The 72089-nt window shown below is 40.3% G+C and overlaps 1 long non-coding RNA gene across 1 annotated transcript; it reads left to right on the forward strand.

Moving 5' to 3' along the window:
• Positions 1-3408: 3408 nt before the first annotated feature.
• LOC128852062 (uncharacterized) lies at positions 3409-26144 on the forward strand. Its single transcript, XR_008449673.1, has 3 exons — positions 3409-3541; positions 22535-22658; positions 24635-26144. It is a non-coding gene; the product is annotated as an uncharacterized LOC128852062 (long non-coding RNA).
• The last annotated feature ends 45945 nt before the right edge of the window (positions 26145-72089 follow it).

Below are 72089 nucleotides of genomic sequence, written 5' to 3' on the forward strand. Positions count from 1 at the left end.
AGACACAAAATATATGTTTAAACACTGCTGCTCAGTTTATACTCTGTCAATTAAAGTTTCATCTGACTGTTCCAGTTCTATTCATTATGCCATCAGACTCTGTAAATGCACAGAAAAAATCCCCCGAGTTTTGCTTTTAAGTCAGCAAATGCAATTTTGGTGACTTTATGCAAACTTTGAAGCTCTCTTGGAGCCAGTCGCTAGGAACTGCAGCTTATACATTGCAGAGGCTTAGTCTTGACTTTGCAAAGTGCTTTTGTGTAATCAGTCAATTAGAGCTGTGACCGGTGATCCATATCAGCAATTGATAGTGGAGTGCAGGACTGGTACGCTTGGAATCCAGGTTTCAGTCTTTCTGGTTAGGTAGCAATTCTTGAACGGCATCAATTTCAGAACTTTTATGTTGATTTCTTCAATTTCTTGACTACAAACACTTCAGTGTTTCTCTTAGTATTTCCACATTTGAGAAATGTGGAAATCCTTCCCTAACTGTTTTCTGCAACATCATCTGGAAGAGGAAATAAATGCAGTGATACAATTTAAGTCAGTTAACAACAACCAAATCTTGCCAGTACAGCTCAAAGTCTATTTGTTTAAACTCTGAAATGATTGTTAGATTGTTTTATCTCTTGGTACAAGCATTACTTTTAAAAGAATATTAAGGCACAGTAAATTTTGAGTTAGTGGGCACTTATTTAAAAGCCACATATTTAACAAGACACTTTAATAGCTGCAGTTCTAAGAGAAAAAAATGATGGGAAAAAAACTTCAGAGGTTAACATTATTTTATAATTTTCCCTTTCAATGACCTCCTTAGATCATGTTTGCTGAGATCTTTGTTGGTATGAAATACTTGCACAATTGCTGACCATAAATATTGGATGCAAATACACTCTCCAGCACCTACAATCATGGAATCATGGAACAGTTTGTGTTGGAAGGGACCTTAAAGATCACCCAGTTAACCAGATCATCCACTAGATAAGGCTGCCCAAGGCCCCATCCAGCCTGGCCTTGAACACTTCCAGGGATGGGGCAGCCACAACTTCCCCGGGCAACCTCTTCCAGTGTCTCACCACTCTCATGGTGAAGAAATCCTTTCTAATGTCTAGTCTAAATCTGCCCTTCTCCAGTCCCTCCCCAGCTTTCTTGTAGCCCCTTCAGGTACTGAAAAGGCACTATAAGGTCTCCTAGGAGCCTTCTCTTCTCCAGGCTGAATGACCCCAACTCTCTCAGCCTGTCCTCGTATGGGAGGTGCTCCAGCCCTCTGATCATCTTTGTAGCCCATTAACAGGTTTATTTGCACTTGATAGTGACTACCATTGCCTTTAAATACTCAAATGTGCTGAAAGACAATTGAAGTCAATTTAGATTAAATATTATTCATATCTGAGTGTAATTTTGAGTACTCATGAGTTTAATAATGGAGAAGCAATCACAGATTGAGCAGTTGTGAACATGCCGCAGGGAGCTATGTGGAGAGTTGAAGCGAGTTCCACCTTGGATGAATCCCTTAGGGTAAGATGTGGAACTGGATGGCACTGTTTGTTCTGGGACTCAAGAATTGCTCCCTGAAATGTCTTAGTTCATCTACATTTGCCCACAGGCAGCAGGACTCAGGCACAGAGATGTTCGTGGGGATGCCTCACTGCTACACATGGAGCCCTGAGGGTGGAGGTTCCAATACAGGTTAGATGTCTAACGGGGCTGTTCTCTGTGTAGGCACAAGGGAGACAAATCCTCCGTGGAAGTGGCTGTTCAGAAGGAAAACAGCACCAGGAGGAGAAAGGAGGAAGACGCGCCCGAAACTTAGCTGTTTACAGAAGCCAAGTGCCTTGGTGAGTGCAGCAGGAAAACAGGAGTGCAAAGCCTGAAACTGCTTTGTGTTTGGAGACGGGAAATTCCTGAGGTTCTTCCACAGTGTTTACTTCTACCATTTCAGCTGACTACACCAACTGTCCTCCAAGCAGGAAATCTCCCCTTGAGAACCAGCTCCTGCCACCTTACCCGGATACACAGCTCCCTAATCTACTTCCAGGCAATAAACTACAGAGATGACTTTGCAAAACCCTCTTTGCAGTGAAGTTCTCTCTGGGAAGGACATACCCCAATCTGCAGTGCTCACCTCCTCTTCCTCATGAGCATCATATGGTGTTGAACGTTTTATGCATCACCTTATAAGAGACAGCATTTTCATACCTCTGCTCTGCCCCTCTGATAACCTGTGTTGCATCAACATGTCTTTGGCACCAGACCTGGTTTTTACATAGGTGCCCTGAGTACCTTTGGGCACTTTGGCATTTTAAGGGAAAAAGTATTTAAGCACCTGAACCTAAGATGTATTTGGAAGCTCAGGTTAAGCAAATGGGGTCTCTGCATGGGGAGAATGGCACTCAAGCCACAGAAGAGCCAATGGGAAATATTTTACCTGTGCATTTAGCTTCAGACCATGGGTAGGAGGCAGGTAACTTCAGGAGTCAAACAGGATGGGTACTGTTTCTCCAGTGTTTCTTCAAAGAGAGGAAAGAGAGAGAAAGACTCATCTTTTTTCAAAGTGTGGCTGCAGAAGAGATTGGTTCTGGTTTTCCTTTGCTATCTTTTTTCCAAAAATGTGAGAGACATCAACCTGGCAGTGGGGACCAGAAGTCCTCTTCAGAAGAAGTGCTTTTAGCCGCAGGATGTTTTTGATGTTGTTTGCTCACCTGTCCCTCGGTACCTGGCTTGACTTTGGTAGGAAAGTGTAGGCATGCAAGGCCACTTCTCCTGGGCTCACCTCCATCATCTCCTTCTCTCCAGAGGCATGATGGATTTGAGCCTGTAATTAGTTTCTGACCAAGAGTCTTGACCAATTGGGGCTTAAACAGAAAAATGGCACCCTCCTGTGGCAATGATTTTTAAAATAGAAAAGAGCTGTGACTGTATTAAGTGCAGAGTCTAATCCTGTCGGCACGTGCACACCCACTGAAGGAGGTTTTGCAAGGGATGAAGGTGTCTCTCTGCTTAGGCAAAAAAAAATTGCATCTTAAGTGTGGAAGCTGGGGTAATGCAGGCAGCACACCAAAGTGGAGCCGTGGGCAAAGACCCTCCAAGGTCAGATAGAGAGGCCCGCAGCGAGTTTAGAGTCAGTTATTCAGCTGCGCAGAGCCACTCTGGATCCCAAAGACCATGTCCGGCCAGCTTCGAGAGCCTTTTTTTGGACTTGGCTTTTTGTCAAAACCATAGGGTACAGTGCCTGCAAATACTTCAAAGGAAGGACACCAAATGTGATTTGGCCCTGGCAGTTATGACCATTTATTGCTAGCATCTTTCTCAGATACTGCTGCCAAGGGTTAAAATGTTTACATGCCCCCTGATTTTAAATGGACTGGGTTGCATGTCAAATGCCAACGAGAGAGACAGCTGGAGTATCTAACCAAGAGCTTTGATCTTGGTATCTGTAAAAAAGAGGTCATTTGGTCTCCCCAGGAAGCACAGACATTTAGAAGTTCCCTGTACAACTCATGCAAGTATTTTATTAACAACAATTGCTGTTCATATTTAGGTAGGTTGTATTACTACTTACTAAATGCATCCTCTGTATACATCTATATACATCTATATGTACGAATATCTGTATGTTTGTGTGTGTGTGTATGTCTATCTATCTCTATATATTCTTTATACACAGTGTTGTGTGGTTGTTTCATTGTCCGTGTGCTATCTAATATCCGGTATTTGTATATAGACTTACTAATCTACCTAACTTGCAAAAAAGATGAAAATGCTTTAAGCATTATATTTTATCTTTAAGACAGTGTTTGTAGCAATAATCTGAATAATTCATTCATATGCGAATTTTTGAGTAACACACTAATTGTAATAGGGTTAAGCAGCACTTTCAAGAAGATGCAGGCATGAAAACACAGACTACATTGTGCTGTAATCACGTCTGACATTGATTCAGAAGAGAGGAATTCTAAAATATAATATTGCACAGGGGAAATATTTCTGTTCTTTTAGCAGAGAATTTTGTGGTCGGTTCACAATGCAATTAAAATAGCCACCAGATGTTTATGACTTCAGGCAGCAGTTAACTTTAGTGTCCCTGATTGCTGTCCTTTGCTTCTTTGTCAGAATAAATAAGGATTTTTCTGCGCTGGAGGAAAAAAAACTTAATTTTTAAACATACCAGGGGAGTGATATGTATTTCCATTTGGCAGTGCTCATGTTGTTTTGTGACAGGCTCACAAAAAATAATAATCTTAATGTTAAAATAAAATCTCTCTCCAGGATGAAATAAACGTATTTACTTAAATGTGAGATGAAGTGTACAGAATCTTGTCATTAAAAAGGAGTGATTTGTGAGAAGCAGTATTGTAAAAGACTGTGGGTTTTCTAGAGTACCTAATAAACATAGAAAGATACTCTTTTTTTCCTTTGAATAATAGGATTATTAGTATGCAATTTATTTTTAAAGACACATTTAAAGAGAGCCTGCTGTGCTCCTATTCTGGTAATTTTCCTTAGAGTCTATTATTCTTATTTGTTTCAGGGCTTTTAATTTTGAGGCCGCATTATATTCAAATTATCTTTGATTACCAGGCTCAATAAGTGGTAATAGTTTGTATTTCATCACCCAAAAGGAAGCTAATGAATCTAGTCGCACACTAACATTGTAAGAAAGAAATTACTGGAGCTCTGCAAAACAGATTTAAAAAATGAGGTGCAAAAAGTTATAGTGAGTTTCCCAGCACCTTACATAAAACAGGAGGAGAACTCATGGGGGAAGGGGAAACACTCAGGTGTCCTGAATTTAAATGCTGTATTTCAGCTACTCAGTCATGTCCGAGATGGTGTGTTGGCAAAATTATTGAAAATTTAAGTGTAAGATCATGAATATCTCTAACAATGTGGAATTACTTGAGATAGTTTTGTATGCATGGGTGCGTAGCAGTTTTAAACAGTGAAGTGACAATACAATCTTCAGAGAAAAAAATCTTAAAAAAAATCACAGAGTAGAGAGAAGATAAGAGATAGGAAGAGATTTGCTAATATTTGAGTGTGTTGATAAATTCTGTGAGGCTCTATGTTAATGCACAGAAACTGTCAGTTTCTCACCTAAACTTGGTAGGGTCATGAATCCATGTTAACGGGGAGTCCTCCGAGCATGTCAGAAACAAATACGTGAAAGGATTTGAATTTGCTTGGGTCTGCCAAGCCCTGATTACTCAAAGATTTGATACTCAGCCCCTCGGGGCATCCAGACGCTTTCCCCAGAGTATGGAGCCACCCAGATTATTCATGTTGGAAAAAAACTGCAAAATCATAGGCAGTTTGTTCTGGCCATTATGCACAAATATGTCAGTAACTCTGGGGTCAGAAGGGAGGTGAAGTGGTTGGATCGCCCCAAACTTCCCACATGCTTTCGCAGGCAGTTGTCAGATTCTGAAGGCTGCTGCAAAACATTTCAGCTGGGACAAACAGGCATTTTTCCCGCTGAAAGGCTGTTGCTTTCTACACTCCCATCTATCAGTGCTTCTGCTTGCATCGGTTAGTTAATACCAGGAGCTGCGGATCTGGATGTGCTCATCAGCTACAGCCCAACGGGCGTTCAAACACAAGGGCTCTGCAGCAACACCCGCAAACTGACATGTGATGGCACATCAAAGGCTCAGACTCCATCCAAAGCCACACTCATCATGAACTCCTCAGTGCTTCTGTTATGGCAATCTTTCAGATTGGTGCAGGGGATCATGGAAGAACTGTGGTTTTTTTCAATTTAAATACACTGCGTTTTTAGGATGTGCAGGCAGCTGGGGGACTTGTGCTGGCTTTCCTGATTCTGTTGTTACAGCAAATTTATAGTTCATCCCTACTGCCGCACTGTAAGGCTGGGGGGGTGGGGGTGGGTGGGATGAGCTGGGAGGATTGCAAAAGGACAAATAATTAATCACCCAACAACCAGGAAACTGTATTTTTGTAGAGTATTAGTGAGTCACATTTATTCAAACCAGGGCCAAACTCGAGACCAGCAGGTCAAGAGCAAGTCACCCTTGCGTTTTGTGGCAGGCTGTCCGAGGTAATGGAAAGGCTTATTTTGCTGTGTCTTTAATCCTGGTATCTCACTCTAAACCCTGAGTGAGCAATGCTACTGCCGAGCATGCAGGTCTTCAACAGTGTTATTTACAAAAAATTGATGTTTTTTAAAACCAGCTTTTTTCTGGCTTAATAATACTTGGCAATAGGATGCAGGGATACTGTAGAAATATATCACAACACCAATCTCTGCCCTAAGCTGGTTTTCGGCCTAATATGTACATATATCTTTGTCTCAGCTGCCAGTCATCCCTCTCATCCAACAATCAAACTTTGTGATGTTTAATTTTTAATCTGTGATATGTGTTAGCCAGTGTCTGAAATCAGTGTCAATCAATTTAGCAACATTTTCCAGTCTGTGCTGAGGAATTGATCCATTATTGTCACTGTATATTTTTTCCTTGCATAATCACCCAATGCATGTATCCTTCTTCCATAGCTAGGAAGAAGTACAATAGTTCTCTTGTTGCATTTTTGATTAGTTTCCAGCATGAATTACTTTTTGTGATCAAGAAAGAATTATGTGACTTGATTAAAAGCTAGTATTTCCTTCTGTCAATTCTCATTTTGTTATCTTACCTGTGCTACAAGAAGTTCCTTATTGTTTTATTATGAGAGGTTAAACAGAAACACCTGATTTCACAGCCTGGCGTTGTTCACTATTTAGTGAGTTTTTATCATGTCCTTCCTTCTTTCCGACTCCCTTTTTTTTTTCCTACGCTTTTCAGTCTCACTTCAGGTTTAGGATCTGGATCTTACAGACACTTACCCAATCAGATATTCCCATTGGGTCAATGAGACTGTTCAGATATGCAAAGTAACTCAAGTACTTGAGTGTCTGGAGGACCAGGACATGTAGCAGCAGTGATTTGAGTGTATATTCACCAAGCAGGCTCCAGAAAAGCTTTTCTGAGCCACAATGATTTCAACGTATTAAAATTCACAAAATGCGAGGCAGATGTGTGCCGATTAGGAAATCACGCTGGCCACAAGATAAGAAAGCTCCGATAACTTCTGAACTTCCCTTTGATGTTCTTCATGCAAAGTTGCCCTGGTAATAGGGTCACCTGATGTAAAATAACAAATAAACAGAGAGGCAGAATGCAATTAGGCACAATTCAGAAATGGTTTGAATAAAGCACAGTTTCAGCCCACTGGGGCTGTGGTGAGGCTGTTTGTGTAACGGCCTCCCTGTTGCCCAGAAACAGCACATAAGGCTACTGAGTGTCTGCAGAAACTCAAATCTGTTTTGTTTGACTTGGACGTGTAGTAAAACTGACTTTATGTGTTAGTTCAGTTTTGAGTCAGTGGTTACCCTTGTACTTTTACAAGCCGTGCCTGGAAATGGGATGTTAATTGTTGTCAATGAGTCTGTCCACCTGAGTAAGCTCTGCAGGGCAGAACCCATAGAATATAATTGCTCCATGTTGCCTCCGGAGTCCCCCCCTGCTGACCCTGTTGTCTCCTGCATTTAAGAGCAATGGCACCAAATTGGCTCCTTCAGACCTCAGAGCTTTCTTCTCAGTCCAGGACAGTAGCCAATTTTTATTCCTCTCTCAGTCCCAATCCCGTGGGATTGCTGAAGAGCTGCTGAGGCTCAGCTCTTGCTGGTGGCTTTGCCACAGGAAGAGGACTCTGGTGAGTATGGTGGTGTGGGATGCTGAATATGGAAAGGAGAGTTTTCATTCTGAGCTGGACATCCATACAGCTGTATAGATTAATCCATGCTCTAGCTGCAAATGATCGCATATCAAGCTGCGTTATCATGATGGCATTTTTTTCTGCATTGATATTTTTTATTCTATTTACTCCAGTTAAATTTCTATTGAGTTTCCTTCTGCCACCATAACTTAGGATCAGTCCTTATTGCATTTCTTCACAATTCATCCGTCATACTCACCTGTGTAGGGAAGGTATTGGAGTAGCTCCCTATGAGGCCCACAAGTAAAGACATAAAAGAACTATATTCTTATTTGAGGCAGAGACAATATGTAGTCTTAGCAGGTTGAAAGACATGGAAGCTTCGTGTTTTGCTTTCCTGAGTGACACCTTCTCGGAAATGTGCTCTGGTGTTATTCATATGGAGAAAAAAATTTGGATCTGAGTTTTTTTTTTTTTTTTGGTGTCATAGCTGACTACCCTGGGTTTTTTGCCTCTGTCTCATCAGACTTCTTGTGCAAAGTACAAAGTCATAATTAATATACATGATGTTATTCCTCAAATGACTCCACCTGGCTACGCATAGTCAGCGCATGACTATACTATGTCATGAGTTCCTTAAACTCATCCTTTATTTGGAAGGGCCGTGTAACTGATGGGTCTTTCAACAAACAGTAAACATCACTGGGGCTTGGCTGCTTCAGGCCAAGAGAGGCTAATGAGCTCAGGAAGGCTAATGATCTTGGAGACAAGAGTCCTCTTGGGAAATTCCTTGTGAGCAGCTGCTCAGCCAGGGGAGCTATTGACTCTGGAGATCAAAGCTGGCAGGGCATCACATGAGGAGGTGGGCAGTGGTTCAGCCAACCAGCTTTATGGTCGTCAGAGGACCTCTGCTCATGCTGCCTGTGCAGTAGGAAACAATTCAGCTGGACAACATTGCATTCTCTGACCGGATATATTCTTATGGTGTTATTTTAGATTATTTTTTTTTCCACGTGGCTATAGCGTCTGTATGTCTATGTGTTTCCAAACTAGTTTTTGCAAGAAATCTAAGTTTGTCTGTCAGACAGACAGACCTGCCCATGCTCAGGCTCATGGGGCCTCATGTTCTCAGGTCCAACATCTTCATTTCACTTTTATTTCAGCTCAGTCATGCTCCAGAGCTGGAGACTGAGGTGTCCTTCTACTGACCTTCTGTGTCACCTTCACTGTGATGCTCCCACCTTCTCATCCTCTTTGTTGCTTTTTCTACAAAGGCTGAGTTAGTCCTGTCAGATGCCGGGATGTCTTTCCAGACTAAGGGAGGTTCACTGCAGGTCATGGCATCTGCGCTGGGACAGGGCTGTGCTGCTCCTTTTGGCTGCAATCAAACAGTCCTGAAATTTAAATATAACAAAATAGAGGAGAAAAAGAAAAAAAAATCAAAACCCACACCCTCCTGATTTGCAGTGAAGAACAATCACATTGCACATTATTAATGTTCCTGGTTCAGATCACCTCTGTTTTATTGCTCTTTACACAGGTAACCGCACTGCTCAGAATTTGTTACCTCAGTGCCCGGAAATAATGACCTCAGGCATACAGAGGCTCATTGTTAACTGACCTCTTTTAAGTTCATTTGACGTGGTCTTGGCAAAAAAGACGACAGTTGAAAGGCATCTCTATCTTATGTCAGCGTTGCTGTAAAAGGGCACCTTCTAAGCAGTGTCCAACCCGTGCTTTAAAGCTTTTAAAATCTTCTTTCTCTTTATTTTGTTACTGTTGTGTTCAAAACAAATTCAGCTGAAGTGGGATCTGAGTATAAAATTGACAAAAGTCCTATTTTGTAAAGAAAACCTGAGTTAAAAAATTAATATAACCTTTATTAAAAAGTACATTTTTCATAGAGAAACGATGTGTACTTAATCTGCAAATCAGTGTTGTGGTAGTGGTTACTCATATTATTAGTCGCACTGAAATTAATATTTGCCCGCTGAATAATTTCCATTTTAAATTGAAATTCAAGTGTCTAAACAATATTTTCTTTAAGAAAAAATCTGATCAAAATTATTTTTGTTATTAACTTCAGAAGAATCAATCTTTTGAATATTGCATCGCAAAGTCTGTTCTTCAGCACAAAAATATACAAGAACTATTCTGATACACGCTTATAGATAGATTTTATTCCAACAGTTACAGGAAATTTATTTCTCTTGGCTTCCACAGGACCAAAATCTTGAAGCAATCCTAAAAGTTACTATTTTTCTTCCTGTGAATAGAAGTCTTTGCTCTACAGAAGCCTTGTATATCAAGCTGGGGTTCTTTTCAACTTATATTTTATTACCTTGCAATTAAGCAATAGCTCCTCAAGTATGCTTTTTAATGGCACACTGATGATTGAATTATATATTTTGTATTTATTTAGATATATAAACAATAGAGGCAATATCTGGAAGAAGCAATGAAAAAAGTTTCACATGTTGAACTGTTGAATGCAGCAACTGATTCGTGCTTTAATTGCATGCTGACATTATTCCTTTAGAAGATAAAAATACTTCAGGCTTCTTATAAAATGCGAGCCTGCTCTAAGTTAATAAATGCTAGATGAAAATTACAAAATTACAGGTAGAATCAATCTGATACTGGATGCTTCTATGTTCATATTACTTTGAATAAACAAGAAAAAAAATTAAAATACAGCAGTTTTATACAGTCTTATGTCAATTGCCAAAAAGGTGGCATTGCAAATAGTTTTTTTCCTACATGTAATATATAAGAATATCATTATAATATATAGTTATATAATTGTACTGTGTAAAATATTATACTTAAGAATTAGAAATTTAGACTTGTAACAAAAGTAAATTGATTTTAATATGTGTTAATTTTTATATAATTATTAGTTGCCAAGAATATAATATAATATAATATAATATAATATAATATAATATAATATAATATAATATAATATAATATAATTTCATACTATAATGTAACTATGTAGTTATTGTTGCATTAGATATTATTGCTGAAAATACTTTTAAACTTATATTGTTCATATTATTAATGTCCTCTTCAATACTGAGGAATAGGTTACATTTTTTTAATAGCCTATGCTTGCTCTATGCTTTTATGTCTACATTATATAGCAAGCATTTTCCCATAAAATTCTATAAATCTAGGAAAATGGTTTTTTTTTATTTTGTGCCATAACTTCACCTTCACTGAGTATATGCAGTGCTTTATATGGGCTGACACAATCCGGTTTTATGCCGTGTAGAAATTTTATGAAATTCATGTACAAGAAAAATACATTCTACAGAGCTCTAGCCTTATTTTCAGAAATTTTTTTAAAATTTATTTTAAATTATTTCCGTATAATGAAAATATGCACACACACTTTTCCATTCTTCCACACTAACACAAAGAAAGTTTTAACAGAATACAAAACAAATCAGGAAAGAATAATTTAATAATCAACAGCATCGTGCTATGTCTGATTTCTTTTTCATTGTCTATGTAATTTAAAAAAAAAATCAGAAAGTATTCTGAAAACTGTGACAAAAGATGTTAACTACCTCTGGACAAATGGAAACAATTATGTACAGGGCTTTTAGTATGATTTTTTTTCCCTTAATGTTATTTTCTTTTTAAATTTTCATGCAGAACTTCATCAATAAATTCAGTAATAAGCCAAGTTTTCTCTTTTGAAAAATAAAATCTGTTCTTTGTCCTTAATATACTATTTAAAATCCACTGCCTTCTATCCCTATTTTCTATGGGGGTTCATAAATACAGTATGTCCATCTATTAACATGAATTACAAAATCTATTGATGACCCAAAGGCCAGTGATCACCTTAAAAATCCTAAAAAGTGAAACTTTCAGTAAAAGCAAATAACAAAGCTTTGGATTAAATAATGAGTATGCATCTATCGAGGAAAAGAAATACTCATTTTGCCCTTCCTCTTTGAGGTCAGTTGGAGCCATGGCATCATTCACGTTTTTGTATTATTCTCATTTCTAGCGCTTTTGACCATTTTGCCTGGATTTTGTCCTATGTCATTTTAAGATTGACCAGTATAAGGTGAATATAAATGTAAATAAATTCAAGGGCAAAAGTATGGGGTAGTGACATGTCCGCAAAACAAAAAATAAGACTCTACAACAGCTGTGTGGTATCAGTTTTGCTCGATGCTGCGAAGACCTGGGGCATTACGCAAGTGGACAAGAAAAGATTTGATGCATTTGATAGCAGGTGTTTAGGAGGGATCAGTAATGTCAAATGGCATCACTATGTTGGGAACATCAAGTTTCAGGAGAGAACAAGAAAGGAGAAGATTATGGACTTCCTAACAAGGAAGTGACTTTGATGGTCTGACCACCTAGTGAGTATGGAATGAGGCTGGATGACAGGAGAAGGTCTTGTGAGCTGAATTTGCTTCTCCTGACTTCCCAGCCCATCTCATTGAAAGGTTGAGGAAGTCAGCAGAAATCTCTAAGTTTTGAACTGTCTGCTAAGGATGGAAAAGCCTTAGAGTAAGGATTGTTGCTTTACTCTTGTGATGTGGAGGATGCGGTCAGTACTCGCTGACCCTGTGGGGAGAGATGAGGAGGGAAGGAGGTGAATGAAAAAATGAAAATTAAAGACATCTCTTTGCAAGACGCTGCTCTTCAGCAAGAATATTCACACGAGTCAAGGATTTCAAAACCAGGCCTCTAGGGTTTTGTAATACAAACTTAGTGCAGAAAAAAAATGGGGTTTAAGCGACTCTGCAGAGCCAAAATCTATGCCAGTAGGCTCCACCAGCTTCAATGAGCCTTGCACAGATGTGAGACTGCGAAAGTACCATGTTATTCACATTTTCTCTCAGAAATAACCTTTGTGCATGTAGTTGAAGGACATCTTTTAGAAAAGCGTAGCCTCAAAAAAAAAGGTAACTTAAACCAGATGGGAGCAAGAAATAATAAAGCCAGGCCATATGGATAGAGTGGACCTGTTCGAAGCAAGAGCAGCCAACTGTATTATGATGTAGTAATGTGTGAAAGAGGCTGCACTAATGTACAGACTGTCTGTAAGTGGGATTTTTTATGATTGAATCAAGAAAAGGAAATGTACCCTATCCAAATGGTAATAAGAACCATATTCAAAAAGATCCATGTTGTGTTCTTATATCAAATAATGTCAAAAATAACTCAGCATCCAAAACAGGATCTTACCTTTTTGTTATTTATTTTTCAAACTTTTATTTAGGTTTTAAAATGTTCTCCTTAAATCTCCAGCTGGTACAGTGTATTTTATCTTTTTCCATTTAAAATCTCCTTAGACTGCAGCAAAAGCAGATAGTAACTGCAAACAGCTATTCAAGCAATCAAATCTCTGTTAGCAGTAGACATATATCACTGTCTTTGAGCTAGAATGTTTTGCTTTACTTTTCCACAAAGAGTTTTGGATAGCCTTCCAAAAATAGATATGACTAGAATGTCATACTTCGAGTGGTAAAAATGTTATTTGTCTGTAATATTTTATATCACACTTAGAAGCCAATGTGCAATCACTGATCAATGATCCCATGAACAGAATGTAATAAAAAACAGATTACAAAAAACAATACTTACTCCAAGGTATTTTCAGTTGAAATTTTGTCTCTAATAGTGACTAAAAGAAAGTGAAAATATTTATTTAGGCAGATAACTGGCCTACCAAACATCCAGAACTTGATCTCATGACAGAGCAAACACTTACAGGACCTCGAAGGGAAAGACAGGACCTCAGCATGCCAGGGCTGAGACCTGGGTAAGAGCAATGACATTTAGCAAATTACTGTAGCAAACTGATAGGGGCATGATCCTTTTTTATGCTGAAGATCATGCATAATGCCTGCTGTGCCTCAGTACCTTTTCGTAAATATAGAATGAAAGCTCGTGGCAAGATGTTGACAGATGCCACAGAGCACATAATAACTCCCCTCGCCGCAGGCAACTACAGTCACACAGCCAGTTTGTAACTTGCAGGCTCGTGTCGTAATGCTACAGCTGATCATCCATCCTGCATGGCTCGGGAGGTGAGGTAGCATTTGTGGAGGACAGAAAGTTGGATGAAGAACTTATTTTTTGAATGGTGAGATTGATACTGTATTATAGCTGGGCTCCGAGAAAACAAAATACACTCTTGTTTAGATAGCGTGTGATTCTAAGGTACATATAACTGTATATGTGCATGTATACAAAAATGCATCAATATATGTAGAAAGAATTAAAGAGATAGTGTGCTTTAGCAAGAAAAAAAAGATGTTTTAGAGAGATTTGTGAAGTAATCTCTAAAATCTAGATGGAATTACTAACAAAATATATCTTCCATGTGTCTATTGAGAGACTACATCTGAAAAAGGAACTGAGACTTCCTCTCTTCTTACATAGTAAGATTGGATTCTGACCTGTTAAGGTCATTTGGGGCCTTTTCCACCAAAGTCCCTGGAGACAGGACCCCAGCCAATAGCAGCTAGATAATGGCACATGATTGATGCGTGGACAGAAAATGGTATGTAGATAATCTTCCAGAGAAAGTCCATGGATACCCTGCTGAAAGATGGGACAGGAAGGGCATCACCTTCCTATTGCACATCAGCCCCAGAAGATTTGAGAGCTTCAAGATCTGACAGTTAGCTAAATGACTGTCCAAAGCATGGACATGTGTTTCTGTTTCAGTGACCCTATGCCTTTATCACAGAGATGTTTGTCCTCAGCACGTTTGCTACGCTCTTGTGATAGGAGCTTGGTCTGTAAGGTTCACCGGCAGAGGCCCACATGCCAGGGGAACACATAGCATGGCAGAGAGGTATCACTTCACCACCATTTCCACCTGGCTTTTTCAGCGGGAAGAGTAGATTAATGGATGCATCAAAGTTAACGAAACTTTTCCCTGTCCCATTCAATAGAAATAAGAGTTCTCTGATGATTCATGTCCTGGAGAAAGTTCATGATTATGGTTCATGATTTTCTAAATATCCCTTCTTTAAAAGAAATGAAGACCTGCAGTTTGTCTAGAGGGTTTATCTGCATCATTCTCTCTTTTGGTCAGGCTAAAGCCTTCTCTTTCAATTCTAGTAGCAACAAAGCCAAATCATTGCGTAAATGCGAAGTGGCATCATGGTCTGGGTATATTTCAAACATACGTACTTGGTGCACATCAGTAAAAAAGATAAGTTGTGGGTTTTGCAGTTTTAACATATTGTTTGTGTCTTTTGAAAATTATTACAAGTAGATTATAAAGGTAGTGTTGTGCCATTGTCTCATGCCACGCCCTCTGTTTTCTCTGACCACTCTTTTTCTCTAGATAATCTTTGGATGTCGAGGGCAAGAGAACCTCTGGGATAAAAAAAACCCCAAATGTGCTTTTGCACAGCATGGTATCAGTCCCTTCCAGGAAATGTGTTTGATGACATAACATTTCTCACAGGAGGAATACACCGTTTCATTTGTGGTTTTTTGTGGTATTGCACATCATAGGACGAATGTAGCCCAGTGGACTAAAGATAGTGTTAAGTGTTAGAATTTCAAGTGAAGGTATAATTCTGTAGGTGAGGAAGTCCAAGTGTCTTTAGACACAGCCACCTGTTTCCTAAACAATATAAACCTCTCTAATGTGGAATTACTCTCTCCAGAGTCTTTTGTTACAAAGTCAGGATTTGCCTAAGTTTCAAATCAGTGAATGCCCTCTTTCACAGCAAAAGATTTTTGTGGTAAAAGGTTTTACTGTGGCAAAAACTTAGAACAGGAGTGTTGTCTCCTTTGTGTCTCTGTGTTCATGAACTTTTCAGAAATTAAGAAAGTAAAAAGCTAGACTTCTAGACTTAGATTATAACTTTTGACTTAGTGCTTACATTTCTTTAGTCAGAATAATACTGTTTTGTGAAAACAAAAATGTTCCAATAATTTTGATTAACTTGGTTAAGACAATTACAGAAAACTTCTAAAAGTATTTTCTTTATCGTGATAGAAATAGGAAATAAAAACTGTTTGGCAAAAACATTTCAAATAAGTTAAAAATGGAGATGGCTCAGGTGATGGACAGCAGGTTGTGTTTTTATCCCAAGATGCAATCTTGAATAATTTTCTTTTAATTCTAACTGAGAGGTGGAAACAGAATCTGAAATGCCAGAATATTCCATAGTATAGAAATTCCTATTTGACTGAGTTCTTAGACAGAAATAAAGGTGAAAAGTTATAGCAAAACACTAGGAAAGGTTAATTCCAGGCACTTCATACCTCCAGCAATTTCGAGGTGCAGAGGGAAACCATAGAGGTGCTTGGGTCTCTTTCAAGGGTACATGTCCAAGAAGATGCCACTTTTCTCTCTTGCACTGATTGTTCCGGCTGCTGCTGAGAAAGGCTGTGGTGAATCTTTGCTATTACATCATTTTCAGGCAGCATCTGTGGGCATAAATCCCACAGGATTTATAAAAGAGGAGAATGACTGAAATTATGAGTCTTCACGCATGCAGTGCGCTCAGGTAAAAAAAGACCTGATCCGTTATAGCTGGTGGCATTCCAGTGAAACAGAATTTGGTGTATGTCATCCAAACAATACCTGGCTTACCATCAAAGGTAGCTGGGGAGGGGACAGGAAGGGTGAGGTTGGCAACATTAGACACCAGTCTAACTTCTGAAGGTCTGAATGTGGGAGTTTCCTAAGTTTCAAATTAAAATATGGCCCATTACAACAGCTCCTACAAATTTCTCAAGCGGATGTTCATAGTTCCCCTGTGCTGCACAAATTTCATACAAGGTCCTTTCTCAATAGAAAATGCATGGTAACTCCTTCACATTGGTGGTTATGTCACATGGTGTTGTGACAATGGTCAGTTGCCGGACTTGGTAAATGGCCCAACACACTTCTGCTCACTAACAAAGAAAGCAACGTGGATGGACACCCTCCACCACCAGGTTCCTGTTATGCTGGAGCCAAATACTCCTTTCTCATCTGTCCTGGCCATTAGAGGCTGTACTGGGGGAGCTTATGATCTTTAAATGTCTTCTTCAACATACACACACTGGCGTTTGTCACAGGGGTGTGGCAGAAACCATTGCTATTTCTCTCCTGGCTTTCCCAACCACGTGGAGTTTTTACTATTTAGAAGTTAATCACTCTAATCTATGTTCCAGCAAAATCTTTTCAAGTTTGAAAGTTTTTCAGTCTTCTTTGGGACATTCACTGTAGCAGATGTGTGCTCCTCTACTTCCAACCCACTGCCAGTTAGGTGTTCTTCTTGAATATATTTTGGACCTTCTTACACTGAATAATTCTACTCATCTCTGAGTCATTTTGCTTACAGGCCTGATCCTCTTCACCTTCAAAGCAAAACTCAAGGGAAAAGAATATTTCCAGATGAGTCTGTAGAAAAATATATGTAATTATTTTTTTATGTCCACAGAAACACTGTGGGTGATTTTCATTCTCTTTGTTGTGATTGAAGGTACTGCGATGGGACTGTTTATAGTGGGAACAAATTGCATGGCACACACTTTGCTCCTCAAACACACATTTCTGCTCAAAAAAAAATCTTCCAGGGTCAAAACTTAAATACTCCTAAACTAGTAGGGAGCTTAGCTGGTCTCGTTATCACTTCTGAGTGCAAAACAAACTGTGTGAATATGTCTTTTTTCACAGACAGCAAATGGGACCTCTTTAGCTGGATCTGAATTGCTCTTCAGGCACAGACAGAAACTAAAACTCATGTCCAAATCTGTATTGCAACAACGCAGTGAGTACCTAAACAGACCAAACTCTACGGTCCGGTGGAAGAAGAGATCACGAGCCTGCAGAATTTGTAGAGTACAAGTTTCCAAATAAAGGTTGCCTGTCCTGAGGGTTCACATCTAAATAATTCAGCAGTTTTAAGGCATTGGGGCGGGGGCGGGGTTGGGTGTGCTTTTAGTGAAATCCAAGGTGGCAGCATCCTTGGAACGCAGCTCTTGTTTGTACAATGGAGCTTTTACACCAACATTTGCACAGCTCAGCTTCTTCTCTTAAGCTTTTAAGACCTCAACCCACTTTGCAGTGATTTAAAAGGCATCAGTGATTTTACTCACCAAGCGCCTTCTGTTGCCTGAAGCAAATGCTGCACAAAGTGTGCAAGTGCCTGCCTGCAACATGGGTGAGGAGCACATGGCAGAGGGGGGAGAGGTTTTTATCAGATGAACTTTGGGCTGGGCACATTACAAGCAGTATAAATTCTGCAGGCAGCTAAAGGAGTGCCACAAAAACTGCACTGCCCCGTCACACCCTCTGCTTATGCCCCTTCCCTTAAAGGAAGGGCTATTTTAGGAATGTTTAGGAGAGATGAAAAATATCTAATTAGGACTATTTTTTTACCCTCCTGTTAAAAAAGTAAGGAGTCTTAATAGCTTTTGTCCATCACTGGCCTTCAATCTGACCAAAAATAGCCTTCTCTGCTAATAAGAACATTACATCTGTAAATTCTGATAACTTGAGAGGTAGGAATGAGCATGGAGTATCTAAAAAAGTCCCTTTTCTACAGCACTCAGAGATGACAGCTAAATCTGGATATGAAGCTATGACATTTTTTGCTATAAACAAATGCTGTTGATGACTGAGTACTTTGATCTGCTGGACCATGAGCCAGAGCAGATTTGTAGGGAAATATTCCAGTGCCAAAGCATTGGGGAGGGGGGAAGACACAGGGCTTAATGGAGAGCCTATAGATTGCCAGATGAAGAAATTAGTGGTTTGACTGCAGATGAGCTAGGAAAGAATGTGTGCTGAAGTCACTTGTCACAGCCCACCCAGGATATGTGGGTTTTTTGTATTTTTGTGTGTATATATATACATGAAAACTCGTGCAATGCCCTCCTGCCTGCATTGCCAGGACTGCCATGCAAACAGATTCTGGAAAATTTATAAATAAATACATCTGGTTGTGGTTCATGTGCTAGATCTCAAGCTTACGAGGGAAAACCATCCCTGAAAACACTTTTACAAGTAGCACAATGGTACAATGGCACCCTCTGTTGCCCTGCATGCCTCCTTTGGTGTCTGCTCCCACATGGATGTTTTAAGTCCTGAAAGCATCTGCGCACCACCTTCTCAAAAGCTGACCTCCTCCTGCCCAACTTCCTTGTTTGTTTGGAGTCATCCTCTGATATTTCTCTTTGTAAAAAAAATCCAGTTTGTCCTTTGAGCCTGTATTGGGTGGAGATAGTAAACTCAGGTTTTAATGAGCAAGGGGAAGCTCTGAGAGCCTGGATTGCCACATTCTTTTCAGGAATAGTGGCCTTCTGTCTCTATTTTTTCCTCCCTAACATAGCTAATGACGGCTTCTTGTAACAGTTATATTAAACACAGAGGTCAGTCCTGTGAAATAGTGATCATTTTCGGAAGATGCTGTGTGATGCAGGGCACTCGGCATTTCCTGGAAAGTGATTAGTCCTAATGAGATTGAGTTGTCTGACTTTTATGCCACTAATTAAATCAAAACTTTTCTTTCTTTCAGTTAAACAAAACCCCAATTCATGGATTAAAATACGTAGTGAACCTGATTTTTACTCTGAGCCTGTGTGTGTTCATAATTAAACAACCAGCTCCTTTTATCAATTGAAACAAATCTCCTTCTGGGGCATAGTGAGTTTTCACTCATATTCATGTTCATTTACATCCATATGACTACATTTTAATTGCTCATTAACAGAGACTGACTTAACAGGACAACATACAACTATCTTGTTCTTGCTGGTGTTCCCTAATGCTGACATTTTTTTAACTCTAAGAATCCAGACATTTCTCAGACTCAATCAACTTTCTTTGTCCTTGGCTCTTCCATACTCTGTTGTGCTGTTAAGAAAAATAAAACTGTACATCTTGCTGTAATGTTGTTAATAAGGACTGATTTTGCTGTGGTGGTGCAAGAAGAATTAGGTATGTACTTTCTACTGTTACTGATACAACTGTGGCTTCTTTTCTCATGTACAGTCTGAAAAAAACACAAAATGCTTTTCTTAGAACTGATTACTTACAGATAATGACTCAGAAGTCATCAAATATTGTCAGCATCAATGGATTTTCATAAAAAAAGTCTTCAAATCTTGATATAAAATGGGAGGTGAAGAGAAATTCAGGGAGGATGAAAAAAGCTGACGTAAAATTGGTATAAAGAAGTATTCTAATACATCTATTTGATAAATACAAATGCTCTCTGAGTATACTTAAATAAAACCAAAACTAAGTTGGAGATATTTAACAGAATATCTGTTCTGCCTTAAGCAGCTTCACTCATTGTGCTAATGACTTACAGCCAAGTCTGGATTCAGTAGTAGTTTTTCAGAATCTATGTAAATTTATTTGCTTTGATACCAAGATGTTATCAGGGAGGCAAACTGAATTTTATCCTAGGCCTCATAAAAACAAGCATGTTTGAGAGTTGTGGGAAAGAAGGGGCTTCAAGCTGTATCTATTGTTCATGCAGAAATATCTCATTTCAAAAGTTAAATTACTCATAATGATTCCATGCTAATTTGTTGTTTGAATCCCCTGCAGCCCCACTTTCCCCAGGTAGAGCCGGATGGTGAGAGACAGTAAGGACCTTGTCTAAGCTTTTTGGTTTAGTGTAGATTTCTGCTGAAATAAGTTCCTGACTGCTGATAATCTAGATACATACTTTAATTTTTTAAATTAAACATATGAGCTTCAGAATTCAACACAGAAGACCAGTTCTTTTCTGATTCTTACTTTGATTTTCTTAGAAAAAAACAACAAGATGTAAAAATGCCAAAGAAAAGTTCCTCTGAAATGAAAACAAAACCAAAATAGCAGTATTATATAAACAACACATTTCAACAGGATTGATATTCTTCCTCCTTCGTATTTTCTTAAACCAAAGTGCTGACAAAATCAGCATGTTTTCTGAAGTGTTTCATTTTGACCAAATTTGCATGTTCTGGTAGAATATGGTTCCACTAAAGTGATTGTGACTGGCTGAGGCTGAATGCTTTGTTTCTTTTGGGTTGAGGCCCCTATGACCATACCAAGACTGACTTAGTCTTTCCTGAATGAAGAAATTATTACAATAAATAAAGACCAAACAACACTCCAAATTGTTGTCACTTTCATGTGTGGAATAAATCATGCACAGAAAAGCCAAGGACATATCAGTAGCCTGCGTTTGTTTGCGTTAGCAAGGACAAACTGACGTTAGATTGGGCAAGAGGGAAGAATAACTTTCTACACTGTGTTGGAGTGGGGGGAAAAGGTTGGTCCTGTCTGTGGAAGCTGGATTTGCGGGGAAGTTTTTGTGCTGGAAGAGGAAGAAGAGAAGAGATATGGGCTCACGAACAAAAGGTAAAACCTAAGGTAGGCTGGAGCATGCACTTGTGCTTATTCCTAATGAAGCCATCTGTCTTCAGATTTTGGAGAATCAGCCCTCAACCAAAGACATTCTGTTACCCTTTTCTTCTCGCTCCCCCCACCATTTCTCTGTACACATATATTGTTGACTTTATATGGCAAAAATGCTAATTTTCACTTCCTGTGAGTCTCTTCTACGGACTCTACTGCCTAATTCATCACTGTTTAATTAACAACTGAACAGAGAGGCTGGATCCATCCTACCTTTAAAGTGCAGCCAAAGGTTGCCAAACCAAACTGTGCATGTGCTCATTTCCGAATGGGGAGGATAGAAGAGAAAAAGGCAACTGTTGGCATCTCTTGAGATGTGGTTGATTTCCACACAAAACCCTGGTACAATATGCCAGGAAATCAGAGCAGGCCACAGAGTGCTGCCTGTCCTTAAAATAAGACAGATTCATTGCGGGGACTCCTGTTTTCCCACTAGTACACAAATATTTTGTTTAGCTACACAAATTCCCTGGAAGTGACGGGTGCGTTGGCAGGTCAGAGGACCTGCTGTTGGGTTATATCATTGTTATGAGAGTCACGCTGCTAAGGAGCTTTGAGTTGCACGCCATACTGAGAACAGCCTAAATAAGCTGTGACTCAAAACATCTCTCATCAGGGATCACTGTGAACACAGGCAATTTCTGCTGACCTGACGAGCTGAACACAAACATGTCAAGATCTCAGTAACACCAGAACATTTGTTTTAAATACGCTGAGTGTGAAATCGGGGCCAGTGGGCAATATCTATTTGGTATTAGTTTTGCCAGATGTTTCGTTCTTTAATTTTATTGCAGAGCATATATGAGTATATGTTGGAATTAAAACGATGATTGGGAAGAACACAGTATCTAACTCCTGGTTTATTGTAGCAGCATAAACTAGAGTGATTTACAAGATGAGAGCCATTACTCCAGCTTTGCACAGGTGTGAAGGATGAATCCAGTGCATTCTCTTAAGGCAATGTCTCTCACAAACAAATAAATTAATCTATGAGCCCTTTAAAATGAAGTTTTGAGAGTGGTAGGGCAAGAAAGAGCTCAAGCTATAAAGCTCTGCTCTCTCTCAGGCTTTGGAAGCTTTGTCTTCCAGAGGAAAGCAGCAAAGCACACCTCACTACTGACTGCCCCAGGAGCTGAGCCTGACCATGATCCTTCTGAAGCTGTCACTAGCCCAGAGGGAACAACAACCCGTTGCAGACACCCAAAATGTGTGGAGCACAAATAGATAAAACTGCAGCCAAAATGAGGCACTGAGCTGCCCGAGGCAGGTCTGTTTGGGACATTGGCAAGGCTCCTATTCCCTACTTCCTCTCCAGCTATATCTATAATGCACCGCAGGATTTTTTTTTTTTAATGGAAATCAATTTTTCAACTGGTAAGTTATGGTTTTTTTATATTTTTTTTTCAACAGGAGTAATTGTAAAGCGGGCAACTGATGGACACATCAAACGTGGAAGCTGAGTACTGCTGGGACGAGAGAAGTTTTTCTGGTTTGAAATGAACTGCAATTGCAGAGATCAGTGTCCACAGCAAAGGTATTTTGTAAAGAAATAGAACTGAAGCACAGTTCCACTCGTACGAAAGTGTCAAATGACATATTTTTAGGGAATTGCTGTTGGAACATAGTCTGTAAGGAAACTAGATCAGGAATGCTAAGACACAGCTCAAAACAGTAATGTGACTTTCTCTGTCAATATATGCAGAGCAGGAACAACGCCAGGTTAAAGCAGAGCAAATATTTGCAGTACAATATTTTATTCACCAGAAAATTCCTCAAGTTCTTTTATAGATCATTGTGGCTGATAAAGCAATTCTTTAACCGCAAAGTTTTATTGGAGTGCTTTCAGAAGCACTACTGAGTGTGAGTTCAGGAGGACAGGCTGAGATTTCTTTATAAAGCTAACACCCAGGTACAAACAGAGTATTCATTTTTCAATACATTTTAGTAAGTCTTTGTAGGTTATTAGTTAAGTCTGTTGTGGGGGGATTGTAACTGGAAGGATTTTTAAATGGTAGAGATGTCCTCAAACCAAAATCTGAGATACATACACGCACTCAACTCCTTTATTTTTTAGCTTATTGATCATAACCTTGGAAGCACAATTCCCCAAATTCTGGAGGAAGCTTAGGTCTGAATTTGAAATTAAAGGAAGGTCCATCTGTTGAATACACACTTTTATTTACCAAAGGAAGCCGAGCTCAAACCACATCATGTTGAACTTTGGCCATGTATTCTATGAGATATGACTTCAAATGCAAGAAGGCATACCATCTTAAGCAAATATCTCCCTTTCCTTCTTTCAAACAGATTTTCTTTGTTTTTGTAAGATTTGCGCTCTTCAGTACTCATAGAGTAGGTATTCAGCTGATAAATGGGAGCCCTCTTCCAGATAAAGTCCATCTTGGCTACACTCATATTATTAAAAAAAAAAGTAAATACAAGTTACAAGGGAATCCAAGTTTTCTAGGAATGCTTAAAACTTACAGAAGTGTTAAATTCCTCAGACTGAACAGGATCTGTCCAGATGGCTTACTTGGGGACAGGCATGCTCACTTCAGCAGAGGAAACCCAAACTAGTATTCAGGAGAGTTTATTAGCAAATCCCACACACTGAGCTATCCTTATAAATACCTAAGGAACTAATTTATGGGTTACCCCAGAATATGAAAAGAGAAATGCACTGATTTTTCCATAGTGGTTAAGTGAAAAAATATTTCTCCACAATTTGTCATTACTTTGGGATAATATAAATTAATCCTAGCTTCTGCAAATGGTTTCACAGGCAGAGACATTCAATCAAGTAGCTTAGTTTAAGAACCTTGCTCTGGGCTTTAGCAGCACTTTAGGACAACAAGCATAAATGTTTCACTATATTTAAGATGGTTTTATTGATGTGGTCATGATATTTCATACCCATAACCTATGACCATCGTTTTAAAAATAGGCACGTAATAACCTTGCTAACTCCAGAGGATCCTATACAACCTCTTAAAGAACCCTAATAAGAAAACTCAATCAGAACAAGCTTGTTTCTGTTCATTCCTGATGTTATTTCAAAGTGAAGCTGGTCAAATATTTAAATAATCCATGCACACCCTCTTTTTTTTGCATTCACACAGTACAGCACATAAGCTGACTCTCGGTTCTGTTACTTTGTAGGGCTCCCTGAATCTCATACTCATGTCTAGTTGCTCTTCTGAGATAGCCTTTACTCTCTTGTTGCCAGTCACAGAGGTTTAAACAACATAAGTTTCAGAAAAGTCCTATGGAAAGTAGCAGATGGCAGAAGAGCCAAATTTGTAGTTCACAGCTTGAAAAACAAATGCATTGTATATTCTTGCCTGTTAAAAGAGTAAATTTGAAATATTTTACTTATTAAATATGATTTATATACTATATATTTAAATAGATAAGATTGCAAATAGTGCAACAGGAAAGGAAGCTGCCTTTTCACCATATATCGTAGCAGGTTGGCCTTTCTCGAAAGCAAAGAATTGCATGTTTCCTCAGAGCAAGAGCCCATCTGTCCAGAAGGCTGCCACAGACAGCTCTGTTGCCATGAGCAGATGAGGAAGAAAAGTGTTCTACAACGCCCGAGTCAACAAGAAGATGTTAGCAGAGTCACAAACTACATACGTGCAAAAATGTTTGAGATTTTAGCGCTCAGAGTTCTGCGCAAGTTCTTCCTTGGTTTTCATTGTCAAGACTCTTGTTTCAAGGCATTGTGTCCCTGGGTCCCAGGCAAAGCAATATGGTCAAATGTCTGACCAGAACTGCACCCTAAACACAATCTGTTCATGAAATCTGTCCTGGACCATTGAATTTAAGCAGCTCTGTGAAAGTAATGGTAAGATTCCACAGTAATGCTTAAAACCAGGCAAAAATCCTTCAGTCGAGTTCTGATGGCCAGCTTTTTAATACAAACTACTGGATGAAAACTGCACAAAGATCCAGTCTTTAGTGAAATTATTTATAAATAAGCATTTTGGAGATTTGTCCAATAAATGAAGACTTTTTCCACAGGCAGTGATACTACGATCACCCCCTGTATGTTGCATGCATCTGCCAGGGTATGCGATGGTGAGAGCGGTTCCTCACAGGAAACCTGTGCAGACTCTGCTGTTTACCCACTTTCATGCTTCTCGTAGACAATGTGATGATTACATTAAGAATATTGTTTCTAACTCACATGACTGCTAAGGGACTACACACTGCAATTTATCATAATTAAGACAATTATACAGTTAAGCACCATGAACATTCAGTAGCCAAAGTTTTGCCCAGTGTAAGAAAACATAAATGCTCCATATACTGCAATATAGTTCTTGGGCACCTTCAGAGTTTTGATTGCAGATGAGCATAAGTGCGTCCACAGTGCACAGGCCATAGCAGATTCTCTGCCTTATTGCCAAGTGGATAGATTTCCATCACTCCATAGGTGATCGGTTCCCATGGGAACTTGACCTCCAAGGCTGTTATTTGACCCAGGCTTGAGATGTCACCAAGGGAAGATACTTAGCACATTTCCTCTGCCTTCTACATCCATCTGAAATGTGTTTAGCTAACTATTGAGGTACCTTGCATGTAAAACCCTGAACCACAATTGTAACCTCTCCAGATTCCTTTATTCACATGGTATTTGATTTGGATGACATATTTTTACAATATTTATTTTTTGGCCCATTTTGAGACTCTTATGTTAATGCCACAAGAACTTCAGTCTCCTGTATAATATTTCAGGCATGGAGGGGAAAACTGAAGAAATAAAGAGAAAGAAAAACCAGCCGTCTGCATCCACTTAAACTACGTTACAATAAAGCTCAGTAAAGGTTTGATCAGCAGGTTTTTTTAGCCTGCTCTGGTTTAATATGAAAGAAATTAGTGGAAAACCTAAAGGCTGAAAGGAAATTTTTGCCACTGTTCAAAACAGGACATGAAACCTTTAACATAATATTTACACACATTATATTAAATACTTTCTGCAAAGTTAAAATTTAACAGTACCAGCTTCAGACAGACTGGGAAGGACATTTGTTTACACTCAATAAATCTGATTTCGAGAAGAAAAGGAGGTTGGGTTTTTTTCCCTCTATGTATACACTAGCATTGACAGAAAAATCTGATTTAAAGTATGTAAACATTTTCATTAAAAAACTTCTGAACACTTAAAAGAGAAATACAATTTGTATTCTATTTGACAGAGATTTCATATTGGCCTTCACAGTTGTTATGATTTATTATCTCTGGTGGTCCACAAAGCTTCTGAGATTCCTAAATCATCACAGCTTTAAGTGATCTCTCTCTCTGTCTGAGCCCAGCATTTTTCACAATCATTGCTAGTACACTTAGTCATGAATTTTCTGACAAAATATTTTAATATTTGCAGAGGAAAGTATTTGCCAAGAAAATATCAAATTGTCAGAAGTGACATTTTCGACAGAAAGCACTCGCCACTTTCCCCAGGGAAAGTTTCAGGGTCCAGGATAGAGTTGTTATTCAAAACAAGGAGATGGACTTTTGCTGAGGAACAGTCTATAGTCCCCAGCCCAACTCTTTCAGAAAAATTTGGAAGACAAAAGTTCAGTCTCTGTTCTGCCTGTCTCAGAGCAAGGACATGGCATTATAACCCCTGGCCTGAATCCTGGGCTTCAAGCTAGAGGGAGGTGAAAGTCTGGTGTGAATTCAGCTCTGCGAATCATAAGGACATTTTGAAAAACCAAGAGAGCTTTTATAAAATAGAAAAACATCTTCCTACAGAGCTGCAATTAAAATCATGCCCAATCCCATGAATGCACATACTGTTTATTAAGGAAGTTACTAAGATGTGCCGTAGCTCCCAGGCAGAGGTGAGAAAGAAGTCTTAACTCACCATCTACTTCTTTCATCTGAGATTTACCATCTAGCCAGATGACTCCAATCATTAGCACATCAAAGATCTTAAAACCTCCCTGATGAAAAAAAAGAAAAAAAATTTTTAAGACCCTGGCATTTCAAAGATCAGCCATGTATTTGTAGATTTTATGATCATATGGAAACTTTGCAGTCACCTACTCTGACATCTGTGGAACACAGCCCAGAGAAGGTTGCCCAGCAGTTCCTAAACCAGTTCCAATAATTTGTGGTTGACTCAGGGCATCTTTCTCAAAAAGACATTCAGTTTGATTTAAAAACTATATGCAACAGAGAATCCATGACATTCTTTGGCAAGCTGCAAGTTACAAAAAGGGCAAAATCTCACCAACAGGAATGGGAGTTTTGTCTCGACTCACATTTAACCTGTGCATTAAATATTCACAAAATATCAAATTATTTAAGAATTAGATTTTCACAAAAGAAGTAGGTCATAAGCCTCTAATGATAATTCAGGTAAGAAATCAGGTAAAATATTCCCCGATTTATAAGAATTTTTTTAAATCAGAGTTGAGCACACAAATATCCTTACAAGGAGCATGATATTGTTCATCCAAGATATGTTATTTTATTCCTTTCGAAGACTAAAATCTTAGCACTCAGAAGTAGTGTTTATTTAAAACTCCTGAGAAAACCAAGGCACTAAAAGTCTGCTGCTTTAACTTTGCTCTTAATATTAGTCTTCTGATGCCTGCAAGTCAAAAAACATGTCACATTGACTCTGTCAGAAAGTGCTTGTATGGCAGGACTTCCAACAGAAAATTGAAGGTACTTTATTTTGCTGTGGCCCCAGTTTTGGCCAATTGCTTTGCTATACTGACAGGCACAAGTCCTTAGTTGGCCATATGAAAAGCAGACAACCATAGGGTAAACAAAGTTTGTGTTTATTCTGAGGTCACAAGAATCATTCCAAGAGAAAAATAAATGTGGGATCACATGTATTATTTACTTATCATTAAGAACATTGTTATTCCCAAAACAGGCTGACTATTTTTTTCTCTTGGTCCGTTCCTTTTGCAAACGCATCTCATCAGCTTCAGCTAATTCATCACTGAGTTTTGACACTGACTTTCTTTCTAAAGATAATCTGTGTTTAAAGACTCTGTTATATAACGTGCCATAAGCCAAGAATATCTTGCAACATTTGGAAAGGTAGGGCAGTAATGTTCCGCCAGATTCCTCTCAGCATTTAAAAGTCATTTTTTACATGCCAAAAGTTCCTTCAATTACTAATGATTTGTGAGTTTTAAGACATAATTTATATCTGAAAACAATTAGTGAAGACACATTAGAAAAACTTGTCTTCCTTTTAGGATATGTTACTACAAGAAATGCCACTAAAAGAAAAAGAAAGGAAAGGATTGAAATTCAGACATGTGTCCTGGCCTCTTGGGAAAAGGTTAGTGTTGATCGGAGACAGTTTCTTTCAGAAGATAATTCGGGAGAAGAAAGATGTTTCAGAGCCATCCCCAGAACAGATGAGTGAGCAACTGCTTGCGTACTTGAGGAAGAAAAAGAGAATGGCGAAGGCAAAGAAAGGGTTTATAGTTTGGTGAAAAAGAACATCCTATAAAAGGCATATGATATAAACTTAAAAATCTTAAAAAAAATGGATAGAAGGAGATGTAAAACATTCACAGGAGAGAAGAAAAGGGTTAGAGGGGAAGTACAGAGCCTCAAGCAGGGCATTGAGAGTGGAACCAGATCTGTCAGTCAGCTGGAGGCAAAACATCATACTCCATCGTTCATTAACTGAGCCAAAAATTGCCTGTTTAGATCAAGGAAGCAGAGAACAAGGGTCAAGAGAAAGATCTGCAAGGTTAAAGCAGAAAAAATATGAGCAGTTGTGACATAGGATGTATTTGGAACCCACAGGCAGAGCTGCTGTTGCAACCACAGCCCAGGTCATGCTGACCCCAGAGATACAGCACGGAGGGGAGTGCATGCTGGTGCCAACAGATGAATGGGTCAGTAGCAAGGACTTGGCTGCACGAGTAGATCAAGCACTGACCTGGCGGGAAGTTACACCACGTCTTTGCTGCAAAGTCTCTGGGCACAAAGGATCAGCATTCAGCTGTCCAAACACTCAGGTCTACACAGGGGTAGAAACTTTAACAGCACTGAATTCCTATTGCCATAAGAAAAAAATATTCATAAATTAGTTTCTTTTTGTTCTTGTTGGCACATAAGAATACACTACTGAAGGAACATCCACTAGTTTTGCATTTCTTAATTGATTTCAGTGAAGGACCCAAATATACTTCATAGACATTAAACATCTATAGCTTTATGACTAACTGATTATTTATTACTGCTATCTCCGTACCTTGGAATGGGAAAATAAGACATATTAATCCTAAGGCACCATCAACCATCCAATAGGTCTGGGTAGAGACTTGGGATGGAGCCCAAATCTCATTATTCTGCTGGAACATTTAGTGCTTCAAAGGGTAGTGTCTTTGGTACACGGACTCTCTGAAGCTGATGGACCTGGTTGAAAACACCACAAAGAGCACCTGTAAAATAAAAACACCAAAAAAGGATAGAATTATTTGAGAAGAAAGATGGCATTATGAGTAAGGACACTGACTCCTAGGTTATTGCTGCAGGTCTCTGTAAACATTGTCCAAAAGCAAACATGGTTGCATTGAAGAAATACCTATCACCAGTATGTTCTTCCAGTGAAAACAATCTTGTACACTATAAATATTGGCTACGGGGCAGGCGAATATCAGCACAGGAATCAAGTTTCTCAGGAGATAAAAGTTGAGCTGATATCTGCAATCGAACTGGAAAATATAATGGGGGTATTCACAGAACTCAACAGTGGCCAGAAAATAATTAAAACAAGATCTAAACAATTGTTGGAGCCCCCTAAAAGGAACTGAGTCAAAATTCCATAGCTTCACAGAAAAGATAGAAATATGACCAAGTCATATTAAGTATGTGTGAGCAGACTGAAATGCCCTTAAGTAAATACCCTAAAGTAAACTTACTTTACTGCTAAAGTAAGTACAATTTCAACCAGCACATAAAAAAACTTCAGAAAACTGTATTAAGACAAACTAAAAATTATGTAGCACGGTATCCTTTATTTAACAATAGCCAATACTTGCAGTTTAGGGCAAAAATGTTTAAAAAACCCCACTATAAGGTAATTCTTCTGCCTTGGCTCAGCTGTCACAGATTCTGTCGCTCAGTTCTTTAGGGATTTCCAAGTTGTGCGTAATAATGATTAATATAATGCAATGGGGTATGATGGATCACAAAGTTTTTAATAAAAAAGGGAAACCATTTTCACCTGGAATTTAATAATATGTTTTAGCTGAAACAGGACCTTAAGGAGCTGAAAAGAAACAAAAAATAAACCACTCTGGCTTGCTAAACAAGTCACATGTGCACTCAAGTCTTCTAAAGGACTTTCACAGAGAGGCTGTTGGTGGTTCTTTCTACTTCAGCTTCTACTTGAGATCGCCAGATGGGAGGAAAGGCATATGTCAGCTCAGGGTCAAGGGCTGGTTGGGGATTTTGTGTTCCAGTTCAAAGAGAATCACCCTGAGCATCACACTTTGAAAGCTATATGCAACATACCTCCTGTGCTGTAAATTTAAATTGGCTTGAGATGTGCCACCAGTCAAAGCTAGACAGATTATAGCTGGATGGAAAGTACAAGAGAAGACAACCTTAAATAACAGGGAGAAAGTCCAGTGGGACTTGTGCAATCTCAGCTTACGTGGGCTTGGACTCAGAGAAAGACTTGCAAGGTATAAGAAACTAACATAGACATCCTGTCTGAACTCAAACATGCCTCTAAAATCAGAGCAGAAAGGCCCAGGATACCTCAGGACATGGAAGACCTCACTGTTGGTGCTCCAGCTTTCTGTCAACCATCCCGCAGCAGGAGAAGGGCTTGCTGTAACAAGGAGGCTGGAAGATGGTATCTATGAGCCCTGACAGACTTCCACCCCCCTCACATCTAAAGCAAAAGGACTTTAACTTGGCTTATGCATTTCTGAGCCAACAGGGAAACAATGAAAATCAATTTTGAATTTATTTTAATATGTTTTTTAAAAAGAGAAAGGAGAGGACAAAAATTGGCAAACCCACAAAATTCAGGAAACAGATCAGATAGAAGTTATTGTTATGAAATGTCTTTGTTTCATGGCCAAGTCTGTTATATATATCTCTGGCTGGCCAGATAGAACATCATGTGTCTTCAGTGGAGAAGATTCTCTTCTCTCCAAGGAGCTGGACAGAAGGAAACAAAACTTTAGGAAGGAGATGTCTCAAACAAGCAGCAGGGCTCAATTCAGCCCCAGGTACAGAAAATTTACTCTAGCAAACTATACGGGATTCCTGTGCATGTTTGGAGTGGCAGGCACCCTGTCTGATGTATTGTATTGTTCTTAAAAATGAAAAAAGCCTCAAATAAGGGGAAAGTACACCTGAGCAAGACTGTAGCTATTTAAAGTGACAGCTTTTCACCCTATGGAATCCATTCCATCTTGGAAGCCCACAGAGCGGGTTTTGGATGGTTAAGCCTGCCACTGTCAGATAGTTTTTTTTTTTTAAACCAGGTAATACCAGGGAGTGTTTTAAAGTCTTTGAGTGGGACTTGCTGTTTTCATTACTGCTTGCCAATGGCAACGCACGTGGCTATCAATAAGAAAGAAAGCACAACAAAACCTGAGTTAGTTTAAAAGGATATTTGCTATGAAACCCAGTGAGAGGGAGGAAACTCCTCTTATAGAAAGAAAACGGAGAGTCTCTGGAAGAACCAGCTCTACAAACATTTTTTGACACATGTTTTTCTGTGTAGTTTTTGGCTTACACAGGGTTTTGATTTACATACATGGAGAAAAATGTGATACAGACTTTGGCATTGCCAGGTAAAGCAACAAGCTGTCCTTGGGAAATTTACTTCCCTACAGTAAATCAAGTTCTACTCAAAGTCCTTTCTGTTCATATATTAACACTGTCTTCACACTGTAAGCACTAGCATGTGTGCTTCCAGAAAGAAATATGGAAACAAAGGTACACTAATACCGAAGATGCCCCCTGAGCCTTTTAAATTTTGAATTCAAAGTGTTTTGTCTGGTTTATTAGATTCTATGAATCTGGAAATCCCATGCTTGCCTGTGCACAAGCAATCTGATCGTGTAGTAGTAAGGTTCAATAGCAGTTCATCTGGCTACGTGCATCCAACCTCCCCCAAAAATACTGGGAACATCATATTCTATTCCTTTGAATAGAAAAACACTCAAAAAAGACAATAAAATATATCATGGCACTTTCCACACTGCTGTGTAAACTCAGGTCCTTCACAGATTCTCATATGCAGTTCCTGAAAAGAAACAGAAGCTGAAGAAGATATTTTCAGTTTATAAGAGGTTACCCGCACATCCAAAGAGAGAACTTTTAGAAGAGTAATTCTGCTTGGTGTGGGCAGAGCTATGAGGAAGAACAGGCTGAAAAAAACTTTGGAAGATGGCTCTGAATGCCATGGGACCACCCAACATGATGTCACAGGACTGTTTTGGGTTTCTGCCACAAGAACCAAGGAGTACCATTTCAGAGACTGAAGCAGTTGTACTAGCAAGAAATTATCTCCTGGAACCAAACAGAGCAGATTTTGCAGGAACAACAGAGACTTGTCAGACACACAGACACCCTTTTGACATGCTGAAAAGGTGATCAGGCAAGAAGGTTTACATGAGATTCAATCAGATCCGTGTGAGCTAGGATGGCCTTGTAAAGGAATATAAAGTAAACCTCATTACAATAAACAAATCCCTTTATTCTCTAACATACAGCAGAAATATGCTGCGGAGATGAGCAACCAGGACCAGTAACACTCTGGTCTCCAAAAGCTGGAAATACTCCACTGTAGAAAACACTGAACAGGCAGCAGGTGAGGAAGCCCTTGCAGCACACCTTGGGAGACATCAAGGACTCATTTTTGGAGGAAGACTGTCCTGGAAAGGTTTTGGAACAGCAAGCAAGGGAACAGACTCCAGGTTTTTTATTGCTGTATCAAGAATAATGCTTTATACTAAAGAAATATTGGGTTGCCATCTGCTTTTCCTAAGGAAAATATCCTTCATGGCCCCCACTTGGGATAGCTGTGTAGACCAGGATGCAGCAATGTTTATTTGGATTACACTCTTACCTGAAGGGTACTACAGCTGTCAGCATGGCATAGACAGTAGGGAAAAGTTACTCTTGGTGCACAACACAGCCTATAATATTAACAGTCATAGGAGAGTTGTAAAAAATAGGTCCAGGGAAGCTAAGGCCACATAAAGAGAGGGAAGTAAAACCAGAATCCTGCTCTCAGTCCTATTCTGGTTTTGATTCTACTTCTCCAAATGTTCTCAAGAGCATCCTTCCAACCGACACCACAGAAACAGTGCGGATCACTGCTTAAACACATTGTTTTCAAATGCCTTTGCATTTCACACATTGGATTCAGTTTAAAAAGATGAACCTGAGCAACTCATACACACACATTTGGAACACTGAGCTCTGTACTCACTCATGTTTCACTCTTTAGATCTCTTCATTAGAGACCTACGCTCAACTGCTGTGTCTCAACCTGATGAAATCAAGCCTTTGCGATGGGAAGAATTTGCACTGAAACGCAACCTGGGCCCATGAACTACATCTCTAAGCTGAAGACAATTTGATGGATGGTGTACTGACCACACAGGCAGGTTCAAAAGAAATCAGTTTAGAGTTCTGGAGAATTATGAAAGTATTTTTGATCAATGGTGTTTGGAAGTCTCAAGAACATTAATTCCATATCCAGTTTGCCAAATTGTCTACCTTAGACACAATTTATGAGCATACGTGTTGAGATATATTTAAAATCCTTTGAGACTTCCAAGTACATGAATAACACACGTATCATTACTACCTTTTTTTAACGTACCATTATATAAATCAAGTGAGAGAGCCAGACTTTGTCAACTAAGGAAAACCACTGCATTTAAAATAACAAAGGTAGTACTTATTTATTAATGAACAATGTCCAAAATTCTTATTAAATTCTGTCAAGAACAGTTTAATGCTGCAGAACCTCAGGAACTGTAATTAACACATACTTATTTGGAGGTTAAATCCATCACTTTTCTGTAACTGTATTTTTCATTTGTAAGCTAGAGCTTAGGAAAGCCCTGGTTTCTCTTCTGAAAAGTGCACAAGTATGTTAAAAAATGAAAATATTACGTGAATGTACCCACTGTCTTTTCATTTAGTCCTTTATCAACTGTGTTGTGTCAAGGTTCCATAAAATGTTTATCTACAAGACCTTTAGGAATGGTTATTTATCAGAAGTATTTCCTCCTCATGCTCTGTGAATGAAGAAGTTTAAGAAGGCTTTGTTAGCTCTTTCAAGTTACCTTCATGGTGACTGTTGTCAGCAGTTGAAAATGTTACTCACTCTGGATAGCGGGTAATGGTAGTTGAGGACACAGCAATGGGAAATATCAGCTTTGCCATTCTCATCCTTCCAGAAAGTGGGAGAGTTACATAGTCGAAGTCTTGGGATAAGCAGTTATATTTTAAGTCAGCTATTCTGAGCGTACACTACAGCATGTTGAGACTGTATCTACAATGGAGACAAATAAATTATGCTAGGACTAACTTCTTTATTATTTTTTTATTTACATCCATCTTATAAAGTTGCCAGGAGCATTTCTGTACTGGCAGAATTATAGAGAAGAAAAGGAATCTTGACTGTTGTTCCTTAGGTAAGCATGTAACCAGCACAATTATAACCTTTATAGAAGAGCCTATAATTTCCTTGACGATAACATCCTGAATGACAAGGACCAGTATGCCACTCTACAAAACTCTGACCTCATTCAAACTGGTTTCCCTAAGACTGACTCACTGTCACTTCTCTAAACACGACTGCAGTTGAATTCTGGTGCAATTCTTCAGAACAATAATTGCATTTACCTTTCTTCTCAAGGACACCCATTTGACCCTTTTTGGAAGATTCCCTTAAACACCCTTCACAGTATGCAAAATTCCATTCTGTTGAAGAAAATGGCTCATATGTTCTCTTGCTTCAGTTCTTATTTAAGAGTAAAAGGAAATTTTACATTTTATTATGGGGCAGTGAAAAATACCAGTGGGTATATTTTGCTCTTGGCATCCAGGAAGTGGTTTTCGGAAGAAAAAAATACCTGCTCCATCTACATACCAAGTCATTTAAGTAAGTGTAGTTATTGACCGAACCATGGACAAAAAGGAAAGCTACCAAGGTGCTGTTACTGCCCTGGGGCAAAATCCTTCTCTGTCCCCTCACAAGGCAGAGCACCCAAAACAGACCAGGGTAAAACAGAACTACAGCCCTGATTTCTGGTAAATCATCAGGCTGGTGGCAGTGGGACCACTTTGCTCACCATACTGGTCCTCAGAAACATGCAGGAGATATCCTCAGAGTAGCAGAACTGTATGTCCTGCAGCTTTGTTATGATGGGTGGCACCACATTGTCACTTAATGAGGATGGAACATGCCTAGTATGTAACAGGAAGCCTTCTCCTTTGTTTTGGTGCAATAGCCTTTGCTTGTCTCAAGGCTCTGCCTGTTTCTGGTACTCATAGAGGACAATTCTTCCCAAATTTTCAGGAGCAACTCCATCCACATGTAACTCTTCCCTGACTCTGTACTCTTCCCCTCCTTACTCTTTCCTATGTGATTTCTTTAGTTTCCCTTCCCAGTGCAAAACTCATATTTCACACTCTTCCTCAGACTCTCTGTTTCCACTCCCACCTCTCAAACACCCTCATTTCACCTTCTGCCCCTTCTTCAGACTCTTGTATACCCCATGTTATTCAGTTCTCTTACTCCGTTCATCTTCTGCATTACTTATTAGCTCAAACCCTTAATTAAGCATGCAAATCTCATTGTAAGTATTGAACAATTGTGGTGAATCAATTAAAAAAGGACACACCGCGTATTTGTCAGCAGACTAGACAAAGATGTGAGTTAACTGGCAGTGCAGAAAACCCCTTTTCTTTCTGCACGTATAAAAATCAGTAACACAGAAGAGATGCATTGCAGAAACCCAAGTAAGAGAAAAACATTGGCCTTTGCACAAAGCACAATCTGAATAATGTCAGTCTCCTTGGCTAAAACACTACTGCACATTTTCAAGTTGACTCCTCCTTTAGCAGTTCTTGCCTTATCTAGTATCATGTTGAATTTCCAAAAGTCAAAGCCTCATATCCAAGTGGGTCCCCTGGGATCTGTGACGTCAAATCAAGAGATCAAGCAAGAGGAAACACCATGAGAAAGACCATTCCAACCCCAAATATCATCAGCCCATCAGGTGAGACATAGTAACGGGAGTATTTACTTTTGACTTAAACTTCACATGAAATCACATAACAGACCAGACTTTGAAGGACTGCCTAGACAAAAGGGACAGTTCTATAAGTGCCACCTGGTGAATGCCAAAGAATGCAAAGACTAAAAGGCTTATCTGTTAGCACTTTTCTGAGGAGGATAACAAGAGAAAGGAAAATTGAATATAGAAGGAGATTATACATGACTTTTGAGTTTGCAAAAGAATTTTAATTTGGCAAGTCTAAGCAGCAGAAATTATTCTCTTTGAGTTAGGGGTTAGTTTCAGCTAGCAGAAAATTTTATTTTTGAAAGAACAAAAATATATTAGTACACCATAAGTCTGTGAAGACATCTCACAGCTGAGAACTGGCAACAGACAAAGTCATTCCCTTCTAACTGTTACCCCGAAAAATTTAAAACAATGTAAAATTCTCTACTCCTTGAACCTTATTTCATCTTATAGGGAAAAAAATGACATTCATGTGTAAACGTTTCTTCTCCTGTGTTGCTGTAATCAGAAATAATTTGTATTTTTTTTCATAAATACTGCATAGAAAATGACAGTGATAACTGGAAAAAGTCAGAGGGCTTTAGCTGTTACTGAGTAGATATTTCTAAAGAAAGTTTCCTAGTTCACGCAAAGATTTAAGGGCTGCCAGGAAGACACAAATGGAAAGAAAGATGGCAGTAAGAATTTTTCCAACCAGCTCATCTTCCAATGGGCTCAGGCACCAAGGTCTCTACAAGGGAGGGCTTGGAGCTGATCATTGTGAAACAGACCAGAGGTGCACAACAGTTCCTGTTTCTTTTCACTGGCTTTATAGTCATGTCATCAATGGTGTTTGAGACTTTCCAGGCTGTGTAAGAACATGTCTTGGCTCATAAACACATATATTCTGGTTGCTTTTTGTTGGCCATTTCCATGACAGTCATATTCACACTTCCAGATGAAGCAAGAAGTTTGGGTCTAAGCCAGGATAACCTAAGAGAGAATCATATAATGGTTTGGGTTGGAAGGGACCTTAAAGATCATCTAGTTCCAACCCTAGCATCCATGAGCAGGGACATACTTCCCTAGGTCAGGTTGCCCAAAACCCCATCCAGACTGGTCTTGAACGCCTGCAGGGATGGGGCATCCATGACTTCTCTGGATAACCTGTTCCAGTACCTCATCAGCCACACAGTAAAAAAATAAACCATTACCCCCGATCCTGTCACTACACTCCCTGATAAAGAGCCCCTCCCCAGCTTCCCTACAGGCCCTTTTAAGTACTGGAAGGTCGCTATAAGGTCTCCCTACGGCCTTCTCTTCTCCAGGCTGCGCAAGCCCAACCTTCTCATCCTGTCCTTACATGGTGGTGTTCCAGCCCTCTGATGATCATTGTGGTCTCCCTCTGGACTCACCCCAACATATCTACTCTAACTCACAGTCAGAGTGATAGATTATTCTCTTTGCTGGTAATGGGGTGTAATGCAAGCAGGATGATGATCAGCCCTGGTGTGGTGTCCTCCTAGCATGTAGAAGGAGCTGGAATAAGACTCAAAGGCACTGTGTAGTTACAGGGAGGAAGAAGAACAATAGCATGAGTGATGGCAGAGCTCTCTGTGGATGTCTTTGCTATGATAGATGCTTTTCACATGGGATCCAGGGCCAGTGCAGAAAGGGTCAGGTCTGTGGACTCTCCTGTGGCTGACCAAATAGGTAGAAGGTCTGTAAACATCTCCTTGGCTACTCTTTTTTCTTGCCCTTGCACGTTCCTTACAGTCTCCCTCTGAAGTAAAGATACCAAACCAAATCAACTGGCTGCCCTGGGGAGAACTTCTCCATAGCCTGTCCCTCTCCCCACAGCTACAAATGAGCACCCAGTTGTAGCAGTGTGTTTCACTTTTCTGTGGTCTCACAGTGAGACTTCAGTGCTGTTATCCATTACAAATCATACTTTGATCCATATAAGTTTGCTTGTTTTCAATATTTTAGGAACATCTCTATAACATACCAATTATGGCTGTGTTTGCAAAGGAGCAACCACTCAAAAGGGGTTGCTAACTTAGATTGGTGCTGCCAACAGGCAGATCGTCTGGAACCAGTTTCAGTAGAAACTAATTCTAAGAAAAGCCTGCCTAAAAGTTCGACATTAAACTCTGTACAAGAGGCAGAACGAGCTGACAGCCTATTAAACGTACTGGAAACTGAAGGGAAATGTGGGGGTGGAAGAAAAATGGAGATATTTTGCTGTTCCCTGACTGTTGCCCTTGAGAAAGTCATTCCATCCTGAATTTCTCCAATGCCGTACCCTTTGTAAGGTTTCAAAACCAACATTTAAAATATACTTTTAAGCATAAGCATGTCTGAAAGTTAAAGCCCTTTCAGGGAGAATAAAAGAATGACTTCAAAGTAATAAAATGCTAAATCTGGCAACTTGTTTTTAATGGAAGTAAAAACCTGCACGATTTAATACTTTAAAGTGTAATAAGAAGAGAAATGTCACACGTAGAGTTCAATTTCTACCCATGGAATTGTGCCCTTGATTTAACAAATTCCAACTTAAATGCTTCCACCACAACTAAAAAATGTTTTACTGACCTCAAGCTCATTGTACAGCAGAGGTTCAACAGTATTGCTAGGACTGGGATCAAAGAAGTAGTGGTTTTCGAGGCAGCTAGCTAGCCTGATGTGAGCAAAATCCAGCTGGCTAACATTTTGCAACCCAGTGAGTGTTGAAACTCCTTAATTGCAGACTTTTGTTCAGGATGGGTTTCTACACGTTGCATCGAAATCTATTTTAGCTTCAGAGAACTCTCTAGTCTCTCCGTCTCTAAAGAGCACTGCTGCACACGATGCCACATGATGACCTGGTTTGCCTTCAGCCTCTAAGGTTGACCAACCTGAACATTGCCATTCAGCTGCACTTACCTAGATTGACTTCTGGAGTTATGGCATTGCTTTAGTCCTGAACAACAGCCTTTCTACATGTGATGCAACACAAAATCTATGGATTTTTGCTACTTAAATCAAGAGTAAAATGTAGTCTTCCTGTTTGTTTTTTTAAAATGTCCAGTTTTGCAATTATTTTCTCAGCAATTCAACTTTCACATACTTGAACACCTGGTTTTAATACTCTGGACATGGCACAGAATTCTACATGCTGACACCAAACTGATGCATGTCCTGAGATATTGGTCAGGATCTGTCTCATAAGGTAATACTGATGCAATAAATATTGTCATCTATGTGCTGCGTTATTTTCAGCTCTCCACAGTGAGAAACTGCTGTCTTAGATAATAGAATGTCTGCAAGTTATTAAATTTTGACCATTGAACCTACAGGTACTTAACAGGGATGTTAAGATTAATGTTTATGATGTGTTTTGGAGATGAAAGCTGCACCGAAAAGTGATTTATGATTTGGCTCACTAGTAGGAGCAGCCTGAAACTGCAGTCAGGTATGAGGACTGATCTGCTGTGCCCAGCCTCTGCCTGCAGCCTGGCACAGCACTTGTCCTCCTTCGCGTGCAATGGCACAGGAGAGCTGAGGGACGTAAACCAGGATACTGACCCATATATTTTCAGTCTGCATAAATATCAGCTAAAATACAGTGCTTGGGCAAAGACAGAACACATTGCAGTAATAAAAGCACAGCTCAGAGCATCTGCACGAGTACCTGAGGAAACCAGGGAGAGTGACCTGAGCTTGCAGAGCTCGGGCAGACTAAAGGAGTATAGCAGTTAGTGATAATGGAAACTTCATTAATGAACAGTGGGCCATCAAAGATCAATTCAGAGTAAAATCATTGGCCACTTCGGAGTGTGGACCTCAGAGCACCAACTGCCCAGAGCTAATGGGATGTATTAAATGCACCCACATTTGTATTCCTACCTCTCCCTATATGTTGAGGGCCCGAGTGATCTCTTTGGACTTTGGCGTCAAACCCTAACCCCCAGGTGATTTCTAAGCTGAACATGTCTAAGAAAAAATTCAGCCTTCAGCCCATGCTTTATTTTATGAAATTTAGTTTTCTCACCAAATTAATTAAATCTACTCAATGTCTTCTTCTTGGCAGGAGCTGTCAAGACACAGAACAGTATGGCTGATAGGGAAAAAAAAGGTCATGCTCTATCTGTCCTATTGAACCTGTGCTGCAATAAAGTCTGTCAGAAAAGAGTTGTATGGCCAAGGAGAAAGTAAGGTCTGGACCCTAGATCTTCCCATTCCATCAGAGTGCTGTGATCTGTAGGCTACTGTCCACTCTTCTTAGTCATCCTCCTAGACATATGCCAACTCACTAGTAGGTTTGGCCAAACTGTTCACTGGAGACATGACTTATCAGCTGCAGAATTGTCCAGGCAAACTGAAGCCAAGACAACAGAACTGATTGACTGACCCAAGACATTGCTAACACAGGACTAACAATTCAACACACTTGGAAAACAAACAGCTAAATAAGTTTTGTTACCAGCAACCTTCCTTTGCTGAGATGTCCTGGAATTATGAGGACAAAGATCCATACATACAGAGCTTTTCACTTTAGGAAACAGCTTATTAAGGCTTTATCTGAGGAGAGAACTCTTTTTTTATCTGAGGAGAGGAATAGAGGAAGGACTAGGAAAACCACTATCTGCCATTTACAGACATATTCAGTTTTGGTTCTCGTAACAATTAGCATATTTGTGCCACTAGCGATTTGCCTGTGCTGACATTGGCTGTGTCTCAGCTGTGGAGGGGGGTAGACTCCACAGAATTTTGCCATTCTGAACTCTCTAGTTATCCATATTACCCTTGTCTGGAAACCAGGGCAGACAGTCAGACGTGTTTAACCATGTCTCTTTCTAATGCATAGCAAGGATGTGGCAAGTGCAGCTTAAGACACAGAAGCTGGGAAAAGTTCCCACCTTTTGGCTGTATCCATTTAATTTCTGGAGGGTTTTGGTGAGAAGTTTGGCATAGACTACAAAAGATGAACATAGCAACTCTTTATACATGATTGATGTAGATTATGACACCTCTCAAGATGTTCCCCTCCCTCCTGCAGTGTCCCAGATACCTTAGCCAAGCAGATGTTCACCATTATTTTGAGCCATGGAAAAATGTAAGATTCACACTAAAGGAAAAAATACAGAACATGGAAGACATCTGAACTATTCTATATTTGCTTTGTCTTGCAAGTAATCAGGAATTTGTTTTTTTCTGAGTCAGAGTTGGAGCTGGAACACAGGCACTTCACGTTCTGGAAGGATCTTACTATCTAGTACCTCCAGTCACTAGGAAAGATGAGATCTCTGTCCCTGCCTAAAAACACTGTCCCATTTTTACATAGAAAAGAAACACATTTCTATGAATCAGCCAGGGAAAGAAGGAATAGATTGTTCTGATGGTATTCCGTTCAGTTTCTTGTTCCAGCACATTATTGTGGCCAGCGTCTGCAGGAGGAAAGCAAGACCTTGCTGTCCTTAAGATGCAACCACTGCCGGCTCCATTGTCTTTCTGGGGATAATGTCTGTTCTGTAATTATAACCCCAGTTCTCTCTCAACCATGAAGCATTCAATTCCTATAATATTTCAAGACTTGTTTCTATCTGATATGAAATATATCGCTTGAAGATTTCCAGGAAAGCTGTTGGTGATAAAAATTCACTATTGTCCATTGTTGGCACTAAAGAAAGACTGTTGGAACATGGCATGTAGTCATTCCCTCCCACCTTTCTTCGCAGTGTTACCAGGGCTGTCACTGACCCAAATAAATGTATTGTTCCCTGATGCAGAGAGAATAAAGTTATTTTGAATTGATAAGGCTCCTCCCCAAATATTCCCTGCTTGGACTCTGTTACCAGAAAGATGGTCCCCATCTGACTTGGCTGTTCCTCTTGGAATAGCCCCAGATCTTCTCTCTACTCCAAACAATCTGACCTGTTTCCTTCTCTCAGCAGCACATTTACCCATGAGGCACCAGAGAACAAAAACTTATCAGAGAACGAAGGTCTAAATTATTCTCAAGGGCTCACCTCATCAGGAGAAGTAGTAATTAGATAGGGTAAGTTTATTTAGCAATGTGCTAGCTTGTTTACAACATGTTTCAAAGACAACACAGCTGCTGGAAATGCTGCCTTTTCAGATTCTTGTGTGAAAGACAATAGTTATTGCATGCAGCTCCTCCTTCCACTTCAAGCCAATCCAAGCATTACTGCTCAGCTTGTGCTGCTCCTCACAGTAAAGACTGGATCAGGTAGTCACTGACCCGGCTGCCCGTCAGCTTTTCCCTGGGAGCCAGGGAAGCCAAATCTGCGATGGTGTCAATGTCTGGCTCCATCCCTCTGCTACACCTGCAGATATCGACGGTTGGTACTTTTGTGCAGTCTCAGGAAATAGCAGTTCTGCAGAAGGTCAGGGTTTATGAAACAGACACCTTTTTTCCTTTTTCTTATTTTCCCTTTTCTGGGGATTTTTTTCACTCCTTTCTCCCTCTTCACCCCACACTTTCCCTGGGCCTCTTCCAAGAACAACCCTTGTGCCATTCTCTCCCACCAAAGGCACAAAGAGCTTCTTTTACTGACCCACTGGCTGTTCAGGATACAAAGAAGTTAAACTAACAATGTGCAGTGCAACAGCCCATTAGAGGCAGGTCTGGATGAGTCACAGAAATAAAGAGTAGAAAGGGATTTAAGAGGCCACCTTCCCCTCTCCCCCAGGGCAGCATAAGTGCTTTCTCCTACTACATTTTCCAGTGTCCCTGATATTTCTGCTTTTTTAGAGTACAGCAAGCTCTTGTTTTCTTCCCAGGAACAGAATCTGTTGCCAGGATTTATCACTCCTCAGAACAAGTTTGCCCAATATTTGTGCTTATTAAGGGAATACACCACCTTTAATTGTGGAGTTTAACCCCAGAACATAACACCATCTGAAAACATCATGTTAACTGAGCATTTAATCTTGGAAAAAGGCTATTATTCCTCTCTGAAAGTGTTTCTACTTATAAGATTTGGGCTGCCTACTGGCTGAGCTCCAGGCAGATTCAGATGCAGTGAATGCTAGATGCACTGTAGGGTCAGTGGTGTAATTGTCTGCATGTCTGTAACATGCGGAGATTCAGAAAGGAAGACTGAAGATCTAAAAAGAAATTCAGAATTACCACATTCAACTGCTTTAAAAAGTGCACTCATTCCACACCTTGGTTTGCACTCAACCATGGCTGGATCATTATAGAATCATAGAATCACCAGGTTGGAAAGGACCCACTGGGTTATCGAGTCCAACCATTCCTAACACTCCCTTAAACCATGTCCCTAAGCACTTCATCCACCCATTCCTTAAACACCTTCAGGGAAGGTGACTTGACCACCTCCCTGGGCAGCTGTTCCAGTGCCTGATGACTCTTTCTGTGAAGAATTTTTTTCTGATATCCAGCCTGAACCTCCCCTGACGGAGCTTCAGGCCATTCCCCCTTGTCCTGTCCTCAGTCCCTCGGGAGAAGAGCCCAGCTCCCTCCTCTCCACAACCTCCTTTCAGGTACTTGTAGAGAGCAATAACGTCCCCCCTCAGCCTCCTCTTCTCCAGGCTAAACAACCCCAGCTCTCTCAGCTGCTCCTCGTAAGACTTGTTCTCCAGCCTCCTCACCAGCTTTGTTGCTCTTCTCTGGACACGCTCCAGAGCCTCAACATCCTTCTTGTGATGAGGGGCCCAGAACTGAACACAGTACTCAAGGTGCGGTCTCACCAGTGCCGAGTACAGAGGGAGAATAACCTCCCTGGACCTGCTGGTCACACCATTTCTGATACAAGCCAAGATTCCATTGGCCTTCTTGGCCACCTGGGCACACTGCTGGCTCATGTTCAGTCGGCTGTCAACCAACACGCCCAGGTCCTTCTCCTCCGTGCAGCTCTCCAGCCACTCTTCCCCCAGTCTGTAGCACTGCAGAGGGTTGTTGTGCCCCAAGTGCAGGACCCGGCATTTGGCCTTGTTAAACCTCATGCCATTGGCCTCAGCCCAGTGGTCCACCCTGTTCAGATCCCTTTGCAGAGCCTCCCTACCCTCCAGCAGCTCCACACTTCCACCCAGCTTAGTGTCATCCGCAATGTGGCATCATCTCAACATTACTACCCTGGCACCACCCGTCAGAGATTTCTACACCTGCAGTCAGACATAGCTGTTAAATTAAAGCCTGCTATCCACCTGGTTATCCTCATCTTACACAAAAGTGCAAGGGAATTTGTCCACCCATCTCCTGACAGTCTCAAGTCATGCGCAGTATTATCTGCTATCACTTGTGCCTCATTTGCAGACTGATTTGTCCTTTTACCTATTTCATTCTAACTAGAAGTCTATTCTCATTGCTTTAATTATTAGGAAAGGTCTTCTACTTCTTTTGGGCTAAATGTGAACACAGAACAGGGTACCATCTCTTCACACATCTCCGAGTACCTACAGCATCCACAGCAGTGGCAGCCCAGACAGTCCCCAGGGCACGGTGGCATGGTGGAACCAGAGCCATGGTCCTCACTGGTGTGAGAGCTCGTAGTTTTAGAAGGAAAACCTTGCTGGGCACAGAGGCTGCAGGAGTGCTTCACAGTGTGCTCCCGCTCTCCTATAACAGGTGCACAAAGCTCAGGGATCTCTGCTTTTATGGGAAGGTGAGACACTTCCAAAGGTAATAAACAACCTGAAGAACACACAGCACATATAAAAATGCCAAACTTAGTTTGTCTCCTTCATCTCAGAATGCAGAGGACACTGGGGACCTACCTGGGGTTTTCTCTGGTGTGACATAACGTGGTGTCACCTGGAGGCCAGCTGTGTTTTCCCTTATTAACAGACAAATAACATTCCTCAAAGTACACTGTTAAATTAAAGCCTGCTACCGTGGTCTGAGCAAGTTGGCAGTCTGCAGCTTTGCAGCTCTCGTTTTGCAGCTCCCTGCAGCTGCCCACGGGTTCCTCATCCCTTTGCACAGTGCTTGATGTTCCCCAGGACAGGTCAGAAGCAGTCACCCACTGCGTTTCTTCCTGCCACTCACCAGTGGGACACGGCTCCATAAAAGAACACCTGCGTTCTGTCCCTGTGCCAACACCATTAACAAAATATCACTACCATTATTCTCAGTGGGGTCAAAACAATTTTCACATCAAGGTCTTGCAGGCAAAGGAAGCCGATCATCTGCAGGGTAAACATTAACAGCCCTTGAACTATTTGTTGCCTAATTAAATGCTTTTATGGAATATTTCCTGTGCATGCAAAATCTGGACACTGTTTCTGTTGGGTACAAACCTGTGGGTATATTAACTGTTTTAAGATAAAGCAAAACAAAGAAACAGAAAAAAAATATCCAAACCAAAACCAGCCCAAAACAGCCTGTTCTTTATTATTTTCCTTTTAAGGATGTAATTTCAGTGCTCAATAGATTAAACAGGTTGGATAGACTTAGTTCAGCCTAACTTATATTTTCATAACTCTGGATGGAGATTGTTGTCGGCTGAGAGAATTAAAATTATTAGTAAGTGGTTTGTATTTTTTTATGGAGGGGACTTAAACAAAAGAACTCTAATTACTTTTTTCCTTGAACCAAAACCATTATTCTGAAGTTTTGTTCCATTTGACCTGGAACAGCTTCAGTCGTGGCTCAATTCAAATGGAAACAGTACTGAAAAATGCATTGGTTCCTCTCTGAGCTTTATAAGTAATTTTGTAATAAAGCTGCATAGAAACGGAAGCTCTAAACTTCCACTTTGTGATGCAGCTTGTAAATTCCAGACATGCCTCTCTCCAAATCAGAGCAAACCCCGAAATAATTCAAGATACTAGATAGAGGAGAAATTATCTCAAATATGATCTTTTTAGTTCATTGCAATATTTCATTTTTTAAAAAGCATCATTTAATTTTAATTTTTAAAGGCTCCTATTATGCAAAGTAAAAAAAAATAAAAAAATAGAAACATGTTCCAAAATAAAAGGACAGTGGGTTCCATTTTTAAATATACAAATGGAAAATTTTAATTATTTTGTAACATTGTAATGATGTGCTTTGATAGGTAAATAATTCCCTGTCTGTTCTGAAATTTTGGAATCTATTTCAACCTAATTTTGTTCCTTCGAAATTTGTCTGACCAATTCTTTTATACTAGAATGGGTATTAATTATGTGCATGTGGAAAGGATTTTCCATTGAAAATGCTTTTTACTAATGGTGAGGTGTATGTATGAACATCACAGGCTAAAAATAATTAACAACGCAGTTGAAAACCCATTTCCATTAGGTATGGCATTAGATATGGCACATGGGTTAATTTCAAATGCAGAATCAGCTTCACAGAGTTACTGGGAGTAACAGGACCCTTTTCCATCATAAAATGAGGCACCACGTGTTCAGTGTTTTATTGAGTTGGAACATAAGATGCAGGCTCAGAAGATCTGATATGTGTTCTTTGCTGTACAAGTGGCAGGTGAATTTTCGTACATGTGGGTGTTACAAAGATGAACAGCATTAAACGAAGCTTAAATGCATGAATGATAACAAAGATTTGAAATTCATAAGTGTTCTTAAGAGAAGACGTCAGCACACCAGCACAATGCAAGTAGCTCACTAGGCAGAGAATAATCTCCAGCTCAATATCTGCGTGTAAGGAATATTGGTATAATATAAGGAAAGTATAAGGAAAGTATAAGGAATAATTGAAATAAGAAAAGAGTGTTATGGTAAAAAAAGCTGCTTGCTGACCGGTTAATCAAGATAATATTATCCAGGAAATGGTGGACCCAAATAATGTCCCTGTTCTGAGCTTTTGTTCGTCCAGCATTTTTTAGTATTTTATTTTTTTTATAATAAGCTCCTGATTTTAACTCGTAATAAAAACATCTGCAAATTTCCAGTGGATTTAGTCAGCTCGGACTGATACAACAAAAGCAGGGGAATTGAAATCCTGGCATGATCTATACAAGGCTCGTTTTAACATACATTTTCCATACACAGGCTTGTATTACAGAACAGCTAATCAATGGAAATATTGTGCTGGCATCTGTGGGTAAAATGTAGACCTTGATGTTGACACCTTTCAAATATTTATAGTGGTTATTGTATCAACACCTTTGTGATCTTTCAGCCAAGTTACACACACATGCCCACATTTTCTAAAAGCGGTCTCTCAAACAGTGTTGATTTTTTTTTGCTGTGGGCTGCAGAGCATATCAAATTTATAATAAGAATATACTTGTGCAACTTTTCAAGCCAGCATCAGAATCGATGTGCATGAATAAAAGTGATGCGCATGAATAAAAGTGATGTGTACAACATTTGGTTGCAAGCATAGAAAGCAGGGGTCCTAATTCCACGTATTTCCAATTATGACAGGACTTTTAACGATATTGGAGGTTTCAGCCCAATTTAACTGGGTGTTTTCCCTCATCTGTGTTACATCAGAGCAAATGCGGGTTGTATCTAGACCAGAGGGCAACACCTCCAAGCTAGCACTGCTCCAGGACGTCTCTCCACAGTGACAGCGTGTCTCATCGCAAGCATTTCTCAGTGTCCAACTAGCACAACCGTACTCCTGCCTCTCACCTGCCCTGGAGCTCCCTAGTTTACAGTATCACAGCACGAACATCGAGTGAACTGAGAACCAGCAAGTGCTAAATGCAACCCCAAGGGAAGGTGGAGAGGGGGGTTCACCTTTATCACCTGCACTTGAGGTGCTGGATGAACTGCCCGTTGCTGGTGCTGGGGTGGGAAAAGAGGGAGAGGAGAGGAATTGATTCCCATCTGGAGGTATCACCCTCACGCTCTGCACTGCACAGCAGACTCGGATAACACGTTCAAGATGAAACAGAGCCTGCAGAGAGACAAGGCTACAAGCCCATCTGGCCCACGCTGCAGGCACCTGACTTTGGTTTGTATTTGCAACTCAGAGTGGTCACAGATTTTTGCCATCACCGGGGACAAACCAATATCTGTGCCTCAGTTCTCACTCACAAAACACAAAGGTAGCGCTCCCTCCTTACAAACTTGTGTTCTCTGTTTAACTTGAAAATTCTATTTAGTCACTACATATTGTGGTCTTTATTGGTGTCTCTGTGCCACAAGGGATACGTTACTCCAAAGTCAAGAAGCTTCCCTTGATCACAGACCGGAACGTGGGAAAAGATATTATAGTTCTCTTGACATTGGTCAAGAGACCTCATTGGTCATTTAAAAATCTGCTTCCTTTTATTTATTTATTTTTCCATCAGAAGGGAAAGTGAATAAGGATCCAATTTTCAGCAAGCTTGGCTTGTTTTAAATTGTGAAGCCTAGAAATATCCCAAGCAGACACATGGAAAACTGCTTGTATGACACTGGCCCAACACTTTTCAAAGTGCTATGAATATTTAATTAGAATAGGAACTTTCAAAGGGCGGATACTTCCACGGGTATTTTCCTTCTGAGCTATAGTTTCTCCCTATTCACATGTAGAAATCAGATGACTACCCCATTCATTATTCAGCCAATTTTTCTGATTAGATCTCATAGCCAAAATAACAGCTTTATTTAGGAGCTACATTGGTGGTTTAACAGACTTATAAAAGGCAGCTCTGTGTTGCATCTCTAAATATTAGCATTTAAGCTGCTTAGTTGGAAGCAGTTGCCTTGTATATGTGTATACTTACAAAGATTTTCTGTTGCTGACAGAAAGAAATTATTGTTCTTCTACTGAATAAACAAATCATTGTGCATTTCTCTCTTCCATTGCCTCAGCCACTGGAGAAGTCCCGACATCAAGAACTAGGAAATGTTCCTTGGGTGTAGGTGTGGCTCTTGTTCAGTAAAGAGCTAACAAATGAAATGTAGCTGGCTTTGCCCTGTGTAAAAGTTAATCCTTAAATACATGAAGGACAGAGATGCTTAAGCCTTGCGCTTCAGAAAAACTGTCTTGAGATTTATGTGGTAGCTGCATTAAAACATTAGGTTCCTTTGCAATTGTTGAGACACCTGTAATTCCTCCCAGAAGGGTGTGAACATAACCTTGTTTTGATTTGGCATCACCATCATGACATGAAACTGTTGTATCAACACAGAGGCAGTAAGTTTGCTGTTCACTTCTCATTTTGGGGTTTTTAGAGCAGAACTTCTGTGGTATCAGTGTGTTCACGTGACATAGAAGCTTGTTCTCTTGTACCACGAGTGAGTCCTTCACCAAGCTGAGTGGGGCAATTGGCATTCTAGAAGGCCAGGATGTTATCCGGAGGGATTTGGACAAGCTGGAGAAGTGGCCCACTTTAACCCCATGAGGTTCAACAAGGCCAGGTGCATGGACCTACACCTGGGTCAGGGCAATCCTCAATTTCAATTCAAGCTTAAGGATGAGGTGATTAAGAGCAGCCCTTCAGAGGAGGTCTTTGGGGATTTGGTTCATGAAAAGCTAGACAGGAGCAAACAACGTGCACTTGCAGCCTGGAAGGCCAACTGTATTCTGGGCTGCATCAAAAGAAACGTGGCCAGCAGGTTGAGGGAGGGGATTCTGACCCTTTATTCAGCTCTGACAAGACCCCACCTGGAGGACTGTGTTCAGCTCTGGGGGCCTCAGCAAAAGAAGGACATAGAGCTGCTGGAGCAGGTCAAGAGGAAGGTCATGAAAATGATCTGAGGGCTGGAGCATCTCACCTGTGAGGACAGGTGGAGAGAGTTGGGGTTTCTCAGCCTGGAGAAGAAAAGGCTGCAGGGAGACCTTATAGCAGCCTTCCAGTACTTAAAGGTGGTCTTTAACCACGGAAACACGAGGGCAGACATTTTAGCAAGGCCTTTTGTGACATGATGAGGAGTGATGGTTTTAAACTAAAAGGAGGTAGTTTTAGACTGGATATAAAGAAGAAATATTTTACAAGGAGGGTGGGGAAACACTGGAACGAATTGCCTGGGGAGGCAGTGGAGGACTCATCCCTGGAAACATTCAAGGTCAGATTGAATGAAGCTTTGAGCAACCTGATCAAGTTAAAAATGTGCCTGTTCCTGCAGGGTTGTGGACTAGTGACCTATAAAAATTGCTTCCAACTCAAAGCATTCTGTGATTCTATGACCCTTTGACTTATGTTTGCTCACTACAGGTCTTCCAGCAGACACTGGCGTAAGACACTTCCCAAGAATGCAGGAGGTGAAGAATCCAGTCACTTCTCAAGGGAAATTTTCCCAAAGTTTAACTGTTCTTCCATAAAAATATGTCTGGCTTCAACTTGATCATGCCTCTGCCCGTAAGAGCAGAGAGACCATTGGTCTCAGTACTTTTCTCTGTGTGAAAGAACGTACAGACTGAAATGAATTCATCTTTCGACCTCTATTTTCAGTTGCCTTCTGATAACCTAAGATCTTGCTTCATAAATCCCTCATTACAAATTATTTTCTTTGGCTGTGAAAAAGTTTTGCTGCAGTAATTTTTGTTTCCCCTCTGACCTCTCTTACATCTCATAATGTCTTTCCTAAAATGTGGATCCTACTAACAGACACAGTATTCCAGGATCTGAGTTATTAAAGCTTTTAATAGCAGTAAAGTCACATCCTCCAATCAATCTTGCTGCTCCTCGGTTTGCCAAGAAGAATCTTGTCTCTTATAGAAGCGTATAGAAGAAATCACTTTCATCTTGACATTCACTTAGTAGTGGTAAAATTTTACTCAAGCCAGTGTATCCCTGCGTGCAGTACTATAGAGATACCATGCCATGAGAAATTATTAGAAGCGGCATATTTAATCGCTTGTAGTTGCAGTTAAATCATCAGTGATGTCTCAGTGACGCTGTGAATAAAGGCTTGTCAGTGTTTCCATTATATTTGTCTGTGTCTTGGAATGTTTTAGATTACATTAAGAAGAAAAATGCTGCATTTTGTTTGCCAGACAGGATGTAAATGGCTTTGCAATTTTCAATAATGTTCTAACCCATATTGTATGGAAGAAGCAGCATAATGTTCCCACACATGGAGTTCGCTTACTGTGATGAGGAGAGTTTTGTAGCCTTCTTTATTTCTTTGAAATGCAATGAGAAAATGTGAGGATTTTATTTCTGTTATTTAAATGTTGCTTAATCAGCAGACTGAGTCCTGTTTCTGTGGCCATCTCCTGGGAATCACAGAGGGCTCCAGCAGGCAGGCACCCTGCTCTTCAGGAAAACATAAGCATATAAAAGATTTAGCAATGCCACATTTTCTCCCAACTGTTTGTCAGCCATTCAAATAAAACATTTGATTATACTACAAGCTGCCAAAACATCATTTAAGTAAATTGCCTGGGGAGAAGAAGAGTGAAAAGAGGCAAGTCGTAAAAGTACCTAACTTGTTGGGGGAAAGGAATGTGACAAACTTCATTTTTTTGTTTCTCTAACAATGATCAGTGTCTGATGCCTTTTTATCCAGCTCTACTAGTTTTAGAAGGAAGGAAAAACATGTCTTCTAAGACTAGAGAATTCATTGCAATCTGTTATAGGTACAAAGATGTTCCTTTTGTCTTTGTGTCCTCCACACATATTGTGACTTAGCTTGCTAGTTTTACTTATATGCATGTACAGGCCTGTGCACACACGAACACATTGTTGTACGAGGTGTAACACCAAATCCTGGGGACATGTTCTCAATATCACAGTCATAAAAATTCAGAGCATTCCTAAATTCAAGATACATACAGGTCTTGATGGTTGGAAAGCTGGGAAAGTGTCCCTTACAGAGAAATGTCAGTCGCTTGCTTTTCTGAAGTCCTCAAAAAGATCAAGGGGGGATATGATTTCAGTGTCAAAAAGTCTACACATTTTCTTTAAGACAGTCTGTGTATCAGATATCAAAAGGCTTTTTGACATAACACCAAAAGACAGAAAATTAAAGGCAAAGACATCCCAACTAGAAATATGGCATAATTATCTAACAGAGAGGATGATTTTGAAGAAACAAGTTGCCAAAGGAAGTGATGGGTTCCCATCTCCTAGTGCCCCCCTAGATGCTGTCAGCTTCATGGAAACAAGGCACTTGGCTGTGTGCAGATGATAGTGAAATACGATAGTTTTGTCATGACAAAGTGCAGATGAGAAACAAATATGGCTCCTTCTTTACTTAAAAAGTATAACTGCTGATCAATCTATGCTCTCCACACTCCTTCTTCCAAATGCCCTGGGAATTAGTCAATATTGATTACCAGTCAATATTAGTCAATATTGATTTATGCAGCTATTTATTTCTCATTAATTTTTATTACAATAGTACTTACGGCGCAGGACACAACATGATAACCTTTACACAACCAAATTGCTTCCTTCTAAGGGTCCTTGCGTTGACATTCAGAAGAAGAAAACACTTTAACTGTGTTGCTTTTCATTGGACCTAATGTGATTCCACAGAGGCTTAGGATGTCTAACAAGCAAATTCCAGACAGACATAAGTGTCTAGGAGAGTAAGCAAATGTAAACCCAAATTATCACACACATTTATTCACTTCTGTAAAACAGTTAATGGGGAGAATTAGCATCCCATCTTCCTCTTACCTTAAGGAATATTTGCTGTATTTGATGTGAACCTGCCCCACTCTTACCCCTCTACTCTGTGCAGAATATGGGAACACCAAAGCCTCAGTGACCCTGCTTGTCTTCAGCATCCTCTCCTTCAAAATATCAGTTCTGACAAAATATTTGCAGACACAAAACCTCTTAGGTGAGATTTTCAAAAGCCCCAGTTTCCACTTAAATCTGCAGCTCCTGAAGCTAGCTGTAGGTTTTTGAAAAGAGAGCTAAAATTCCCATTCTTCGTGTCTGCTATGAAATAGACCCTAATCGGCGCATACCTTCCAATAACTCATCTAAGCTACGAAGCTTATGATCACAAGTGGCAGCCTGTTGTATTGAATTGGTTAACACTTACCAGAGCTTGCCTTTGTGGATGGCCATATACTGTTATTGTAGACTTTCTTCTCTGGTTTTAATTTACAGCATTTTTCCTCTTTTAAATCTGTTATGTTTTATTGCCTCTATTTCAAGTTTTATCATTTTGGATATTCTGAGGCATATTTTTTGGATATTATTTGACTCCATTAGGTAGATATATGTTTCTAACTATGTTCAATAAGAGTGAAGCGCTGCAATTTTTTTATTCTGCTATGATAGTACAATCTGTAAAAGTCTGGGTTTCTAAGCAGTGTCTTGTATTTAAAACTTTCTTTTAATACACAGTGAAATAGATGTAAAAGTACATTTGGGTCATTAAAGTAACCAAACAAAATAAACCCCAAAATCTATATGTAACTATTCTTTCTCCCTCAGAAAACAATACATACAGTTTCATGTTATTTACAATGTTGGTGTTCTTTAAAGGAAATTTCCTTGATTGCTACTAAGTATGAAGCTTTAATAAGGTATGTTTCTCCTTCCTCTATCATCTGTTTCTTTTATGTTACCTTTCAGTTATTCACAGTGGCCCTCATTCTGTTGCTTTTGCTGTTGTTGCTCCAGGATGCACAAGGCTTTTATGCCAAATGTCTGGGTTTGTGGAGAGCGTCAGCGCTGGTGATTGCAGACAGCCTCAGGCTGGTGGGACTGTGAGTCCGTAGAGAACATCGCTGATGTTCCCAGCAAGAAAAATCCCAGTGCAGAAGCCTCTGGGCAAAAATGAGTCCAGAGATATCAAACCAGGTGGTCATGATGACTCCTTCTATCTTTAATTTCAACAAAGATCAATATGTCATGACAAATTACAAACACTGCTCTGAGGGAAAATGCAGGGATATTTACAATGCCATCTCTGTTTTCAACCACCTTTAGTCCCTCCTTTGTTTGGCTGTATTAGAAAAGAGAGAAACCTACTGTACACAGATTCTCATACTAGAGATCACTCTATAAAAATACCGAGTGTGATAGACCACAGTCTGTCAGAGAAAGCAAAGTGTTCATATTCAGGTGCAGGGAAGAGCAAGAAAAAAACTCCATATTTTGTTGAGAGTAGTTGGTCATGAGTTCATCCCACTTCATGCAGACACTCAGAGCTGCCCTTACTCCTTCCATAGCCAACACAGAGACTGACACTTCCGATAGAAAACTTCACCACCAAAAAGTCTGAAGCACTCCTGGAGGTATGGCACTCTGCACTGTGCACAGAGGATGCCCAAGGCAAAGGCAAAGCGCCTCTGGTAAGCAGGTGGGATAAAACAGGGCTAAAATATGGGAGGCGTGGGCAGAGCTCTAGATAGCACAGCGATTCTTAATGTCACACCCAGGGCAGGGCTCTAGGAAGCCAATCAGCTTCTCTGAGGACCGGGCTTGACTTGAATTCAAGTCCTCCATGAACTGTTACAGACTGTTTTATAAAAGTTAAAGCCTTGTATCACATGCATCCCAGCAAACTGATTCCCAGAAAGCACTTGCCTTTGGAAAATTGACGGAGTTCTATAGGTGTGTCAAGGTGGGACATACTAAAGTTGATATCTGAGAAGTGAAAACAAGATGGGAGGGCGCCTGTGAAATCACATTGAGAACTCCCTTATGATCTTCTGTTTTGCCAGTTGAATCCCTAACAAAGAGGTTTTCTGATGATATGAATCACAATGACGCGACAAGTGAATTAAATCGGCAAAGTCCCGTTTCATTTACAAATCTCAGTTTCCATTATTTCCCACTGCAAAGGAAGTAGAAGACTAAAACATCTGGTCCTGTCGATGGGCTTTCAGCCAAAGCTTTAACGTCTGCCACTGAGCTGAAACAACAGCAGCCTAATCTCAGTATTGTCTTTAGCTTTTCCAAAAACTCTTCCTCCACAACAAGACAGCGGAAAAAATATCCTCCCTGAGTGTTTTATTTCAGGCATAGCACATTAAGCTGCAACCACACACCAACAACAGATACTCTCTACAGAATCCTGCCACTTTCTAAAGGCCACAAAGGGTCAGACAAGAAGAAGGGATTATCAGGGCTAAGCAAATAATTTCTCTCAAAAAATATTTTTTACCAACTTTAGTTTAGCAGGAGATGGTACCTTGTTTCTGAACGGCTGGGAAACACTCCCAGGGAATGTGGGAGAACGGCAAGAAATGTGGAGGTCCCAGCAGAAATGAAGGAATTTTATGCCTGAGATCCTGATTAGATTCAGGGAAACATATACTTCAGACCAGATCCAAACTAGATTCTGACTACACAGTGGCTGAACTCATATAGCCTCATAAATACATACAATTTTACACTTCTGCAATGTCCCCCACGTCACTAGTGTGAATCATCATTGACTTTAGCACCTCTAAGGCCAAAAGTGCACTATAAAGTAAAGAGATTAACAAGTTGGGTGTTATTCTGAACAAGACATTAATAAAAATATCCAAAAAAAAACTTTTAAAGCTCCTAATCTAAGCAAAGTTTCAGGGGAGGAGAAAACTCTTGCAGCGAAACATCTCGCACTCCCTTCTAGAGACCTAGGTGCTCCTGGTCTCCGGGAATTAGATGTTGGACTGCAAGATACCTCCTGTTTCATTTCCTCCTATATATATATAACAGTATTTCGAGATACAGAGAATAATGTCTGAAACAGTGTCTGCCTGTTGAGAATGACGGATTGATATATTGTTCTTGAAAGAACAGGAGAAAGAGGTGAACTGATGCAATTGGTCCCCAGATCTGCTTGTGACCTTGCCAGCAGTGTCTCTAGTGATTGCCCAGGATCTCTCCAGGGAAAATCACATTGGTGCTCCCTTAGATGTTTGCAGTTTTGTGTCTCTGCAACTGATCTTACTGAGAAATTACTTCTTGTCAAAAAAACACCCAGCTGTTTAAGCTCCAGTAGCAATTACTTTTCCATGCTGTCCAAATGTTGTAGCACTTAAAGGGAATTTGTTTCGTAGCTGAGAAGAGTATTGACATCCCAGTTTCAACACCGTCTCTTAAACAGTCATTACTGCTCTAGATGCTGGGAAGTATTTCTTAAGCCAAACATCAGGTGTGACATCTCACACTTTCTGTACTCACAGGCAAGATATTTTTGAGTAAGTTTTCATCAGATGCTTCCTCCCCATTTCTCTCTTCCCCCTCAGCAGGCAAATGAAGTTGAACACCTCCATAGATTCAATTTAGCTCATCCTAAAGCAGGCAAAATCCAGAGAACTCATTCCATTTCTACTTCCTTCCTTCTTTTTTTTTATTGGTTTTATTACTCACATAATAGGAAATGCACAAAAGGGGCCAAAAACTTATTAGTAGACTCTTTGCTTGTCTTTGGACGACAATACTTAATAAGTTAAGCTTAGCCTATAGCAAAGCATCCCCAGATGGCCAGGTCTGTTCTAAATAAGCCACTTTTATGAGGCCAGGATGTCTAAAAGAAACACACTTCATAAAAGGAGAAAATGTGCAAGCCAGAAGTAGTCCAGAAAAAGAAAATATCTCTTACAAAACTACTGGTGTTCAGACTCTGTATAAACATGATTATCAAAGACATATTTCAGGTTTTTCCATTTTTATTTTTTTTTTCCAAATCCAGGAAGGAAATATTTTAGTCAGACATTTATATGTGCTTCCATTCTTCCAAAAAAGAAAAACCTCAAAGGTTCCCTCCACTAGTTTGAAAACTTACTTGATGAAAACTTACCTGATAAAGAGATGTGAGATCCTTAGCAGTTAGATGAGTATTTACAATTGATAGATCAGCTTACCAAATAGTATCATATTTCCAGAGAAGAGGGTCTCAAGGGTGTGCTCGTTAGCTTCCTGCGTATAAGGGGGAACGTCTCCTTTAATCCATGCAGACCTCAAACCTATATTGTATTGTGGCTTTGTACCATGGAGATTTAATTTGTTTTCCCGTGCCTTTTACTTCCAGAGATATCCTGTCTATTCTGAAATTCTCATTTAAAAAGCAAGCAAACAAGCAAATAGACATAAATGTTTGTCAGCACTGGGGGATAGCAAAACCGATGAACCATCCTCCATCCATGAAGTCTTGCCAGTCTTCAGGAAATAGGCCCAAAATATTAATTTGTTCCAAATCTTATTTAAAGTAACTCATTCCAGGAGCAATACAACTACTGGTATCCACTTTCCTATGACTTTATGTCTTGGAGTTGGATTTTCAAGAGTCAAGTGGGAGGCAAGGTCTTGCTGACACTTCTTGGTGAGTTTTGTCCCATAATGTGCAAACCCTATTGTCTAAAACAAGATAAGGTCATGCTCACCTTGCAACCTTTCTCTCTGTACCAGGACATCTATTTTCATGACACAGAATTTTGTTCCTACTCCTTGAAAAGACTTAAATGGTCACATTCTTACACAGTCCTGGATGATTCCAAGCCCTTGTTTCCCCAATAAACCAAAACAAAAACTGCAAAAACCTAGTGTGTATTATTCATACATTGAATGACCAGATATTTCACATATTCCTTTTCTTTTGGCCAGCTGAACAGGAATAGTATTTCTAGGGGGCAAAGAATGGTTCAGATTTCTTAAATGGGTACCTCACCAACTGCCCCAACTATAATACAATGTCTTCAACTCTATTTATTGTTCTAATTGGCAATGGTGAATCAAATCACTTCCTTATTCATCACAAAAATTGTGAAGTTTAGATAAACTCTTTTTAAGAAGTATTTGGTTAATAAGGCCTTATCAACAGAGTCAGATGTTGCCAACCAGTGTTGCAGCTTCTAATTTTCAGGCACGTTGTGCCTAGGATTTCCCACATCCCATGAAAGACAAGTTAATTCATGGAGAACAACAGGCTGAGCAGGGAGTCATCTAAATGAGGTTATCAGAGACACTAAAAGAAGATCAAGACTTCAGCATTTTTCAAAGGATGGGCGCCTCTCTCTGTATTTGTGCTGTAAACCCACTGTTGCAACAAAGGAGTAAACTCAGGTCAGCTCTCCAACACGTGGCAAGAGGGAGTCCAGCAGAAAATATCACAAGCATGTTTTGTTTTCAAGATGCATGACTTCAATTTTTATTGTGCTATGAAGTTGTGTTCGGATACGTAACTCCCTAATATCTAAAAAACTACCAGAAAAAAGGAGCAAACCAAAAATTTCCATTCTAAATAGAATTCTTCTGTTTAGCCTGGATGTACTTTATTTTAGCAGGGGTAGAGCAGGCATAGTTTTTGGTTTCTTTTCCATGAGAAAATTAATATGTCTTCATTTCAGGCCAGACTATGGCAATTTTCCATTTTAATTTCCACTTCAAACAGCAAATTGAAAAATCAATATTCATCTAATCGTACTGTCTCTAGTCTTTTACCAAACACTCCAGAACAAAACATAGAAACCAGGATACAGAAATAGAAAAAAGAGTGTGGAAAATCTGCTACCTAATAGTTTACGCAGAGAGAACTGGAAATATAAATGAGTAGAATGAAAAGCTTGGATGAATCTTATACATCCTGCTCTGTGCTGGGACAAGAGCTGCTGTTGCTCCATCACAAGTCTTGGCAAAGATTATTGTCAGAGGCATCACATGTGGTCGCAGACCCATGGTTTCCACATACTTCTCCCTACGCAGCCTGCAGAGATTTCTTAAAATGAATGAGAAGGTACTGAAGACTTCTCCTGCAGCAAATCTACTGCCCTGTGCCTTGTTCCCGATACGTTCAGAGGCACTGTCTCACTTTTCGTTTCAGAGGGTGCTGAATAAAGCTGTCAGGTGAGAGTATACAGCGTAGGTGCTACTGACAGAACGCATATGGAGTGGCAAACTGTTGAGCAGATAGATTTAAGCACTGGAAGATGACAAATATTGAATGCATAAATTACCCAGTCTGTTATTTCACCATATTTTGTTGAGTGTAATCATTGATTAAATGCTGGGTCATCAATTGCCACGCAATGTTTAGCTTTGTATCATCCCAAAGTCTCTCTTATCATGCGAGTATTTGACTGCTCTCAGTTGGCAGCAGAAACAAGACAGTTGTATTGAGTTAAACCCTGAGATTAAATCTGGTCTCCAGGGCAAAGGCAGAGTGAGTAGTACTCTTGTTTATAAGCAGAATTGCTCTAATCTTTTACTTATAAATTTCCTCCTCTGTCTGTTATCCATCAGGGAAGTGAAGTATTAAGAAATTGTGCAGATGGCTTTAAGACATTCTATTTCTTTTACTAAGCAATGCCTTGGTCTGCTAGGTGTGTATCCTAGAGACGGAACCTAATTTTTAGGAAGTGCACCTTTTCTAACCTCTCCTGTTTTCCACACAAGAACCTGCACTGAAGTCCTGTACAAGGCATTTTTTACTGCCTTTTCTCTGCAGAAAATGGGCTCCATTGTGTTGAAAGATGCAATGTGCAGTACCTGTGCCAAAGGATTAAATTTTCATCATCTGGGTTTGATACTTAGATTCATGAGAGGAAATGAGTGCTAAGCATCCACTGCATGCCAGGATATAGTGAAAGATCCCTTTAGCAATCTGTGCCAGTATTTTAAAAACAGGGCACATTAGCGTCTTTTGCATTAGAGAATGTTCTATCTTCTTAGAGGAAATCTTCCACACTATGCTTGCCTTTTTAGAGAAATGAGGCAATTCTCCACAATTTTTAAAGTTATAGCAGTAGAATAGATAAAACAGGAAAGAAATCAAAGGGACACAAAGAGGTGATAACAAGCAACTCAACAAGAATGTGTTTGCCATGCCTTTTGGCACTAAGAAAAGACAGTGTAGCTTTAGGCTGCCCACACACACACATGCAACAGAGATATCACATAATTGACAGAACCATAAAGAGTACCAGGGAAATCATAGAATCATAGAATCACCAGGTTGGAAAGGACCCACTGGATTATCGAGTCCAACCATTCCTAACACTCCTTAAACCATGTCCCTAAGCACTTCATCCACCAGTTCCTTAAACACCTCCAGGGAAGGTGACTCAGTCATCTCCCTGGGCAGTCTGTTCCAGTGCCCGATGACTCTTTCGGTGAAGAATTTTTTTCTGATATCCAGCCTGAACCTCCCCTGGTGGAGCTTCAGGCCATTCCCTCTTGTCCTGTCCTCAGTCAGTTCGGAGAAGAGGCCAACTCCCTCCTCAAATGTCTTTTCCAACTGAGCGATTCTGTGATTCTATGACTCTGTTTCTGTACCTATAAACCACCTTGTGGGTGAAGTACTAAAACATCCATTGAAGTATTATGGGAAATCTGTACTCTTTGATACCTGCATGACTTCACAAACCTTTAAATTTCATACTCAGAGTCTAGCAGAGACGAGCCTGTAGGATTTACGGGGACAGGCTGAGAGACTACTAGGACAGGCTGAGAGAGTTGGGCTTGCTCAGCCTGGAGAAGAGAAGGCTCAGAGGAGATCTTATAGCGACCTTCCAGTACCTGAAAGGGGCTACAAGAAAGCTGGAGAGGGGCTATTCATAAAGGCTTGTGGGGATATAATCAGGGGGAATGAGTACAAACTGGAGAGGGGCAGATTTAGACTGGACATTAGGAAGAATTTTGTCACCACGAGAGTGGTGAGGCCCTGGCCCAGGTTGCCCAGGGAAGTTGTGGCTGCCCCATCCTTGGAGGTGTTCAAGGCCACGTTGGATGGGGCCTTGAGCAGCCTGGTCTAGTGCGATATCCCTGCCCATGTCAGGGGTGTTGGAACTGGATGATCTTTAAGGTCTCTTCCAATCCAAACTATTCTATGATTCTATGATTAAGGTGATGTGTGTTATGATGCCTTGGAATATCACAAGAAACTCAAATGAAATCAAATGTAGCACCATAAAATTCATAAACACTTCAAAGGACAGGTCCTGATAATCTGCAGCTATAAGTATATTAATCCAACACTTTTTCAAGGTGAACCTTTTACGTTTTGTTCAAAAACCCGAGATTGCTTTATACACTGATTAAAGCTATGTACTTGCTTTCATCACAGAATATTTTGAGATCATGTTCTTTGAGGTTAGTTACTGCTTCCTTATGTCTATCACAGATTGTCAGGGCACAGCACATATACGTGTCATTGGGGTCTTCATTAAATCTAAGCCATTCCATTGAAATCAAAGCTCAAACGCATGTGAGTTCTGCACAATTTTGTGTTTTCTATATTACACACAGTACTATTGAAGCAAAAGTCTCTCTTGTTACCCACTTATTTTTAGAAGTCTAACCATGGGTAGTTGAATATGTTTGTAGAGAGCAGGCATTTACTCATGCAAGGTTTATATACAGATTTTACTTTAAGAAATGTGGTATTTGAATAAAAGAAAAAAATTATCATGAGTAAGATGTAGAACCAAGGTCAAGAAGGCCAAGAGAAAGTCTTTCTCCTTTCCCAAGATTTCTATGTCACTCTAGGCAAGTCACTTCATGCCTGTCTCAGGTCTGAATCTCTTTAGGATGCATATGCATAAAAAATGTATTAGAGTTTTTGTTTAGATTAAGAAAATACTCAGTTTTTATTTGTCTAAGCCCCAGTAAAGTGAGTTATCTTAGTTGGGCTGCTTAGTGCTTCTATAATGTAAATATAAATTACACATTTGAGCCATTAGCACTTCAATTTTTCATAAAATGAGATTCATTTCACCAGCTGAAAGCTAGAAGTCTAATCTAAGTTGGCCGTCTTGACTTTGGTTGTACACAACAGAGACAGGCATCTCCTCAGGACAATTTTTCCCACTGACAGTAGACACTCTGCACTGCATTCCACTGCAAAAACATTGGCATTTGTGTTACTTGAGACGCTCTTGCACTGATCAGCTGATGTCCAGCTGGTACTCCAGAAGGGCAGAGGTCTCCAAGACAATCCATGTCACCATCACTATCTCGTGCGGTTGTTTCAGTGCACTACTGCTCTGCAAAAGTGCCTTCATTGAAGTAGCTAACTAATTCCAGGAAGGAGAGATTCAGCTCACGTATTAAGACACTTAATTTAGGTGTCTAAGTTAGGCATCTATGTGTATATCAAGAGCTCAGGCTTCATTTACAGGCCAGCAGAGGTATCCTCAGATGCCTACATCTGCCAGCTGAATAGCTCTGTAGGCGCCTCCAGCTACACAGACATTAGATCATCTAATGTTTTGGATTTGGAAGACTTTTTGTCCCTTTTTGAACAGCACAGAATTTACTTAAGAAATTATTTTAATGTATTTATTTAAGAAATTACAAGCAGTTATTGGCAAGCGAGCTTTTTTTTGCTCTATTAAACAATGGTCCAAACCAGAAAGATGACACAATTCCTAATGCTTAACACTTTTAGCAGAAAGAATGTACAGAGCAAGAATATATTTTCTAATTACTGAAGACTGCAAGCAACACTGCTATTTATTTGAGTAAGAGAAAGGAAGCCCCGAGTGCTAATACTTCGTTACAGAAACATCTGTCTCAGTGGTATTCAGGAATTAAATCAATGTTCCTCCTTCAAACTTGCACTTATTTAGTAACATGGCAACCTTAATGGAAAATAGCATTTATGTGTCTGGCAAATTTGCTACAAAGTGAATCGGGAGTGAAAAGGGATGTGAGAGGGCTTAAAACAGAAGCAGCACCTGAGAAGTTTTAAGAAATGTGGTATAAAAGGGAGCCTCCAAAACCATCTGCTAAAGTGTCAAAGTGATGGATTTTAAAATGTAAATAGATATATTTTTTTTTTTACATTCCATTTAGACTATAGTGCATATGAAAACAACACAGCAGACATGAAAAATAGAGACAACTGAACCTCATGGCAGACTCTGTCATCAACCTCGCAGCCTTTCCTCATTTATCTATGCGCAAACGGGCTGAAGGCACCATCAGGTCATAGTCTGAGAGCATCTGTCTTGCAGAGACCATCCTGGATGCAGCCCATTTTTGCTGAATAATCTTAAGATATTTTGATTGAAAAGGACCCCCTGGAATAACACCAACAGAAACTTGCACAGAGAACATAACAGGGTTTTCTACAGTTCTTTGAAGGAAATGTCTCTGCCTGCACATTTCTCCCACATCAACTTAAGGTCATATTTAGCATTTAAAGCAGTTTTTCTGAGGTCTTTGTTAAAGATGGATGAAAGGCAAAAACCTACAAAGCAGGATGCAGCTGTTCCCACCCGTGTGATGACCTTGCACTTGTTCTCTCTCTCACTTTTAGAGAAACACATTTTTGTGTTCCTGTTCAGAAAGGTATTTAACTGTGCCTCATTTTAGTAAGTGAGTATGTGGGTGAACAAGGGTCTTAAATTACAGGTAAAGGTAATTTTACAGGTAAATTACAGCAAAAGGTAATTGTAATGTGTTTCAGGGAGCGAAAAAAAAAAGCTTTCTCTTCTGAAGTAATTCACTAACCTGACTTCAGCCTTTCATCATATTATGGGGAAAAGCAGAACAAATTCTCATTCTTATATTACTTTCTTTGTGAGGAAAACCGCAACCTTCTCTTTGATATCTATTCAGTGGAAGAATTCACTAGTGATAACAGAAGCAGAAAAAGAAATATCTAAAGGAATCTTTTAGTAGTTATGCAGATGCAACTTGATCTTGTAGTGTGAACACGCAGGCAGTGCTTCAGCAACGACGTTCATTGCATTTGGGATATTTGGTAAAATTCAGAATGGAAAGGCAGAAAAATGTCATCAAAATACTACAGTGCTTTCTGATAACCCTGGTGTTGTGATTTGAGTGCAAAACCGTGATACCAGGATATTCACACTTCTCTCTCCTTCACTGCTATGAAAATTGTGAGACTTCTCATACACCACTTGTCTGTGTCCACTGTATTGTTGCTGACTTGTCATCTTTAGTCATTTAGTAATAGAAGAAGACAGCTCAGGAAAGACAGGAAAGCCTACTTAGGAAGCAGAGTAGCAAGATGAGAGCTCCCTGAGACGCCAAAGCCTGCTCTGGTGATGTTACCAGGACATCTGAGCTAGTCCAAATCCACCTCATATGAATGTATCTTTGCCATGATCAAAGAAAGGCCGTTGGTGTTGACTTGTCATGGTCCAAATTTACACACCTTTCAGCTTTCCCATGACTGCTAAGACAATGATAAATTCAACAGCAGAGAGGATATGGCACCGGTACCACTGACTGCAGCTCTTCCGGCAAATCCCCAGAAAATTAAAAGCACAATTTTCACTAACTCCACAAACACAAATTATTAAAGACCGCTCCATAGTCACCATAGGAGCTGGTTATTCAAAGACCAGCTTTCCCTGAAATAAGACATGTCCTGCCCACCCCATTCCTGTGGCTCTTTAATAACTGCCATTATAGTTAACTGGGGCTACTTCTACCAGCCAAAACAAATACCACATTCAAAAAGGCTTGTCTTGACTATCACGGTGTTAACTTTTCCCCTTCTGGTAGATAAGTTGAAGCAGGAAAACATTGTGGTTTCTGCATCCCCGGGTCCCCACACACAATGGGAATGTGATTATAGCCCTGCCATGCCCCCAAGGGCAGAATAAAAAGCCTCTTTCTACTCTGTCTTACAGGGTAGGACATCATTACTCCATGAAATACAATAGCTCAACACTTACACCTGAAACACAATCTACTCCCTTCTCTCTTCATTCTTGCTGGAGCTACTACGGCTCCCTTGTTCCATTATGTAGGATATTACTTTCCCTGTCTGAGAGCAGGAGGGAAGACATCAGCTGTTATCTTTCAGCTGATAAAGATCTTCATTCACGCCTGACGGATTGCAATTTAAGGAAAAAACACCCTCCCTTGGGTTCTGTGAATGGCAGTGCAATAACACAGTATTAATAGCTCCCAGTCGAGATAACGCCATTACTTCTGACAGTAGGAAATGGAGTTTGATAGCTGCTGAGATGTTTTGATCACCTATCAGGGCAACACTATGTCTAAGTTTTGCTTCAGTTAAAATATGTCATTAGCATTTGCACCACATTTCTTGCCTTGCTTAAGAGCTGGCACAGTATACAAGCACAGGCTTTGTGCATAAATCCACATTATAACAAGGAAATACTATGGCCCCCCAAATCCCATTATATTTGACAGTAATTCCCGAGAGATATTTCCTCCTCTTTACCCAGGCCACCTTCTGGAAAATCTTTTGCACCTTAGGCACAGTGCTGTGTCCCCTAGTTTCCCTTCATGTTTTTAGGAATGCACTTAATCAGTAAGGCCTCTGCACCTTGTTAGATCTTACCCTCAAACTGACCACCTTATTCAATGAGTCAGAAGAATCAGAGGACCCATAGTAATAGTTCAGTCTACAAATTCCTATTTTAGGGCAATTAGGAGTTACAATTTTTGGAGTCTATGATTTGATGATTCTGAGCTTCAATTTTATCTAATATGTGGCACTAGGGGATCTAAGGTATTCTTCTATCTTCCTCATCCCTGAACGCACTGCCTACCTCTATGCTTCCCAACATAAAAAGTGCTCTTCTATTCTGGGAAGCTGTGGAAATTGTAGATATTGGCACACACCCGTTAAAATCACCTAAGAGGTGATAAAATCAACTGTTTGTTAGAAAAATCATCCTGGGAAAATATTTTCTATATTGTGATCTAGATTTCTGTGTGCTTTACCAGCTCCAAATAAAACTCATATATAAGTTTATCTCATATAATTAGTTAATTCGGAGTACCAGCTGGGACTTCGGAAACCACACCTTGACCTACAACCACCACCAAAAGACTCAAAACCAGACCACCCCCGACCACCATCCTTTTAGCAGCACTTTATAAATAGTCAGAGGTAAAGCATTGCTTCCAAGCGCGGTAATTAGCGTCAAAAGAGTTTGGCTATTACGCTGCCATGAGAAGGGGGCAGTGTCACAGGAGTATCTTCTGTGAGTGATCCACATTTCCACCTTGAAGAAATGATCTGTGTCCATAAAGCTTTGATCGACTGCAAGTGAGCCAAAGGACATCACAGGTATTTTTGAGCCACAGGAAGACAAGCTGAGACTTCTTTGTAAACCTATAGTATGTATAGAAGCCACAGTAATACCATACAGTGCTCCCACTTGCTTGCTAAAGGTATCTTTGAAAGATCACGGAGAACAGGAGAGGTACCTGAGGAAAGATAATATCACTCTCATCTCCAAAAAGGGCACAAAGGATGACACACAAAACTACAGGCCAGTCAGCCCCACCTCCATCTCTGGAAAGGTGACAGAACATTTCATCCTGGCTGTCATCTCCAAGCATCTGGAAGAAAAGGTTATTGGGAGTGCTCAGCATGGGTTCACCAAGTAGAAGTCATGCTTGACTGATGTGATAGCCTTCTATGGTGTTATGACTGGATAGGTAGATGAGGGGAGAGTGGTGGATGTTGCCTACCTTGACTTCAGTAAGGGTTTGACACCTCCTCCCACAATATCCTCATAGGTAAGCTTAAGAAGTGTGGCTCAGATGTGTGGATAGGGAGGTGGATTGAGAACTGACAGGATGGCAAAGCTCAGAGGTGCAGTCATCGGAGGTGCAGAGCCCAGCTGGAGCCCTCTGGCCAGCGGTGTTCCCCAGGGGTCAGTACATGTCCCAATCTTGTTCAACATATTCATTAATGACCTGGATGAAGGAGCAGTGTATCCTCAGCAGGTTTGCTGGATACAAAACTGGGAGGAGTGGCTGATACACCAGAAGGCTGTGCTGCCATTCAGTGAGACCTGGACAGTCTGCAAAGTTGGGCAGAGAGGAACTTGATTAAGTTCAACAAAGGTAAGTGTAGGGTTCTGCACCTAGGAAGGAATAACCCCATACACCAGTACAGGTTTGGGTTTGACCAGCTAGAAAGCTGCTCTGCAGAGAAGGATTTAGGAGTTCTGGTATTCCACAAGTTGATGATAACCCAGCAATGTGCCCTTGTGGCCAAGAAGGTCAATGGTATCCTGGAGTGCATCAACAAGAATGTAGCAACCAAGAAAACAGAGGTTATCCTTCCCCTCTATTGTGCTCTTGTGAGGCCACAACTGGTGTGATGTGTCCGGATCTGAGCTCCCCAGCCCAAGAAAGAGCTACTACTGGAAAGAGTCCAGCAGCATGGGGTCATGGAGAAGATTAGAGGACTGGAGCATCTCTCTTATGAGGAGAGGCTGAGTGAGCTCATTCTGTTTAGCCTGGAAAAAATAAGACTGAGAGGGGGCTTTATCAATGCTTATAAATATCTAAGGGGGAGATGTCAAGAGGATGAGGCCAAACTTCTTAACAGTGGCCAACGACAGGACAAGGAGCAACGAGCACAAGCTGGAATGCTTTGTGTCATGCATGGAGATGAGCAATCACACAATAAATCAAGCCTGATAAGGGACATGCAGCTGCCTCAGAAACACCAGCCTGTAACGCTTAGTGCTCCTCTACCCACGAGAGGGAGCCGACAATCCTCTGGTGAGTTCAGTAGCCACAAGGCTGCTAACAAGAGGTTAAGTCTGGCCCATTTTTTTCTCACCTTAGGTAGATCTGGCACATCTTTTTTGTAAAGCTTGGGAAGAGTAGCTGATGTGAGGCAAATGAAAGCAAATCAATAAGGAAGGGAATTATGTCTGAACTTTTACACGTATCTTGGAGTTTGGCAGTAAGCATCTTTTTCATTTTTTTAAGAAAATGGCTGATTTTTTGGCCAATTGCTTGTGTTCCTGGCTTTCTGGGGTGACTCCAGATCAAAGTCTTGCATTCAGTGCAATCCAGAGTCTGTGCTGAAGGTGTCTGATGACAGTTACCACCACATGGTTGTTTGTGTTTGAGTAAGACTACAAGTTACAGCACAATTTGTAGTTAGTAGCGCAAACTATGTTGTAGCTTGTGTTGTCATGTGGGAATCTCAGCAGAGATGGCCTTGAAAATCACAGACTTCTATTGAAGCTTGGAAGCTGATGTATCTGCTGATGAAATGGAAGTCAGATAAAACTCAACTCCGGGGTCACCAGGTCTGGCACTATGTGCTGCAACACCACAGTCATGCAGGAGCGCGGCAGCAGTTGGCCGGGCTGCTCTGGCTCCGTCTCTGGAGACGCACTTAAGGGCAAGGATAAACACCAGTCGCTGTTCCCAGTTGCTGGGCTGAATGAACATCTTTCCAATACGTTTGTAGGTCTGTGGGTCACTCTAGGAATAATTTAAATCACAGTACTGCAGTGCAGTTGCACTAAGTTGTTACTTACCGAGAAAAACATGAAGCTGGTGATGCTCACAGCAGTGTCTTACAGAGCAAGCAGAGATTCTGCCTACCAGTCTAAATCTGGCAGACCAGATGCATTGTTTCACTCCTTTTACCCTCTGGATTCCCAGATAATGATGTTCTTCACACCACTTTTCAGTCCAGGCAACAGTACTGCAACATCCTCCCTGTCTGGATTAGGAAGAGAACAAAAGGACTGAGCAAATCCTGCCTGAAGTGCAGCTTCTGGTAACTTTGTCCATGTGGAAACGCAACTGCAAGCATAGGGTCAGGAAACAATGTCCTGGGGCTAGAATTTGGGAGTGAAAAAAGTTCTGAAAAAGGCTCGGGAGCATTGTGGATGGTGTGGAAGCATTCCACGGATGGAAGACTTCTGCCCTTGGCAGCTAAACCTGGCCCTTTTTATGGTTACACAAATTCTTTTGCAAGGCTAATTGCCCTCTTCCTGTTCCATAGCACTCTGGCCACTGGGACCTGAAAAGCCTTGTGCTGTATTTCCTTCCCAAGCAAAATTCCCAAAGCTACTGGGGCGGAGAGAGGTAAACAGGATCAGTCTTTAGATGAAAAACGTATTCAATTTTAAGATGAGAAGGGCATCTGGTGATAGTTTTGTGTTTAAAGACACACTTTCATCAGTTCTGCACTGAGATATCAGTAAAAATAAAGTGAGAACACCACAAAATAAAAATGTAGTGTTTATAAGTCTTGATAAGTGATAGAACACAATAAAGCATATTTCCATTGCATGTGCTCCCTTGACCTGCCATGAATCATCGCTACAGAAAAGGTATTGTAGCTGTTGCAGCAGTATAGCAGATTGCTATTTAAATTCCCCAGCAGACAAATAACTCCGTGATTTAGCTCTCCCCAAGAAGCAGACCACTGTAAATAACATCTAAAAGGATGCCTCTCTGAGGCCTTGTACCACAGCTCACTGAAATCAGGAGAGTTTTCTTATCGCTTCAAACAGGCTTTAGTTCAGGGCATTAAAACCGGTGCTTATCACAGTAAATCTGCTGGTATCAGTGTGAGTGGTTTTGGGGTACTAAAGAAAAGCTGCTACCAGAGACCTTGTGTATTCTTCACTTCATGAGGGAACACAACTCAGGAGAAGACTGCAACTGAACTAGTGTAAGATGTGTTTTATTTTCAAAGCCATAACTGATTCTAATTTAATTTAATCTGTGGGGGGTTTTTTTCTGATGCATTTTTTGCACTTGCTAAGACTGTACTACATTTCAGGCAAGGCAGAGAGCTGGAAATCCAGAAGAGCAGCAGACAGAAATTAGGTCCCCTGTTCACAATCCATCAGCTGGGCATTTTTCAGCTCAGGGGCACTGGTCCCATCTCTTCCTTCCTCACTGGTTTTTGAAGCTGGATAAATAATTTCTGCCCAGAGGAGAGAGCCCACAGGCTATGGAGACAAAAATGGTCCCCACGAGGGTCCTCATGGTCAAACCCTGTCTATTGCGGAATGAATTATGAAATGTAATCTGAAAACTGTCTTTAGCCAGGAGGCAGTAAGACCTGTTTCTTGAAAAGAAATACTATTTTCATCATGAAAGCTCGTTACAGGTGGGTGCAAGTTTACACAAATGTGTTTATTCAGAGAAATCGTTGCTCACATTAAGCTGTGTTTTCCACTTTCAGCCAGGGGTCTCAATGGTAAAGCAGAGCCAAGGCACTCTGAATCATCTTGCAGACAGTTATTACTCTGTTTAAGAGTTTATATTAAACAAACTCTGGTAAAGTTAAGGAATTGCCTATATTTAACAAAGCTCTTTTGCCCATTCCCTCATTGTTTAAAAATTTCTGGGCATTACTGCTCATTCTTTGATTGTAAAATATCTGTAGCATGTAATTAGCTTAATTAAATACTTCTCAGGGGTTTCCCTGAGCACTTATTTTGTGCTTGCTCTTCAGCGTGTCTGCTAGGATCACTGACACCTCTCACAGTGATTTCAAATGTATTCCCAGTGATATAACTAACCCTCCAAGTGTTATACAAGATATAACAAAAATTTGTCCGAGCAATATTTAAACTCAACCCACCATAGAAACAAAAACCAACACTCATTAAAAAGTCTTTGCAGATTCCACCCTCTCACCTGTCCCCTCACTTTGCTGTTGGTCCTTTGCTATCTTAGGAATGTCAGAAACACAGAACTGTGCACACATCCCCACTAACAGTACATTTCTCCACAGCATCTGCTGCCAAGGCTGAATTGTAGGCACTTCTATAACAAACTTTGTAGGGAGCTTTTGTTATCGAGCTGCTTCCTAGAGGGGTTGAACAGAAAGAATAAAATACTTGAATTTAGGCAGAGTGTTCTGTAAAGCCCATGGATCAAGCTGAAATTTTAGGAGGAGCTATGCAGTTCTTATTCTGTTGAGTTTCTAGATGCTTTTTTTTCCCCCAAACCCAAAAATACAGTGTCTATATGGAGCTTAATGAATGTTCCAGCTGGATGGGAGCCATCTCCACTGAGTTAAGAGCACTGAGTTCATCTTCATACAGTAGATTTTAAAATAATCTTTACAACTGAAAATTGTTCCTTGTCTCTCTTCGTTTACCAGCATAGTTTGTGACCACTCACATAACAAGTTTGCAGGATGAATCATGGATAAACTATACAGGGTCTCTCAAATCCCATTTTTACTCCAAAGAACACAGTAAAATTTAATTGTTGTTTTTTATGAAAACACCAACAGAGAGTTTATATCCACAAAACACTGAATATAGTGCAAAGACACTGAAAAACAAAATTTTACCAGTTATGATAAAATCCTACATAATGAGCCATTGTGGTTTAAAATCAACATTGCAAAAATCAGTGCATTTATTCTTGGCTATTTCAGCAAGTCAAGCCCAAATCCAAAGGCCTTCTGGAGTCAATGGAAAAAATTGCACCCTCAAAAGAAAAAGGATGTGCATAATTGGAGATCATCAAGAAGATGCATTAGCCCATTAGGTGCTCTTCCCTTGCACCATCTGCCCAAGAAGTATCAATAATGAAGTGAAGTTAATATGAAGTATTTATGGCTTGAACTGACTTCCAGGGCTTCCAGCCATCGACTAAAGCATGGAGATAGTGGCACTTACTGTCAAAGAAGTATGATGGGTCACCTCAGGCAGGGAAGAGACCTGAACTTATAGTCCTTAGGAAAGAGCCCTAATCACTGTGGATTGAAGGGACATTCTATGTTTTAAAGTGAAGTGGGTTGGCTCCCCACCCTTCCTGTAAACTTTGACTAGGTTACATGGGTATTTTGGTTTGGAGCAGTTTTGCAGTTCTGAAGCAACCTCCATCACTTGTTTTACCACAGAGTTCACAGAGTTTACTCATATCTTAGTGCACCAGATTCCTTTTGTGGGAGACAACCCAGAAACTTCTGCTGTAGCACACCCTAGATGTTCTCCTACTGAGACATGAGGGTCCCAGACTGCATCCTCTGCGCATTGTTTCATCCCACACACCTGGTGAAGACTCTCTGTGCAGAAAACCAAACTATGCATTACTAGAAATAACCATCCTGAACTATATCATGTGTGGGTATAAGAATCTCAGTAGCAATCCCTTGGAGGTACCCATCCAATCTTTTTCTGTCAAGTTACTAGTGTAGAAACCATGTAGATGCTCAGTTAAGAGTTTTGTCCTTCTACAGAGTGAAAGTGTTACAGAGCTTACTGCAAG

Source organism: Cuculus canorus, chromosome 4, assembly GCF_017976375.1.
Source record: "Cuculus canorus isolate bCucCan1 chromosome 4, bCucCan1.pri, whole genome shotgun sequence".
Taxonomy (NCBI): Eukaryota; Metazoa; Chordata; class Aves; order Cuculiformes; family Cuculidae; genus Cuculus; species Cuculus canorus.